Raw genomic sequence first — 72,089 nt, 5'->3', positions numbered from 1 at the left:
GACTTTTAATTGGACATAGTTATGCAGAAAGTAGCCAGTCCACACAAAAAATGAGATATGATATAGATCAGATACGAGAAGGTTTTCTCTACGTTCTGCTGAAAATACCCAAGCTGCATAAAAATTATTCATGAAATAAAATAGTATTCATAATTTCACATTTTACATACATTTTTAATATCATGTTGTTGCTAAAGTGCCGTTATCTTAGCTCGACATTATTGTGGACTGGGTACATTCTGCATAACTACGTTCAATTTAAGTTATGACAGTAGCACGAAATTGATTCATGAGGACTCAGCAACCGGTGTTTGAGGTAAGGGAGCGGGATGATGCATGCTCAACGGTTGTGCTGTCATATCGGTAGAGAATGACTCGTAGCTGCTGATTCATGCCGGCCGGAGCTATTTTACGTGGGCCGATTATTGTCGTATTGATACCGATATTGTATTAATGCTGTTGAAAGAACTCGGGCTGGTTCATCGGGATGTCTCCTATCTGGTTGGCAGGTTGCACTATCTTCGGGACAATCTCGGTTCGATTGAGCGGCCTAATGGGGGGTGGGTTATTCTTGTAATGTCCTCATTTTCGGTTGTTTGGTAGGCGGTTCATCGCTGGTCAGATCGATCACCATGGCTGGCTCCAATATTTTAAGCATAAAAAGTTCTTCCAGCTTATTTCTATTTAAGTCTGCGAGATAGCCTTGAAAATTAAAGTCGAAAGGGATTAATGGAAAACCAAGTTTTTTTTCAATTTCCTTTTTATCTGTCATATCGTATATCGTCCCTGTTCTGGCAGAACACATTAACTGGAGAATACTAGTTTTGAGTAATTTGACTTTGAAGTTGTTAAAATGTTTGAAATGGTCTATCATGTGAGTTTATTGAATAATCGTTAGAAGGATGACTTTAAAATAAGCACGGTTTATTTATTAAGAAGGTTTCCAGTCGGTAAAGTTTGAAATAAGGAACATTTTGGTATAACTAATTCAATATGTAATTTTTTCGAATTAGTGTCTTCTGCCAGAACAGTGACGATATATCCTTAGGTGATTTGGTTTCATCTAAATGAAAATAAAAAAGAGATTGTCAAATTGTGAACATTATTTTTTAATTCTCAATTTGTAATGAACCAAATAATTTACTATTAATATGCATGTAGCAAAATCTTGAATACGTAATGTACTTTTGAATTTGTCTTACTTACTTGATATCAACTACCTCATGGAATAACACACCAACTCAAAATAGTGTGTTTTATGTTTGTTGAGCTATTGTTGCATAGAAAAAAAATAGCACACCAGCCACTTTTTCTTGGATTTTTTTCTCGAAAACACCAAAAATACTGTTTAAAATAATACTCGTAAGTAGAGTTATGATTTTATAACATTTTTTGTAATATCTTAAATAACATGGAATAATAATCCATCTGTAGTTGTTATCACAAGTTATTGTTATTATTTTTTATGGGCACTGAATATGACACTATACCGAGTTGGTGTGATATTACTCGGAAAAATATGCATGCTCTCTACACAAATCATTTTAGTGTATCATTTAGATATGATTTCACCATGGAATATGACACTAATTAAACTTTCATCTTCAACTCTCGGCAGCTGACAATAATATTAATATCATTTTTAGTTAATATATCTCCAAATAGATCTCGGCGAATATTACAATTAGCTCGAGGCAAATAAAATAAAGGATGGGAACAATAAAGGTAAATAATATTATGTAGCTTTAATAATCTCCTACTTCAGACAACACATTTATAGGTTATAATTATAAATGATTCAACCGTAAATATTCTGTCGGTACTATTGGCCCCTACAGGATTTTCAATGTTTATATTATTCTGTGTCTCATATATACTATAAACTATAACGTCTTCCTATCATAACTTACTAACTTCCTATCGTAACCATCGTATAAATGCATATTTGCACCTTTAGTTTCTAATTATTTACAACCTACATTAATTATTCTTCTTGTTTCGATTCAATGACAACTTGTGATAAGTACGTAATACTTGTCTATTTTTGCATATTTATTGATAATTATTTTTATTATACTTTTATGATAAATACGATAGTCAAAAGAATTTTATTACAAAAAAACGAAACTAAGTGGTGAGTGCTTTTGAAAGAGTCAGAATTGCTATTGGATAATCAAGGCAGGCACAACAACCGTCCTCATGCACTCAATGAAGCAACAAAAAATAGTGTAATTGAACATATTAATATGTTTCCTAAACAAGAATCCCACATATGGTTTATAAGTTTATATTAAAGAAATTGGTCGTTCAATCAGGATAAAAACAACGTATGTTGGAACAAGGTAAAAGATATCCACATTCCCGTTGGATATTATTGTGGACTCTTGAAATTACGGTATGATTATGATAGTACATATCAAACTATTAATATGAAGTATATCCGAAAAACTAAAAGGCGGCCAGTTAACACTTTTCAAAACAAAACACTGAAAAAAGCCTACACAAAACCGATCCCCATAAGTAAACCCTTACATAAATAATATTTAATGAGTCTTTGTACAGCTGGTGCAATACCTAATAATTATCATTATTTTTACAAAAACTTAACAGTTGATTGTGTGGGATCAGAAGAAAATTCACAAGAGTAAATAATTGTATTATGCTATCTTTCAAATTCTATAACCTTGAATGAGCGGGCGAATTAACCGAGGTAATAATGTATAGCTTAGTTTTTAGTTTTAAAAAAAATGTAATCACTTAGGTCACTTTGATTATTAATATAACATTGTAGAATTTTTAGCTTCATAATAAAATAATTAGTTATTGGAATCACTAAGCAAGGATTAAACTCTTATCAAGATTTAAAACTTTAGGCTAATATTTTTCATCAATAATAAGAGTTAGGTACTAGCGTTATCATTGTAATTTGTATCATAGCAATGAATATGTATTAGATATAAGTCATATAAGTAATATTTTTAATCTAATTTTAAGAATACAGTTGTATGTGAGTTGATAGTTGTCCCACACTTAAGGTGACGCATCAGTGAAACGCCAAATAATTTTCAACTGTACGCGCAACGAAATTTTGGACTCGCTGCCATTCAGTGAGAGAATGTTGACCCAGGAACACGTCACTTTGCTGCGTGATGGCGACGGGTCAATTAATTCTAAAATCGTGTAAAGATGACTAAAAACGTTACCCATTTACTTTAAAAAGAAAACATGTCAATGAATATATTATTATTGTTACTTATAGAACAATAAACAGAACATAAAATGGACGTATGTTGGATTTATATGACAAATAATATTTCGTTTGACAGGCGTCATTTTCACCCGCCACCCGCAATCCGCGCATCGCCTAGCAACGATCTTTTTAGACCGTGCCTCAACTAATGCATGGCCTTAATATAAAAGAAGATTTATTTATATAACGTTTATAATTTTTATCTATGTATGTACCAATATACTTGACAGTGCTGCAAGGCAAACATAATTTACATAAAATATTATATTTAGTGAAATATTCATTAAGAACCTTTTCCAATTTATCTTACTATAATTATGTTATGTAAAACAATTACCTGAAACTGGCTGAATGGTTAAAATACAGTTTATTGCGATAAAATATTGTTTAATTAAAAATTCTCATATTCCGTATAAAAATTCATCGAGAAAAAAACACCAAGAGCACATAGTGTGTCATTCCTCGTAAAAATTCAAAAGAACAATCACACTAAGTCGAGATATTTAAGATTATCGTTTAGAATAAGCATGGAAAAAAATACAAAACAAATATATATATAAGTTACGTGGTATTTTTTTGTATGAAAAAAAAAATAATTACGTGAAAAAACACACCAAGTATAGATAATAGTTATTATATTCACTATAAAAAATATAAACGGGTAAAATCACACCAAATCTAGATGTAATATTTTAGTAGTTAAACATAACGTGGAAAAACACATTTAGAGTGTTATTTCCTAAATTAATGACTTGCGAAAGTTGATTGTCTGCTTAAATGATTCGCTATTTAGAGATATAAATTATAATTTAAATAATATTTGCATATAATAAACTGCCTTTGCTACACATTTTTTTGAATGGTTTTATTTTCTCCTGAAAAATTGATAATTTAGAGTTAGTGTGTTATTCCATGAGGTAGTCGATATGGCAAATAATTGATTTATGCATCAATTTTATTAAAAAAAAAAAAAACGATAAATTAGGTGTTATATTATCTACCATCTGTTGGTGCTTGGATTCCCGTTTCGTCATCACTTGTCCCTTCGGCTCTAAAAAAAAAAAAGGTATTATGAAAACATCATCAATAGTCAACACATAGGAACACACCCAGAGGATGTGCAATTCGCCACAGAAGCAAATAGTAGGTTCTATTAGGTGAAACTGACAGAGGAATGAATTTAGTTACTTCTGTGCGCCACTTTATATTTGGAAAAAATGCATTTGTCTGCCCTTGAAAGAAGACGTCCATCGCTCCCACCAAAACAAGAGCCATAACATAAATAAAAACTACGCGGATCCGGCAACTTCGTGAATTGAGCATATGTAATAATAATTTATGTTTATAATGATATATAAGAATCAGCGGCGGCTGGTCTAACATCATACAAGTGCACTGCACTGCTTGCATCGCTATGAAACATCGTTCAACATCGTAAATCATATTTTTTCTTCATAGGTTTTTAATATTATCGCTCACTTATTGTAATGCAAACCATAAACCGATGTGCCCACATTCCCAATCAGCGATAATACAGGCACTATATACCGTATACGTCATCCTCACTGTAATCGTTTGCGCCCCGGCAATATATTTTGTTTACTTAAAATGAACCCAAAGCTTAGTATGAACTAAAGCCATTAAAAAACAACTTAAACCGTGCTAATAGTTTTCGCCATGCGTAAGTTCCAGAATATCGAAAAATGACATCATATTGTTCTGAGTAGAGAGCAATTACAGATTTGAATTATGGTTTGTTATTAATGTTATTATAGACGCTGCGACTTACTGTTCACGCTCAAATTATGTTTAGTATAATATTTAGCAATCTCGTATGTAAAATGCCTGTTAAACTAAATACAATAAAATTCATTATTTTCTAAATTTAAAATGGGTAAGAAATATATTAGAATGTCGGTAAGATATTTTGATTTATGTGTACTGCAAATTAAATCAGTGAAGATAAAAATAATTTTGGTACCTACCGCATTTCTGGAAAGATTAATATTTCATTATCCTGTGTGTTGACTAAACGCGAAATGATGTCGGTTATTTATAATAAGTATAGAAAATTATTAATTCATGAATTCTAGTGATAAGCTAATAAATCTTAATACTATTTCACAAAGTTCAGATTAATAATAATCATTATTCATGCAGTGTACAAATTGCTAAAGATAATGTACTTATATAGAATACGATGGCTTATATTAAAAGTAAGAGGTATTTATCTACTATAAGAGATGCATTCGTTTCTTAAAACTAATCCAATAAAGATTTAAGTAACTCGCAACATGTTTTATTAAAAATATAAAATATAGAGGTAATTTCCCAAATGTCAATAACGTTTTGTCAAATCAAAAATAACGCCGAATTGATTTCATTTTTCAATAAGCTAGGTTTCGAGCGCACCCTCAAAAATTACAATTTTGGTTGAAATGCTTGTGACAGATGTGTGCAAAAATAATTAAATTTGCTACAAACTAATCCACAATGCAAAATGAATATCAGCTAGTCCATGACTCCATTTTCTGCTCCAGTTTTATTTATATTTAGACTCCCATCTAGCGAAAGTTTTCTTCAATACCTTTGATTGAAATACACACTAACGTAATAAAAGAAAAGGTACCCTTCGCCGGAGGCGTCTTCTACGCCGGGGATTTCTACTTCGCCGGAGATTTCTTCTTCCTCGAAGGTTTCTTCGTCCCCGGAGGTTTCTACTTCGCCGGAGGTTTCTTCTCCTTCTTCGTTTTCGGAGGTGACTTCTTCCCTAATTCGGCCTCCACCTTCCACCAGAAGGCCATCCATGAGAGATTCATGAACGCAGTCTGAAATTAATATGTATTTTAATAAACCGAGTTAATAAAACGGTTTATGTGTGTGACAAAAAGGTAAAGAACTTTACCACTAAGCCAAATTATATTTTTATTATTTTGTAAAGTCAATATTTTAGAGAGTTCATGCATTCATTGTGAGTATAAACGTAGCCAAGTGCATAGGTTGACTAAGTCAATATCATAGTTAAATTTGTGATTAGAAAAAATGCTTATCCCAATAGATTTCTTTATGTGCTGTTATCCTGTGCGGAGCACAGATAATTGAAATACAATGTATTTCTGTACGAATTTTATTCATGCGTGAAGAAATGCCAATTTCAACATTGCATGCATAGGTAAAAAGTAGGCTGTCTTTTATCTTCTTAGTCACGAAAAATGAATTTGTCGACATTAAATCTATGCACTAGTGACCGACTAATTCGAATTTCGAATTCAACTTCGAATTCAAGAGTCTCGTTAGTAAATACACATCAGACGCAGATTATTAATGAAAATAACATATCGACTGTGGAAAGGCAAAAGGATTTAACCCTCAGTTTTTGCAAAATAGGTTTTATTGAATAATAGCATGGCACACAACTAAATACACGTTCTTTCTAAAGGATGTAAGCTGGAAAATGCCAAATTATTATCAAATTTTAGCTTTTAATTTTTAAAAAAGTAGGACGTTTGAAATTTGCGTCCAGGAAAAAGGATTTATTCCACATCAATGACATTATTAGTCAATCACGTAATCTTTTACGGAATGGTAAAAGGCGTTATGCATCTTAAAGCCGCAAATGTATGAGAATCATGGTAATTTTACTAAACTCTGCCGGCCGACCGGGTAAGTTATGAACCAGAAAGAAGACTTGTGCCACTTACATTTCTCGCGCGCTCGTTTGACAGATAACAAGGATTTCGACAGTCTCTTCATAAAAAAGCATTAAAAATTTTAACATTCAATTAAAATGGCAACAGAACGATGCAAAATGATTCTCAAAATGTGTGGTGTTAATATGGACGCAGCAAATAATCCCGACAAGAACGGTAAGTGTTTAAAATTACATCTTGAAGTTTTTATCTCACACACGTGAAGAGTTATAGTAAATTCTATCTATATAGGTATGAAACGGCCTGTTAAAACTTATATTGTGTTTTAATTGTTGATTATCGATCTATTATTCATAATATCTGAGAAAAGTAATACAATATTTGCTATATTCACGTAAAACACCGCCATGCGGTTTATAGGTTATGCGACGTGTCAAAAACACTTCTCAATTGAAATTGTTTTCAATTCACTTTAATTTACGATTAATATCATTGTAATAGACTAATATTATTATTATGCACTGCTTTATGTTAATATATTATAGTTATAACATAAATCGAAAGTAAAATGTCGGTGTTTTTAATTTTTAGATGCTGAAGCTTTGCCTGACAGAGAACCACTTCTGGACATATCGAATGACTGTCAAGAGAATATTCCGCCTACAAATATTGGTAATTTGTGTTATTATTATAAATGACTAAGATTGAATTATATTTGAAGAATAAGAAGACCTTGAATCTATGTATTATAGAGCTAATATTATAATGATTGTCACCAGTCTTAATGTGTGTATTTTTTCACAGATCAAAATGAATGCTCGTATGTCGACTGTGACGACAGTCCCATGAACAATGTCTATGGAGACATCAATTCAATGGAATTCACTGATGCTGAAGGCTGTACAATCATGCCTTATTATCCGGATGGACCTTCAACGAGCCAAAGCATTATATTCTTACCTGCACCTGATACAACACTAAACGAAGGTATACTTTATAATAATTGATTACACTTTGTTTATAATTTATAATATGATTTTTGAAGTGAAGTCAAGTCAAAACGATCTACAGATAGCTAATATAATTTATTCAAATCGATACATTTTTGTATTTATAATAATTTCGCTGGATCTCATAACGTTTGGTGTTGTATGGCAGTGAAGAACTAGGGACCGATTTGAGTAGAAGGAGCTATGGAGAGGCCTTCATCCAGCAGTGGATCGATCCCGGCTGATTATGATGCATAATGTATTTTCTCATTTGTTACAGATCCAAATGCAGTAACGTCAATGGATATTGTAGGAAAGGACGGTTTGAAAAAACCTCAGAAGAAAAATGTTAGGAGATGCAGAAAAGAAAACAAATCAAAAGGCTTGTGTTACACAGGATATATCAACCAAAATATAATCGTGCCAGCTAAAGGAGTTAAAGCTGTGGCATGTCAAAACATGAAATGTTTTAATAAATGCTGCAGTAATTTCAACGAACAAGAACGTCAAGAAATATTTGATCAGTATTGGAACTTAGATAAAGCGCAACAACGTTTCTTTTTGATTATGTGTATAACACGTAATGAAGTCAAACGCAGGTATGTGGCAACTAACCTTAACGCTAAAGAACGTAAATCAACATTTAATTATTCTTTGCCCAAAACTGATAACATACGTTATCAAGTATGTCAACAATTCATTTTAAAAACATTAGATATTAGCCAAAAATTATTACAATACACTTATGCAAATAAGACGGGTATTGATACTCCTAAGGAAGACAAACGGGGCAAGAGGGTCCCAGTCAACAAAACTCCTACCGGTTTGTCATCACGAGTGGAGCATTTTATTAAAATGCTGCCTGCGGTGCCGTCTCATTATAATCGAATCAATACAGAAAAAAAATACCTGACGTCTGATTGTAAAAATCTGTCAAACATATACCGTCTATACAAAGCCCACGAAGAATCTGAAAGTCAGAGCGCAGTGAAGGAAAAAGTCTTCAGATGTATTTTTAGAGAGAAATTCAACATTGGCATTCATACGCCGAAGAAAGATAAATGCATGACTTGCGAAAAATTTAAAGGGCTGACTCCGGAAGATTACGATATACAATTTAAAAAACATTTAGAAGAGAAAGAGCTCACCAAACAAGCTTTTGATCGAGACCAAGCTCGAGGCAAAGAAGATGCATCATTTTTATGCACATCATTTGACCTTCAAAAGGTCCTCAACACCCCGCATGGTGAGAGCATGCTTTTATATTATTCAAGAAAGTATGCAATGTATAATTTAACCTTCTATGAAAGTATTACACGCAGAGGGCATTGTAATTTGTGGGGTGAAATTGACGGAAACCGGGGATCAAATGAAGTGTGCTCAATTGTATATAAATATTTACAAGATATTGACGACAATGGCACGAAAAAAAACTGTGGCACTCTATTGTGACAGCTGCCCAGGGCAAAACAAGAATAGGCAAGTCATGTCTATGTTGCATTACTTTATTAATTCAAGTAAATGTATACAAGAGATAACACTAAATTTCTTGTTGCCGGGCCATACATACATGCCAGTGGATTCGATGCATGCATGCATCGAATCCAATTACCGTAAAAAAATTATTTGGGCACCGTCAGAATGGCCTACCATTCTTACAAATGAATGTCCTTAATTTCAAATCTTTTAATAACTGGAAACCAACACAAGAGTATATGTTTCCTGCAAATGCCAAATCAAATGATGGTAAGAAAATAATGATCAGGGACATCCGTCGAGTTTCTTTGACGAAGGGGAATACCATTGGCATATATTATTCATTTCTCGAAACGCAAGAAAGAATTGATTTCGATGTGAAGACTAGAAGAAACTGCCGCAAAGCCCAATATCCTGTTCCAAGTCCTCTATATTCAAAACCCCTTTGCATAACTCCGGCAAAATTCAAGGATTTGATGGAATTATGCAAAAATTCTGTGATCCCAGATAGATACCATGCGGAGTACAGGGCCATGAGTATGGCGGAAGATGTTCCGGATATTTTATTAGAGACTGATGAAGAAGATAATTGCCCATCAACAGCGGATATAGAATAAAATATTTATAATATTAGGTTTATTTTACAATAGTTCTATTTTTTCTGAAAATATAGAATTGTAATTATTCTCTTGTAAATTACCAATTTTATTTAAAATGTTTCGTTTTTGTGTATTATTAAATTATGTTTATTCTAATTTTAAACCTCAATATTATTAAAAGGCACCATTTTACTTTTTAATCTTGTGCCATTTTATGTAGTAATAATTATTGTGTGTTATAGAATAATTAGCGGATATAGAATAAAATATTTATAATATAAGGTTTATTTTACAATAGTTCTATTTTTTCTGAAAATATAGAATTGTAATTATTCTCTTGTAAATTACCAATTTTATTTAAAATGTTTCGTTCTTGTGTATTATTAAATTATGTTTATTCTAATTTTAAACCTCAATATTATTAATAGGCTCCATTTTACTTTTTAATCTTGTGCCCTTTTATGTATTAAATTTAATTTAGTAATAATTATTGTGTTTTTTATTTTAAAATTTTAATGTCATTTAATAAAAAAAATCTTCTGAAAATTGTGTGAAATTTATTATTTTATTTTGATTAATTTATTCAAGTGTAGAAAATGAAAAAATATATAAATATTATAGTGAAACACTATAATATTGTTATTATAATGCAATACACGCCTAAGAATGTTATTTAAAATAAGTGAGGAAGAAGGTTGCTACCTGCATAAGTCATGTATTTTGTGAATAAACCATTTCAAATTGGTGAGGTAAAAGGCTTTAAGGCGAATTCTTCACTGAGCCTTTTTTAAAGAGGCACCTAGCGGAAAAATACGAAGCTTGCAATTTGAGACATTTTTTTGATAATTTACAATTTCAACTGTATTAATGAATAAATATGTATCTGAAAACATTAAAAATAAAAATATTTTTTATTTTAAGTCAAAGACAAACTTACAATTGTAAAAAATGTAATAAAATGTGAATTTGTTCTATCGGTCCGCACCCTATTATTACATATATTTTATGGTCATATTTATTAATAAAATTTAGTTTATTAAGTTTTCTAAGCATCACCTAAGCGATTTTTGACAAATTCATAGTTTTAGTATTTTTTATATCTATTTTAAAAAACATCGATTTTTATAAAAAATATAAATGTGTATAACTTGAAATCCTTTTTATTTATATTAATTTAAATATTTTATTTATATTTATAAAAATAATTCTCAAACTTCTATTACACCAGAAAACTTGCAACATATTTCACTATCTTTGATATTGGTGAGAAAAAGGGTTCTGTTGTATCTGGAACGAAGTGACTCCTAAAAAAAAATCTAATGAAATTGGTAGTTGTATTTACACACCATTAATTGAAAAAGAAATTCTAAATAATAAGAATGTGCATTTTTGGTCCGATAATTGTGCTGGACAGAATAATAATAAATATTTAGTTGCGTTGTATTTATTATTGGAAACAGAAAATATAAAGTCTATAACGCAAAAATATTTGACCACGGGTCACACCCAAAATCAGTGTATTGCGATGCACTCACTCATTGAAAAAGAAAAAAGAGAATGCTAAAAGTGCTCTAGTCTTCATACCAGCTCAATGGATACCCATTATAGCCATGGGTGAAAATAATGATGAACCTTATAGAGTTAATGCAATGGCAACTGATAATATATTTGACCTGAAATTGCTGTCCGACGTGCTGGGACAAAATTATGTTATAAGCACCGTAGGTACGAAGGTAACATGGCAAGCAATCAAAGTCATGCATTTGAAAAAAGAATCACCGTATAGTTTTTTCATTATTTCCAATTTTATTGATTCTTCATACGAGGAAATTAATATAATGTATCGCATGACGGGTCGTCCGGTTCACATGAATATGATAATTTTACAGAAAGCTTATAATGAGCCACCAGGAATAACCGTGCAGAAAAGGCAAGATCTTTTAACTATATGCAAAAGAATTGATACCGATGACGTACCACGATTTTTACAATAATTTGAAAGTCGCTAATAGTACTCAAGTGGCAAGAAATGACTTGGTTCACGAAGAGAGTGATGGAAATTACTCTGATTAATTCTAAATTATATAATAATTTTCATTAAGCCGCGTTGACACGGTCCAAGTACGATCCAAGTACACTTGGACAGAGTGCCATCCAAACGCATTTGTATGAGACAGCTTCATACAAATTACTCGGATGCGCACTTGGATGACGGCGTCCGATCCAAGTTCACTTGGATCGAGTGCCATCCAAGTGACAGCTTCATACTATTTATTCCTATCCAAGTGCACTCGTATGAGACATCTTCATACTAATTCCTATCCAAGCTACTTACACCGCGTCCTACTCAACCAAGTTAACTTGGATAGGAATAAACAGTATGAAGCTGTCACTTGGATGGCACTCGATCCAAGTCTACTTGTATCGTACTTGGACCGTGTCAACGCGGCTTTACATAATATGCAAGAATGTTGAAAAGGTAATCATAATCTTATACAATTATATATTTAAAAAATTCGGTAGGTATGTGATGGTTTACCTGTTCCAGTTATTTTATTTTGAAATAAAAATTTCAAATAACCATTTCGTTTATTATTTTACTTGATATGCATAATATATTGAAGAGATTTTATGTTGTTTCATATAAGTTTGTATTGTGTGCATGATGGGTTATTTCAAAATTTATCAAAATAGTCCAATTTTAGACTATGACATTTCAAAAAAACTACCAAAAATATGTGTTCTGTATAATTTTTCAATATAATAATAATTTCATACAAAAATACAAGACCTAATACACATTGAGCAAGAAAATCAGTTTGATACATACATTTTTAGATTTAGTTGAGGGGGTTTGAATCTTTGAATCCAATTATCTCAGAATGCTGTTTTTTGACTTGTCATACTTTAAAACTAGGGGTGCGACATAAAAAAAGGAAAAGGACCGTTCCACATCCACTGAGGTAACTGGGCAGTATTTGAATTTGGGTGCTATGTTAGCTATGCTATGTTATTTAGCACTTGTTTCTGGCAAAAGTTTCAGAATTTCACAAAGGTACAAAGCCTGTGTGGAATATTGTTCAAAATGTTTTTAAACCTTTCTCTAAGTTTACGCGGGAATACCTCTGGCAATGTGGAGTTCATTTAGCGGATTTTATTCATTAACTGAACAGATTCAGTCAATGGCAAACCTTGAGTTTCAAGCTTTTTAATACTCGCAGGTATGTGGGAAAAATGGTTGCTAATCACAGCCATGTTTTTTTTTAAATTGTAAAATTGTTAAATGCTTCGCGTATCGTGTCCAGTATAACCGTAATGTACCATTTTATCTTGTCGGACTAAGTCGTCAGCCGTGATAACCGCGGGTACCTTACACACGAATCCACCATGATTAAATTATAGAAAAATAACATCATAATAGACACCTGTTGTTGGTTCTTTGGGCGTCGTAACTGAAGAAATCTCAATTTTCGGTGTGTCCTCGCCAAAGCCGCTCTCTCTATCTCCTGCTTCCATGGCTGTCACTTGCATGACAACAGCGTTTACGCTTCCCGAGACACGTTTTTCAAAGCTGCCGGTCAAGTCGTTATCAACGCCATTATCGTTTTTTAGTTCCTCTTGTTTAACTCGAAGAATCCGTTCTTTTGGCGGTATCACCTTTGCAGGACCAGCTTTGTGTGCGCTCTCGCTCTGCGACTCCATTTGTTTCACGTATTTATTCAATTTATTAATCAAACAGCTTTAATATCACCAAACTAAAAACAAACTCTCGTTCGTATGCATACAAAAAGCAAATAAACAAACAAAAAACAAAACCATAGACAACATAAATCGTCCGATTTGTCTATGCTTCATATCTATGTTGCCATCTTTTCATAGTGAAATTATAGCACAGAGCCTCCATAATGATAGTATTTGGGGAAAACATATCGGTACCTAGAACGCGTTGTCATATTCTGTTGAAAATGTACCAGGTTTTTTGTTTCTCACGAAAAAAAATAACGGAGAATTTGAGAAACTCTGAGACCCCTTTTTATTTAGGTACCTCTTCCGACCAAAACACTTACCTTCCGAAGAATTCAGGAAATTTCATTTTTAACCAAAGTCAACGGATTTTTTTACGTTTTTCAAGCAAAGTGATATCGGCCAATCAGCTGGAGTCGCGATTCATACAAAAATGCTATATGGCCGCAGTACTGAATCTATACTCGGTGAGGTAAATCGCTCCAGTTTGCTATTGATATTTTGTCGTTTTCAATCGTATATAATGGATGGTTATGTGATAAGTGTTACGAATTCTCTTCCTGGAACCTCAAGGAACCCAGTTACAAGAAGTATGCAACGCAAAGAAAGGTAAACTCAATTTGACACTTCAATCCGTGTTACCGCGTAATTTTTGGTAAATAATCCATAGGCATCCCTGACTTTTTTCATTATGATTAGATACTTTAATTTTTCGTGTTATTTTCTGATCTATAAAAACATCCCTTACTCCATCCTGATTAAGTCTAGCATATGTGAAAACTCCCAAGCGTTTTTTGCCAAAAAAATCATCGATTTAGTTCTTTTTAAATAGGTACTTAATTAATTCCATACAATATGTTTTAAAAATTTGAAACGTATAATTAAATTAAATTTCAAATATTATTGGTATTTAATTTCATGAGAAAAGTAGTTAACATAAATTTATATTCTTTAAAATCACATGACGCACCACTGGAATTTGAGCACTATATTATTTTAGCAAAGTGAGTGTCAAAAACAACTATGTTCATAAAAGTGAGATTCACAATCCACTCTATTCGACAATGAGTTTCAAAACCCATTCTGCACAGTATTTAAACGAATATATTTTGTGTTATAAGTTATCTGCATACAAATTAAAAAGTTATATCACATTTAGTAGGTAACACATTTGAAGACAGTTACAAAAAAAGAATACATCTAATGCTTCATGTGACATGCACAATCGTTTTCCATGATTTACTCGAAACTTGAAAAACCTTCCAGATTGCTTTTTGAAACTCGATGATTCCTATTATCTAAATTTGTTTATTTATATGAAGTATGTAATGGAGTATAATATGTAGGTAGGCAGGTAGCAATTTCGTAATGTTATATATATATATTTTTGTATAAATATATGTGCAGGGGTTTTCTGATAATATTATGCAAATAGATACAAAAAAATATTGGTAATTAACTATATACTTAATCAAATTTTCAACATAGGTACCTGTATTTTGTGTCTAATAGGTTTATATAAACAAGTAATTTTATAAAAAGTAAGCTGAAGTACCCTGTTTCGCACAAGGTCGCTTCATGGATACATTTATCTTAGATATTTAAAAAAATAATAATAAGTAAATATCTTTTAAATATTAAAATATCTGTGTAATACAATATGGTAATATGAAAATAATTCTAGGAGTAAAGGTTAAACAAAAGAACCCTAAATTTAATTACAATCCAAAATATGCAAACGTTATTAATATTATTAAAATGTAGTAAAAAAATTCAAAATTGGACGGAACAAACAAACAACAAACTTTGTATTTTATATACTTAATACTAAAATAGAAACCTTCGCGGGTGTGCGCACAACAACTGACAAAAGTGTCATCGCAATCGGATGAATGGTATAGGAACGCATACGAATAGAAGAAGAAGATGGTTTTTCTAATTCAGAAACCATTGCGGGCGTGAGCGCAACACCTGATCAAAATTTCATTGCAATCGGATGAATGGTATAGGAACACATACGAATAGAAGAAGAAGATGGTTTTACTAATTCAGAAACCTTCGCGGGTGTTGGCACAACAACTGACGAAAGTTCTATTGCAATTGGATCAATGGTATAGGAACCATACGAATAAAAGAAAATAGAATGAAGAAGAACAAGAGAAGATGGTTTTTCTGATTCAGAAACCTTTGCGGGTATGCGCACAACAACTGACGAAAGTTTCATTGCAATCAGATGAATTGTATATGAACCATGCGAATGAAGGAGATAGAATTCAGAAGAAAACGATATTTTTTCTAATTCGGAACCCTTCGCAGGTGTACACACAATAACTCACGAAAGTTTCATCGCAATCGAATGAATGGTATAGGAACGCATACGGGACAGACATTCATTTTTATATATATGACCTTTTGTCAGTTACTATGCCTATAACCTTCGCGCAAGTGCAAGCAATAAGCTGACAAAGTTTTATCGCAATCGGATAAACGGTATGGCGACGCATAAAATACGAACAAACAAACATTGATTTTTATATATTAAGAAGATATGTCAAAATACACATGTGTATATGTCTATTAAAGTTATGTAGGTAATATAATAAAGTTTTTTTGGTTTGTAATTAACTGCAGGTAATTATTTTTTCACATATTTGTGTTGATTTGTTCAAAATATTGTGTTTTTTGTCTTGCTATTAAACATAAAATACTTCCATTTGCATTATTCTTTCGAATCCTAATTTGCCTTTGCCTAATACAGTTTTTATGTGTTCAATCTCTTTGGTTTTATACTTCAGAGACAAAATATGGCAGCACTGCATCTGTTGGCAGCACTGCTGCAACTCTGCAAGTATTCTTTCAAAAACAAAATAACAAACAGTTTGTTGCTGTTTGGTTTGAAGATGTTCGTCGTGGCCGTCCACTCCGATGGAATTGTGAGTGAATTGTAGCCCGCCATAATCGCCATGTTGTATTTTGAAGTACAGCAGATCGCTGCCGGTATTCTGAATTCCTTGGAGAATAAATTGTTCCCCGATTCCAAATGTAAGTTGCCAATATTTTAAATGCATTGCTTTTGTTTTTCGCAGTCTTTTTTTACTTATCTATGTAAACTGTGAAAGTGCTGCTAACGTTTAAATATTAGGGCTTGCGCAGACAGAGAGCGGTCGAAGTTCTGCGTTCAACCGACCGCTGACCGCTAGCGTTCAGGGACAGCAGACAGGTGGCGGTCAAAAATATGCGTTCCATTCGTATACAAACGTTGTTGCAAAATGTCGTTTGACAGCTCCTCTTCTGAAGACTAGTATTGATATTGTGGAGCTTACTGGCGTCTATATAATATAAAATAAAATACCGAAAATGAGTGGAAGAGCAAACCGTATCATGGAATTGGCATTAAAGTGAATCCCGGAGGATTAATAATTCTGAACGTTGTTGCAAAATGTCGTTTGACAGCTCCTCTTCTGAAGACGAAGTATTGATATTGTGGAGCTTACTGGCGTCTATATAATATAAAATAAAATACCGAAAATGAGTGGAAGAGCAAACCGTATCATGGAATTGGCATTAAAGTGAATCCCGGAGGATTAATAATTCTGATGGATCTGGTGAGTTAAATTGATATTACTAGTGTTTGACAATCAATGTCAAATTTACATTTAGAGGTTAACTTATTGAGGTTGGCAAAACATTAGTAATTATAAGTAGTAAATCAATAAGTTAACCTCAAAATGTAAATTTGACATTGATTGTCATCACGTGGCTTCATTTTCTATCTTTATTTCGTTTTTATCAAGTACTACCATGTAAGTTTTGTCAATAATAATATTCAAGTATACCTAGATTATTTTTAGGTAATTTTACCTACTTAATTAAATATCTGATAATCTTTATACCGTCTTACTATTCAAGTTATTGTATGTGTGAGTTTGTAGAGCAAGATTTATTAATTGTTGCAGAAGAGTTGTCTATCGCGAGTAATGGTGAGATAAGTTGCCTTGTCGTTTCAAACACAGTTCAAGAAATAAGCAGCGGTTGCCAACTACTTCTACCATAAGAAGGACTGACTGACTATTATACGCATCATGGTAAGCTATTTATCAAAATCCCTGTATGTTCAATTTCTTTCTTAGTTCTTTGTTGGATATTGTTATGTATAGAATTTTGTAATTGTGATTTTCGATGTCACAGTTACAAAATATAGTAAATGTGTAAGATAGAGAATATGAATATAGTAATAAAGAAGCTAACTTGACGCCTTGGCTGCCAGCCGTTCGCATGAGACGACGGTAAAACAGGGCGCAGGTAATTGTGTCACTTATCACTTTGACGCGTAATCTATCAACCTTAAAAGAATTTAAAACTACCGACTATAAAAAAGCCGATCGTATAATATATAAAGTGACTGGTAAAAGAATGAAAACTAAGAACAAAATTATTAAGTTAACCTGGGCGCCATAATTCCAGATTCGAATTCATTTTAGTGAGTAATATTATAAGGAGGAAATAAGAGACGATTGAATTTTAACAAATGTAGGTATAATACTTATGGAAATTGGATCTACATAAAATTTACAAACAAGTAATAAGTAATTTAAGAAATAAGTTAATATAATAGATGCCTAAATTTATTGAACGAACGATGACTGATAGTTCAATAATATTTCAACTAAATTAAGCGGTATTCTAAATTCTGACGATGGATGACTCCCAATTGTTTTATATTTTGCATACATATTTTTTATTTACTTACCTATTTTAATATAAATTAAATACTTGAAGATATATTGTTTTTCTTAGAAGGTAGGCTTTAAATAATCGCCTAGTATGGAGCCTTCGCCACTGATATCTTTTTATTTCATGGACTAATACTTTTAATTTTCTTTCAGTACTACCAACGACTTGTGAAGAACAAACAAAATGCGACAATAGAAGAAATAATTGAAGAAGACAATGTGCCAAAGAAGAGAACACGTAAGCGTATGCACAATGAAGGCAATTGGGCGAAAAATATATACAAGAAGGGATATAATGCCGGAAAGGAATATATTGGAGCTTCAGGGACGGTTGGCAATGCTAAAAAAGTTCAAGCCCCATGCGTATCATGTCGTTTTAAATGCCACCACATACCTGTAAAATACAATTCTATTACGTTTTCATACTGGTATATAATATTTTATATTTCAGTTTCAGAATGCAAAGGAAAATGGCAGAATCTGCAGTCTTACTTGTGCCGTAACATGAAGAAGCCTCCATCAGGGAGTGGGACGAGCAAGGCCAAGCAATATTATCTGCAAGACCTCACTCCCAGCCAAGCGTCTGAAGAGGCCATTAGGCCGCCACAGACGTACAGTTTTCGTAACAGGTTGAACATGCCAGTTAATACGTAATGGCGGCCATACAGTTATCTTTGGTACAAATTTTGGTTACAAATTATTAATTTAAGACGTTCACAACATAAATTAATATACCTAATTGTGAATGACAATGTCGGTAAATTTAAGTATATATTTTAATAATATCGCAACATAAATTAATATACCTAATTGTGAATGACAATGTCGGTAAATCTAAATAAAATTTAAGTATATATTTTAATAATATCATAGTAAGTAATTAATTATTATGATTGATACGTCATTAGTGTGTATTTTATGTCACTTTGTTTCTAGTAAAAACAATTATCATAATAAATTCAAAGTAAAATTATTCGTGTATCAATATCGTTCAAGTATACCATACTTAAAACTGATCTCTATAAACAATTGAATAAAACACCTGGTCTGGTTCCCTGCTCAACTACGTTGAGTAAAGGTCTTCGTCCGGTGCATGAAAATCACTTACTGGGCGGAGGTGTAATTAAGATAACTTTAAAGTGTAAATGACGATGAATGAAAGAGATAATTTTAGGACTGAATATAATATAAAAATACAGAATTCAAATGTTAATACATAAACACGAGCTCGCAGGTTATCGACGCTAAGTGAAGCGATTTGCCACGATTTGCCAGCGACACTTTTGGAAACTAACTCACGCATATGTAGAACTTTTATCTTACTCTATCGCGTGCCGTTTTAGTTCAGGCCTTCTTTGAAATATATATGATGTATTGTAATACCACTTAAATTTTTAGCACCTATGTTTTTTTAGCAATTATGCAATTGCAATTATGAAATTTTAATAACATATTTTCCAATTATATCTACATATTTTAGTTACCATTATTCATTTTTTAGCACCAAAAAATCCTAAGCCTAGTGATAAGTAAATGATGCTTAATAGAAATCTCATCATTATTTTATATTATGGCTAATGACGTTCTCCAATAGGTTTGTAGTTTTTTTTGCGTAAATTTGTTTTATATGTTTATGTGTTTTTTGTTTGATTAAAAATATTCGAATACTTACTTTTTTATAATATATTTTATAACATTATGATTATGTGATTTTTATTTGTGAATATGTATTTAAACTTTGTGTCTGCTGTTATAAAAAAAACAATAAATATGACTTTTTACAAAGAATATATTGGCTATTTCATTCCAAAATTAGATGTGAATTAATTATGGGGATGATAAATGTAAAAAAGAAATATAAGGGTATATAATAGGCATTTATTGACAAATAAGTTGCACAGAATTTTATGGAAACTAATATGAATCGCTTAACAATACATAAAATGTTTTAAATCACATATCTTATTTATAACTATTACATTTTTGGTTGAAATTTATACAGAGAATATCATGAAAACTAATGAATAGCTTAACAATACATATTAAGTGTTTGAAATCACATATTTTACATAACTGTTACATTTTTGGTTGAAATTTATACAGAATAGCGTATGAGTATACAATACATAAAGTGTTTTAAATCAGATATCTTATTTATAACTTACATTTTTGGTTGAAATTTATGCACAGAATATAATGAAAACTAATGAATAGCTTAACAATACATATTAAGTGTTTGAAATCACATATTTTACATAACTGTTACATTTTTGGTTGAAATTTATACAGAATAGCGTATGAGTATACAATACATAAAGTGTTTTAAATCAGATATCTTATTTATAACTTACATTTTTGGTTGAAATTTATACACAGAATATAATGAAAACTAATGAATAGCTTAACAATACATATTAAGTGTTTGAAATCACATATTTTACATAACTGTTACATTTTTGGTTGAAATTTATACAGAATAGCGTATGAGTATACAATACATAAAGTGTTTTAAATCAGATATCTTATTTATAACTTACATTTTTGGTTGAAATTTATACAGAATAGCGTATGAGTATCTTAACAATACATAAAGTGTTTTAAATCAGATATCTTATTTATAACTTACATTTTTGGTTGAAATTTATGCACAGAATATAATGAAAACTAATGAATAGCTTAACAATACATATTAAGTGTTTGAAATCACATATTTTACATAACTGTTACATTTTTGGTTGAAATTTATACAGAATAGCGTATGAGTATACAATACATAAAGTGTTTTAAATCAGATATCTTATTTATAACTTACATTTTTGGTTGAAATTTATACACAGAATATAATGAAAACTAATGAATAGCTTAACAATACATATTAAGTGTTTGAAATCACATATTTTACATAACTGTTACATTTTTGGTTGAAATTTATACAGAATAGCGTATGAGTATACAATACATAAAGTGTTTTAAATCAGATATCTTATTTATAACTTACATTTTTGGTTGAAATTTATACACAGAATATAATGAAAACTAATGAATAGCTTAACAATACATATTAAGTGTTTGAAATCACATATTTTACATAACTGTTACATTTTTGGTTGAAATTTATACAGAATAGCGTATGAGTATACAATACATAAAGTGTTTTAAATCAGATATCTTATTTATAACTTACATTTTTGGTTGAAATTTATACAGAATAGCGTATGAGTATCTTAACAATACATAAAGTGTTTTAAATCACATATCTTTTTTATAACTTATATTTTTGGTTGAAATTTATACACAGAATATTATGAAAACTAATGAATAGCTTAACAATACATAAGTGTTTGAAATCACATATTTTACATAACTGTTACATTTTTGGTTGAAATTGATGGAAAAGGTTTGACGAATAACAATTGTTTTAATATTTACTAGGTCCTTAACGGCCCTCGTGCACCATGTAGGTAAAAATGGAGGCTTTATCATATTTTCAGAGCATAATCCTGGAAATTCCTTAAAGCCGCGTTGACACGATCCAAGTTGACTTGGGCCGAGCACACTCGTACGAGACATCTTCATCCCAATTACTCCGATACAAGCTAGCTCGGATGAGTAGGACGCGGTCCGAGTAAATGAAGATGTCTCGTACGAGTGTGCTCGGCCCAAGTCAACTTGGATCGTGTCAACGCGGCTTTAAGGAATTTCCAGGATTATGCTCTGAAAATATGATAAAGCCTCCATTTTGACCTACATGGCGCACGAGGGCCGTTAAGTACCTAGTAAATATTAAAACAATTGTTATTCGTCAAACCTTTTCCGTCTTAAGATACCATAAAATCCCCATTTTGACCTACGTGGGGTGGCGTATGTGGGCCCTTAAAAAGTGTCATCGAGTCCGATCTCCACTGTTTCATAATATCTAGCCAGTGAAGTGCTCGGCTGTGGCTCGTTCGATGACACAGAGTGAGGGTCCATTGAGTTCCATAACTCAGGGTCACCGTCAGCTTCTAATTCACTCTCGAACCGAGCAAATAACGTCGCAATCTCCAGTTTTAGTGTAGTCTGTGAACGACGTGGAAATTTTTTAAATGTTTGAGCGTAACTCAAAAAAAACAGGTCCACGTCATCCATTTTTGGTTTTTTTTCATTTTTTTTTAACAGATACTCTAAAACTTTTTCTGTTGGGTCTCCACGCTTTGGTCTTTTCCTCTTTTTCTGTGAATTCTCGTTTTGTTGAACCTCCTGATCACTCTGTTCAACCTCCTGGACAGAGACTTCCAATGCCTCGAAAGGCTCTACATTGGAATCTTGAGTTTTTAGAATATTGCTATGCGTACTTCGTCTGTTATTGACATCATCTAAAAATCGCATTTGTTCTGACCATGGCCAATTTTTATATTTTTTGTACGCTTGGCCTGAAACAGTTTCGGTTGTTTTTTTATATTTGTTGTAATTATCTCGTAGACTTTTCCACTTGGAACTCCAATCATTACCTGTAAAAATAATTTTGTTTCAGATTCCTCGCTACAGGAGATACATATAAAACAATCGGTCATTCATATCATATTGGATTTACAACGATTGGTGTAATAGTAAAAGAAGTAAGTCAAGCGATTTGGAAAGTATTACAACCAATATATATGCCAAGACCCACGGAAACAACATGGAAGAAGTCTGAAGCTGGATTTAACGAAAAGTGGGGATTTCCAAATTGTATCGGAAGTATTGACGGAAAACATGTGTATATAAAATGCCCACCGAACACTGGATCACTACATTTTTGCTATAAACAAAAATTCTCCATCGTGTTGCTTGCCGTGGTAGACCCAGAGTATAAATTTATTATGATTGATGTTGGTAGCTATGGAAAAGATAGTGACAGCACAATTTTCCAAAGGTCTTCTTTTTACGACAAGCTTATTAACAATCAATGGGACATTCCTGGGCCAAAACCATTACCAGGTAGAATACAACCAGTGCCTCACGTTTTTATTGGAGATGGAGGTTTCAAATTGGAAACATTTTTGATGAGACCTTTTGGAACGGATATAGCTATTCGTGATGAAAGAGTAAAAAACTATAATCACAGACTTAGTAGTGCAAGACGTATAGTAGAGAGTACATTTGGTATTTTGGTTCAAAAATGGAGGGTATTTTTAAGAGCATTTGAATTAGATGTAGATACTGTGGTTGATATTGTCAAGGCTGCTTGTTGCTTGCACAACTACCTTAAAGTAAAAGGAGAACTTGATATAAATGAAGAAGAACATATTTCATCTCACAACGCACAGGCCTTGACGTCTTTTCAACCAACAGATAGCAGGAGCAATTCTTCAGCGTATGCAGTTAGGGAAGAGTTTATTTCGTATTTTAATCAGTAAACAGCTCTGTAGGTAAATGATACCGAGATATTGTTCATTCATGTATCCATAACCTATAAACAAATAGCAGGAGCATTTTTTCAGCGTATGCAGTTAGGTTAGAGTTTATTTCGTATTTTAATCAGTAAACAGCTCTGTAGGTAAATAATACCAAGAGTTTATTTCGTATTTTAATCAGTAAACAGCTCTGTAGGTAAATAATACCAAGAGTTTATTTCGTATTTTGATCAGTAAACAGCTCTGTAGGTAAATAATACCAAGAGTTTATTTCGTATTTTGATCAGTAAACAGCTCTGTAGGTAAATAATACCAAGAGTTTATTTCGTATTTTAACCAGTAAACAGCTCTGTAGGTAAATAATACCGAGATATTGTTCATTCATGTATCCATAACCTAACAAATAGCAGGAGCATTTTTTCAGCGTATGCAGTTAGGTTAGAGTTTATTCCGTATTTTGATCAGTAAACAGCTCTGTAGGTAAATAATACCAAGAGATTATTTCGTATTTTAATCAGTAAACAGCTCTGTAGGTAAATAATACCGAGATATTGTTCATTCATGTATCCATAACCTACAAACAATAAAAGTGATAATAAAAACATATTCTTTTCACTTACCATTCCCGGTTCCCATTTCCTTGGCGATTTTTACCCACGCTTCGCCTTTTAATTGACGATTTTTATAATTGATGTCACTGAGATCATACAATAATCTCCTCTCTCTCACTAAGGGCTTGCGCAGACAGAGCGCGGTCAGGCGGTCTGCGTTCCGCGTTCGGAGTTCGGCGTTCTTTGTACTGTATGGACTTCATACTGTATGGGTACACAGCCGGCGGTCAGACCGCGCCGGTCAATTGGAACGCTGGAGTTCTGGAGTTCTATGCCCGGAATTACAAAGAACGCCGTACCTCCCGTCCAGTCCCGTCATAGATAAGTCCCGTTGCAATAATGTCGTCTGAGAAATTGATTGATTTAGTGAGAGAGAGGAGATTATTGTATGATCTCAGTGACATCAATTATAAAAATCGTCAATTAAAAGGCGAAGCGTGGGTAAAAATCGCCAAGGAAATGGGAACCGGGAATGGTAAGTGAAAAGAATATGTTTTTATTATCACTTTTGCTTCACTATCACTTCACTGTGCGGCTCAACGACAATGCAATTATTAGTAATAAAAAAGAAACAATCACAAACTTTGGGGCTTTCAAGGCTTTGAGAAAATCACATAAATATGTTGTGACCCCACCGAGGCGAACCTGGAGCCCCCGGATGAAAGCCCATCAGTGTTGCCATATATTTGGGGATAAAAAATATTTCGCCGCAGGCCGCAGATTTGCAAATTTTCGAAGACCACTCGATTGCGAAATGGCAGATGCGAAATTATAGTACTTTTATATTAAATTATAGTACGATATTCAAAATTATAGTATTTTGGGCGTACTACACCTATTTTATATCGTACATAGTACGCGGACCAAAATTATAGTACAAATACTATAATTATAGTACGGTTGGCAACACTGAAGCCCATCGCCTTACTGGACTACGAAAGCAAGTCTATTTGATAGTCCATACCAAGCCTACACCTGTGCACGAACAATAATTAATGAAGAGAGTTTAAGAACGTTTTATGTTGTTTTGAATTTCGTTGACAGATGGAAAATATGGGCAAAAAAATACAGCAAGCGTAGTCATGTTTGGTGTTTTTTTTAGTATTTCATCGGAAGTAGCGACCTTATGAAAACCTTATATTATGTAGTTTAATTTGAAAACAATGCTTGGAGGTATGAAGTGTGTTGATTGTCAAAATTGAATGGTTATCGCAAGACAATGATTATATTATTATGGTACGTTTACATTTGACACTAATATCGTCATATTTATGTATGACACCATATTCACTTAAGTGTAAACAGTAAGTATATTTGTATCTGCCACTTATTTTGCGTGTGTCGACTCTCACCTGCCACTTATTCAATCTACTTATATACGCAAATGTAAACACCGCGTTTTCGACAAGTTCGAACTTGGAGCGATATATCACCGAAGTTGGACCACCGTCTACTTTTATGTCAAGTACCTGACACAATATTCGTAGTTTGACAGGTACCTAGTGAATTGCATATGTATATTTCTAAAACAACGGACAATCAATAATCATAGGTACACCATGAATGTATGCCCAATAAATGTACTGTAGCGATCTGTCAAAAATCATAGACAATGAGAAATAAATCGGATGTGCCGTGTTCTATGGATTTTGTTCGAAAATAAAATATCGCTTGTTCTCGGCACATACGATTAATTCTGATGCACTCTGTGAAGAAAAAATGCGCTTCAAATGGTATTACCTAATTCATTTTGGCCCACACCTGCACTCGTATTAGGTACGATAATATTATATTGAATATGCAATGACGATCAAGTGCTAGATATCGCAATGTTACTGTTAATCGTTCTTCTACGCATTTCTGAATTGTGTGTCTTGTTTTTTGGCAAAAGGTCCAATCTTGCAAACTAAAGTTCACAAATTGAGTTGGATCTTCGATTTTAAACTCTGACATTAAACGGAATGCACCTAGTTCTTCTCGTCGCTGAATCCATTCCCGCATCCATCTAGACCATTTTTTCCCTCCTTTTTGTTGCCAAAAGACTTAAAATAATAACACTCGCTGCTTTCTTTTTTAACATTCCCATATTGACAACTGACATAACGTTTTTGAGAAGTATACAAAATAAGTGTCCGAATAAATTACAATATCATATGTAAACACCGCATATATTTATTCCAATGTTGCCATTGAATAAAGTGTCGAGACTTTATTTCAACGAGAAGTATACCAGAATTTTATGTCAGATCCATGCAGGTGTAAACAGTAAATGAAATTTTATGTCCGACACATAAAATAAGTATAACGGTATAAGTGTCAGATGTAAACGTACCATTATATGGGTATTAAGCGGGAAAGCCGGGTCCCGCTGCATAAAGCTTTAATTGAGCTACTTTACAAGCTGCTTGTTGACGAATTTAAAAGCAAGCGAGTCAGCTAGTGGGATTGTCATGATGACACACAAAACTTTCCACTCGCTCAAGCCAGCAAGCTAGCGTATTGTAGGTACGTAGAAGTATCCAGGGGGGCGAAAGAGCCATACAAAAATTATACCCGCTGATCAGCCTATAGTACCATGTACAGCTCATAGATGGCTGTATGACGGCCGTAAATTAACAAAAAATCGTTCGCCCATCTCTAATTTCGCCCATCCCTATGATTTGCTAGTACGATGCTCAGATTAGTGAAAGCCAATCAAATTAACGGATTTGATTAGTATGAAGTCTTTGCAAATACCATACTCTAGCAACTGAAGTTATTTAAAAATAACTGTCAAACGTCAAACTGTCATTTCACTCAAAGATATACGTTTTCACTATTTCAGCTCTAAAAAATCTTATGATATCTACATATTACTTATCAATACAATCAATTAAATTGTGTTATTATAGTTATCTGTGATTATAGTATTCGACTGCCCTGAATTAATATTATATCGGTATGTATTTTGGCATTGTGTTTATTATACTTACATGACAAACCATTTGGCATACTGACTATTGTAATAATTTTACGAATATAAACCAATAGACTTCCAGACTGATATTCTATTCTTACAAATACGAAACATCGTCTTATATGCATTAATTTTATCCTGATATAAAAACGATAGCCAGTAACTGTTATCTTAATATTAAGAATTCAATCAAGCATTAGAGTCATTAGAGTTCACTAAACCAAAAAAATTCATTGAGTTATCACACGTAACTGTCGTTTAAAGCATGTTAATAAATTATGTAATCATTCTCTTTTATTCGTTATGTTATGTCATAAAAAAATAGTCCATGAAAAGTGTACTTCAAACCAATTATAGGTTACCTACATGATGATCCTATTGTCATTCAAAAAATTTCAGGTGCCTCGAAGTTGTTGGGTGCCTGGCTGTGAGGTGAAGGGTGTGCCTTGTTACATCCTACCGAAGGCAGATCATGAACGACGGCAATGGATCCGTTTAATCGCGAATAGAAAACTTAAACTTTTAGGCAAACCACCGTCAACGGTCAACACTAAGCTGTGGAATTTCAAAAACATTAAGATAAGTAAAGATGGCCTTTTTTATAATGTCTACGTTTTAGCGTTAGAATTATTAATTTGTACATTTTATTTAATGTAACGCCCACGGTGGCCGAGAGGCTTAACCGTTGGACTATAACGCCATGGGACCCAGGTTCGAATCCTGGGTCTGGCAAGTACACATATTGTTTTTCAATGTGTGTGTGTCAGGGTATGGACCTAATAGGTTGAGCAAATGGCTGACATCCATTTCTCGTAATCTGTCAATACAAACCTCCACTCTGTGGAGGCCCATATGATCCTATTAAGATCGGACGTGGTCGAAAGAAAAAGAAAAAAGAATTTAATGTAATACGTACGTACTGGCGATTAGTATTTACGTATTCATTAATCGTTTAGTACTTGCGTTTTCAAGTCTCGATTTTTCTTCTCTTAGTATTTACCATGATCAACTTTCTTACGAAGTGAGTTATTATTATTTGTTTACATATTTTTCTAGTAACAAGGAGTTCAAGAAAATGGTCCGGGCAGCCTTTAGTCAGATCCAATTCAGAGGGGCGGCATTGGCCGGTTTTGGCCACTAAGCTGTGGAATTTCAAAAACATTAAGATAGGTAAAGATGGCCTTTTTTATAATGTCTACGGTTTAGCGATTGCATCATTAATTTGTGCATTTTATTTAATGTAATACGTACGTACCGGCGAATAGTTTTTACGTATTCTTTATTCGTTTAGTACTTGCGTTTTCAAGTCTCGCTTTTTCTTCTCTTAGTATTTACCATGATCACCTTTCTTACGAAGTGAGTTATTATTATTTGTTTACATTTTTTTCTAGTAACAAGGAGTTCAAGAATGCGACCGTTCATGCATCTTCTCATCACATCCAAATGGACCTGACTCGACTACGCGCTACAGCTGATGCATCAAAAGAGTTACAAGCTGTTTGCCTGTTCAACCCGACATAAATACTATCCATATTATTTGTATAATACCTACATAATATTATGAATATGTTTTCAATAGGTTTGTGTCTGAGATGTTCCAATTTATGTATGTGAAGAATATAATATTTATGAAGTAATTTAAATAATCGTCTTTTATTATTTTCACTGCTATTATTTACTTGAAGACTTTGAATTATAAAATAACATACACTTAATTATTATGTAATTATATATTTTAATTTTTCTTACTTATTTCCACAATTATATTTAATATCGGGTTTGTCTTTATGACATACTCAATTTAAATATGACTGTAGAAATAAGTACGAAAAATAAAAATATATAACTTCGATAATAATTGAGTGTATGTTATTTTATAATCCAATTTTTAATTAAAATATATTTTCAAAATTGGCGGGCTTTTTCGATCGTAGTTCAGGTACAGCTCAGAGATGGCGCTGTTTAGCGGGAATAATTTTGTTCGACTCTTGCGAATCTATAAGTATCTTATCTATGGTACGTAGGGCGTATTGAGTAGCTCGTTTTTTGCCGGAGGTCGCTACTATTGCTCTACTGCGCAGACACATTAGGACCACACGCCAGCTTGTAACGTGTAAAGTTGAATGGCTTTCAACTTTTCTCGGTAGATTGTTTACAATTTGCCTGTTATAGTAAGTACACATGTACATTCTTGCTCGATGGTTTTACGCTCATTCCAACATGTCTCAACGTGTGTACCATTTGGCTGATGGTTTTTTGTTCGACATCAAACAAATTGCGCTATCCGAAAAAGATTGAAGGTCTGTAATTCTTGCTCGATGTAATTTGAGTGAGGACACAACCAGCAAGGCTCGTGTGAGTTGTTCGACTGTGTGGACGCAACGACGAGTATGCTTCCAAGTCTTCATGCTCGATCGAGCAAAACCATCGAAGAACGTACGTGGGTACTAGGCTTTAGCTTGTTCGATGATGACATTGGGCTAGTTTACAAGCAGATTGTAAATTCGCCAACAAGCAGCTTGTAAAGTAGCTCAATGTCATTGAGGCTTAAGTAATATAAATATGGTATTCGACAGTAAATGAATTGCATCAGCCATCGTAGGTAAACAGGGGTGCGTCGAAATAGTCCCATCCACAAGCCGTTGCGACATGTTGCAGCGACTGGCTCTCGTGTCAGTGGACCATCTTTAAAGTTGGTAATTTTATAGTACTCCCATTTATTATATTTTTGTGATGTGGTCTTTTGAGACCAAAAACCTGCAGCCTGCTGTAACTTTTGGTTTGAACAAAACACTTTCATTACCGCATTTTTTCGATCGCTAGATCAACGCATCATAATGCTTGCGTAGCGTGCGCATTGCCTGTCTCAATCCGTTTTCAAAATGGCCGTTTTTCGTGATTGAGGTGCTAGGTCACAACTCCATCACCAATGCACACCTTTTCAACATGTAGGTAGTCATTGTTTATTAACCTAATGATTTCGCGAAAAATGTTTAATGTTATAGGTACCTACTGAGAAATTTGTACTAGCAAATTACGGTTTTATTTATAATCAAAATCAAGTTTTTACTAAATTATACATATTTATAAACTAAGTTTATTAACTAAATATTAAACAGTAAATTACTTGACACAACCATTCGTTCAGTGAGGCAGATATTCTTGAATGGCTTAGGTTTCCTGGCTTTCCCCATGACCAAAAGCTTCATTTTGTGTGTCCAGTTTGCATTGGAGCACGGCATAATTTTATTGTAATGCGGTCGGTCCTTGGGCACTTTCCACCCTGGTACATTACTTTCTTCGCGATGAACGTATGTTTTACGGAGAAGTTTCCAAAATAAACCCGTCTCATCCGAACTAGTAAAAATAACGGCGGATTATAGTAGTTGTCAGATAATTGAGCGGCAGATTACCGAGAGTATACTGTATTTCTAATTTACTTATCTACCCATTTTCTTGTATTTTTTTCCATTTTATTACGGTTTTGATCTTTACTATACAGTCATCTATTTCGGATATAACATCTCACAGTGAATTGTGATACGGCCAACTGCATACATACAAATTTCCCGATGCTGGTGTGTAGAAGCTAATTTAAAAATAAAATCTTGTCAAATTTTTTTATAAAACTATTAATTACTTAATTTGGATTTGTTTTTTTTTTCAGTATATGATAACGATGTCCTGCTCTATTCAACATTCGGCGGCATATTTGAACGCGCGTGCGAGATCATCAATAGACCCAACGCAAGACTGGGACACTCGGACCAAATCTATTGACTTGTTCGGAAGATAAACTACTGCCCGTGTCCTGCGTTTCAATACAAAGTGTTGATGTCTGCGTCGGAATTTACGTGCAAACATGTGCTCGCCTTGAGTATCACGCGGGTGCTTGGGAAGTGCGTGGAGCAGAGTGTTGCGCAGATCCAGTATGATACCATAACGAATTCTATATAAGCAGTTGATGATTTGCTTCAGAATTAAATAAAACACTAACACTACTTGGTCCTGATTTTTTTGTCTTACAAACAATCGAAGTGTTCACAAGCAAAAAAATCATTTTATCACATAGACAATTAATTTATAAAACATCAAGATGATGTTTGATACGCAAGATGAATTTCTGGGAGGTCCTGAATACATTTTTACTGCGCTTCTCGACAATGTGAAGATGCTCTGCTTTGTTCTGAAGGCCACCATTTTTCAAGAGGTCGGTAAGTATATAAAATTATATTACAGTCGAACTTGGTTATTACGAGGAAGGTGGGACGGGCTGAATATGCTCGTTATAAGTGTTACTCATTATATCAAAGAATAGGTATTTTTAAATGAGGGGTCACATAACACAAAAAGTCGAAAATAAAAAATCTGAACACCATCATAAAAATCCCTGAAACAAGCATGGCATTCATAAACTACAAAAAAAGTTGTTTATTGTACCTACTGACTTCACAAACCTTGGATCTTTTAACTTATTTCAACAATTAGGTAGGTAATTAGACACTAATGTCATAAACATTATGCGATCATGTCGGCTTCCTGTCAGGTCGTATTTTATTGCTTATGGTCGAAATGTTTTTAAACGATTGACACATTAACAGTTTTAAGAAATTTTTTGACCATATTTTAGCTCGGTATATCCGATGAGTTGCTCTTTATAACAGTGAATAAGTATGGAGAAAATCATAAACCAAAATGTCAACGTATGTCTCCTCATTACGTCCGAGATCTCGCTATGTCCGAGATCGTAGTAACCGAGTTCGACTGTATATTAAATGGGTAGTTTTCATGTGTGCATTGATCAGGATTCAAACATTTAACTGCTTTGTATGAAAGGATATAGGTTTCTTAGGCATTTGAACTACCTTGGAGTATATCCTATGGACATGGTGTATTAAATGTCATTATTATATTCATAAAAACAAAGGTTGGACTAATAAATGGGTATCAATTATTGTTCCTCGTAGAAAAAGTTTTAATACAATCTCCAACCTGTGGAGGACTATTTGTTCCGCTTAGGATCAATCATGGCAATCTATTTTTACTGTCCTTTGAACATAACTTATCAATAATCTGTTCGGGAATAGAAATAAATGTGAATCATTTGTGAATGAAACCTTATCTGCCGAATATTGAATATAAGGGAGGTAGGCTTCTGCGTGTGACTAAGTAGGTGCGGTGCGATTCTCGAGTGTGGAGAAATTTAAATACATGTTGGAGAATATCATGTTATTTTCAATGCATTAAAGTTGTGTCACGTAAATGAAACTGTATATTAGTAATATTTGAGGACATTCGCGTTTTATGGCCGGATTGTCATAAAATAATAAACCGAATCTAGCTTCAAACCGTTTTACATTTCTGTCATATTTAAGTTGAAATTTTACTCTACTTAGTCACCAATGCCCTCGTATTTGTTCAATTTTCAACACCAATCATTTTAAAGATGAATTTGGTATTGAGTGAAGAATTAGGATTATCCTGGATTGTTGGCCGTTCAGCAAAATGCAGTAGAACCACGATTTTATTATTATGAACTTAACTATGTAACATTATACCATCGTGTTGCTTCTCAGTACGGCTACCAAATTTAAACAGTGTGTAATTTGACATGATAATTAAAATAGTAATATTAAATAATATTAATAATCATGGAATGAAGCAATAAAACAATTTTAAACCAGCGGAGCTCCAATAAGCGTCCCTTATTCTGAGGTGTAATTTAACAAGATAATTTAAATAGTAACAGTAAATAATATTAATAAATACGGAATGAAGCAACAAGATAATTTTAAACCAGCGGCACTCCATTTCAACTTCCTACCAATAAGAAAAACAAATAATTCAGATAGTTCGATGAACCAATGAATCACTTTTATTTATTTTGTGAACCTGATTCTAAATCACCACACCAGAGCTAGTCGAAGAATCTAGGTTATCACAAATTTTATTATGCCATAGAAATATATCTTCTAACGCGCATACATAAGTACATACCGATTTTTTTTACTATTAATGAAATAATGTGAAACGTGCATTAGCAAACTAACCAAGAACTCGGTAAATAGATTTATGTTTGCTTCAATATATCTGGCGCAGAAATCATTTAAAAGTGGAAACATAGCGAACTTATTTTTTCCAAAGCTCCATTTTTTTTATGAATGCCTTCACTTTATCATTAGTGGTTCTTGCATTGATTTATTCACTCAATTTTTTTAAAATTTCAACCAAATAGACATGTTTAACAACAAAATTATCGTTCCTAAACAAATTTGCCTCAAATTTCAACATTATGATTTGACCCTTTTATTTAATTTTTTCACGAGATAGCCAGTGCGCTTCTCAATAGTATAGAAGTGAAGTATTATAAAATTATTAGTCTACATTTTTTCAGACAGGTTTGCAAACAACCTTTTATAGGACTGTTTTTTATGTAGTTTATAACCAGCGGCTGTTCTATAAATTGCCAGCCTGTGGCTAAATTAATTGTGTTAAACTTTTGCAACCCTCCGCGTCTCCCAGTTTGGAAATTGCTGGTTTATGCCATTAATACAACAATAACTATTTTTTTAATCCTCTAGCAGTGGGCCACGTTCTGTGCTTAGCAACAAGGCCTCAAGTTCACGGTCGAGCTGAGTAAGTGCGTGCAGGCCTCCGCGTACATCTCTGTGGTCAACTTCAACCAATACCGAGTGCCCGAGAAGTACAATGTGGAGTTCTCAGTCAACCTAACAGTGCTAACGGAATGTCTCAACATCTTCGGATCGTCTAAGGATTGCAGTCTCAAGATGTACTATAAGGGCAACGGGTGACCTCTCTTCCTTGTGTAAGTCTTCTTCACCAATTCGTAGGCATATGATTTAACCAAGAAAGATTTCAAAGGCTTACTGGAGCAATCCCGCTGGATACCGGATCACGCACTCGTACACTTGGTTTGATTTTTGTTATATTTATCGCTCTTGCGACGAGTCACCCTGCACTTGTTTCTGCTAATGGTTAACACGTTCATTGCTGACACCACGTCGTCGCGCAACGCAGTTCAACAATGAACATGTTCGTTTTCATCGTCGTGTCGGGTTTTCACTAGCTACAATGTGTCGCTCCAGAAGTTAGCGAAGGCAACACCATTTTCCTCGGCTTGTAGGATCTCGTCGAAGTTGCAGCTTACCGGGCAAGCCTTGCATGAAAATAGGTGCTCCATGATTTGCATTTCAACTCACATGCTGGTTTGGTCATCAGAGAACCCCCACTTCACCATGTTGTCTCGGGTGCGCCTTACCATGGTTCTCAGTCTGTTTGGGGCTTTCTATGTACGGTACCCGAGACTGGCTCCAGGTGGGAGATGCTCTGCTCACTTTACCCAATTTTCGAGGCCCTCAGAGGCTAAGTTCGCCTCCCATGCGGATAATCTATCGTCTTCGAGTGGGACAAGCAGAGGTATAGTTATATAAACATGCAATGAGTTTACGATTGAAAACTGTTGACGTGGCGGCGGTTGAATTGTAACTAAACAATTATTGGTGATGTGTCTTTTGACATAAATGATTGGAGAGGTATATGTCCGGGAATATTTGGTAAAAGTTTTATGACAATATTGGTGCAAACAATGTTTATTTAAATTTTGCATAAATAGTCGAAACTCCCTTTTCAAAAAAAGGAATATAAATGCTATCTACATGCTAAGTAAATCGTGTTTATTTAGGTTGGAACCTCTGACTGGTGACGATGTGGTGACAGACTGTGAAATAAAAATGCAAGAAGCGGATGAGTTGATGTACTTCAAAGGGGACGAGGACATGTCAGAGCAAGCCACTCTGCTGGTTAAGGGACCACAGCTGCTGGCCGTGCTTAGCGACCTGGAGAAGTCTTCCGAGGTCATCCAGATGCAAATATCTCCTGACTATCCGCATTTTACCATTACCACAGTTGGGCCTCAGGTAAGAGATAATTTAATTCATCTAATTCAGGAATTGGGGAATGAGGTAAAAATTTGATTCCCCAAAACAATGCAAATTGACGTCTACTATATATGGGAAATATGTATCTGTCCAACTTTTAAAGTTGTACGCGTCATGTGGAAATGACTGATATGCTGCTGCCTTTTGCAAATAACCTACCTACCTTTGTGTACAATATCTTTTCCCTTTGAAAACAACGAACAGAAATCGCTTGGATCTCGAAGACAGCATCCGAGTTGCAACACAAAAAACCAAAAACTATACATATTAATACTATTGTATCAATGTTGTTTTTATCAAAGACGCTATTCTTCAAAAGCCTGGAGTGGAGATGTTTCTAGAGTTTTGTGACCTCAACTAAAAATTGATGATGCCCTATAGAATATAATATTATGTATTAACATTGATGATAATTTTCTCTTGTTTCCTTAAGATGAGTCCCGAGTGGAAATTTCCAAGACATCGTACATGTTCCACAGTTTTTTCTGCGAGGAAGCCGTCAACCTTCGTTATAAGTTCTCTCACCTCCGGCTCATCATGAGGGCCCTCTCGATGGCTTTCCAGGTTTGTAATTGTACTTCGAGTTACTTCAGTGGTGAAGGGTGGAAATAGGCTGTTAAAATCTGACATAAATGGTGCACACTAAAGTTTTTCAGTCAAATGTATGTTTTACAACATTACAACAAATTGCAAATAGTGTTGGTCTGAGACTATAAATACATCTAGACGCAACCCGTTGCATTGCTAAATGAAGCCGCGTGCCTTGCGTTTGGTTTGTGGGCGAGCAAACGCATTCGTCTACAATGTTCGAGACCATAGACCATTTCGCTAGTGCTCGCACTAGACGCTCAGAATTAAAATATAATTTTCTATTTTTTTACGTTATATAGTATTTTTAAGCGGTCAAAATGCAACCATTAGATAAAGATATCCATAATTTAAGTTATTTTAAAGAAACACTAGGTCACTGATATTAAAATATATAATAATATACAAATAAATTATCACGGACATGTATCAACTTACCTATGAAACGTAATACCATCTTCTTCCTTATCAGTACGGCTACACCACATTTTAAGACAACACACAGAACCATCTTTTCTACTTAATTAACTAAAAATATTTACCACTGACTTTATGTTTAACACAAAAAATAACAATTTTAGCAACACGAGCTCGTAGGTTATCGACGCTATGTGAAGCGTTTCGCCCCGATTTGCCGGCGATACTTTTGGAAACTAGCTCACATATATGTAGACCTTTTATCTTCCTCTAGCGCGTTTCGCAGAGATTGTAAGGGTGCCGAATACTTTCTCACTCGCACTCATGCATCGTTTTTGTTCAGGCCTTAGTGTTGGTTAATTTTTAAAATTCAATTAAACCTGCGTAAGACAAAATACGTAATTCTAAAAATATTCGTCTATTTACAAAATATCTAAAATTATGTCAATAGATTATAAATAATTTTAGATATTTTATAGATTCAAGAATATTTTTTTTTTTTAACCCATTACGGTTTGAATTAGGCAGGGCTTAATGAATTTACAAAAACTAACTATGCATGTACCATCTGTAATATTATGTATTCTTAATTCAATGAAAACAAATAATTACGACTGAAAAAATGTGTATTATTTTTGTTTGATTGTCCATAGCGTATCCAAACTGTTACGGTTTGGTTAATTGTAGAGTGTGAACGAACAACGATGAATGGCACATTTGCAAAATGTTAAGGAATAAATAAAACAAATAAAATTATTATTTTATTTCAAAGATGTAGTTATTCATACAGGGTACACAATTGAATAATAATTTATTATAAAAATAATCCTTAATTAAAAAATCAATAAGCAATAATTCCTGTAGGAGAATAATGATGAACAGCATAGCATGTATGTGCCTTATAGCGTTTTTCTTGCGAATAAAATTTTTATACGAGAACAACAATGAACAGCACGTGCCGTACAGCATTGTTCTTGTGCATGATTAATCAACTAAGAATATTAGTCTAAGAAAATAGGTCATGTATTTGTGACATTCATCATTATTCTACTCTACTTTTGGCGGCTATTTCCCTGGAATTATGACTTCTTTCTTAGAAATATCTTGGTACATTATATCTTAGTATGTATCCAAGTCTTTGAGCTTTTTGTTTACTTTCAGGTGGCTATGAAGTGTGACTCTCGAGGAGTGTTGCTGGTGCAGGAGATGATTGAAAAGGAAGGGCAGCATCAGATGTTCATCGAGTACCACATAATCCCACTCGTTCTGGACGGCGATGACCACACAGAGGAAGCAGAAGCGGACTAATGCATCTATTCATACAAGTTTGTGAAATAAATGTGGATTTAATGTCTGACTGACGATATTGTGTCACTGCTTTGGAATTACAAGGTTGTATAGTACCTACTCATGTCATGTTGGTTCAAAAGGTTATGTTAGGATCTTTAGGCGATAAGATTAGTAATATTGCTGATTACAATGATACAAGCTGATTGCATTCCTCTCGGTTGTGTGCGTTGGACTGGCGCTAGCGTCTAGCTTTCGAAGAAGTAGATTTGTCTAATGTTTCTTCTTCCTGTCCTGCATTTATGATTATTAGTAAATTTACATCACACATTCTTGTTTGTCGCCTTGTCCACTTATTTCGTTTTTTTGTCCTCTACGGGCTATGCCCACCATGCACCTCTCCATACCGTGGTGTGTTATCCCAAGTGTCTGGACTTCTTGTTTACTGAGAGTCCATATTATTTTTAATGACTAGATCCTTTCATTTATGTTCATATGATAACGCCAAGAAAAATGGGAGGTCACTAATGAGAATTGGTTCATACAATCTTGTGATATATTCCTTGCAGTGAAACTAGTCTAAAGTTAATGAACACCTTGTGCGCCTAACATGTTTATAATATATGTTTTTGTCATATTTTCTTATGTTATCTATATATATATATATATTTATGTAAACCAGGGGTTGACAAATGTTTTAATAATTGTGTGTTAAGCTCTAATGAATAATCTGCGTTGTCGTATTTACAGGTTGTTTTACATTCAGAAAGACATACTTTTTTTAAGTAAGTCAAGCCTACCGATTATGTACCATCAATCTCTGTTTTCATTATTATCCGAAAAATGAAGGCATCGCATTATCAACAAAAATGGATTCCTTGACATTATTTGTCCAATGAATATTGGAATACTGAACAATCGATAAGTTTTCCAGTAATCCTGTAATCTGGTGAGTTGGAATTGTGCCAGTATGTAAAAGATATCATTATCAGTTTGTAAAAGAAATCGTAATGTATAGAATTTACTTTGTATGGCTGTCTGTCTAGGCCGAGCTAAATGCATTCTCGCAATGTAATCGGAAGGTGAGAAAATCGGCGGCTTAAAGTAATGTTCTAAAGTTTATTATTTTTTATTATTGGGTGAAATTACAAGTTAAGGAAGTTGCCTCATTTACAACGGCAACATTAGTTAGAACAATAATAATTCTCCTTAAACAATATATTCATTATTTGGTCAAGTCCAAGTCAAGTTGAATGCACAGCGTCTGCCTCTATCATTGTGTGCCATTTTTCTAGATACAACTGTTTTATCACTTTATTGTAGGATTTTGCGAAATCGCTCAATGCACTCCCGAGAACCTTGTTCCTATTTTGATAGTTACAACCGTCCGATATCATTACAATTTCTTTGTATTCGTTGGAAAATTTTCTTAAATAGTCAATAATGCAAGATGTGAATTCATTGGCCGTTATATTACCATCTGCTTCATGCCAAGCATAAAGAATTACATCTGCATCATTTAACTGATGGATGGTAAAGTTGTGAAGTTGAAGTTTTTGTTTGTAATATGCGGATGACGCTAATATCTTCGGACATAGCAAAACACTTTGAAAATCCATGGTGATGACCATTCTTTTGCTGTTGGCACTTTCTTTGGCTTCACCCTTGGCAATACGACCTTCTTCCTTTTTATTTATGTTTAATTCATAATCTTATTCGTTTACATTGTCGAGCTTGAATCCGAACACCATACTTTCTATTGGAGGAAGCTGTACAATAGTGGCTGGGTACTAAAGGTATTGGATTGAGCCATTTCCTGACGTCCTTGATTTTATCTTGTCGATGTCCCTTGGTAAATGATACTTCATGTACACTGCTTGGAGTGCTGTTTTCTATATAGTTATTTGGAAGTGTCCAAATTGTCCATTTGTTTTGTCCATCGTTTATAAATATCTTCTTTTATGCCAAATGTGTTAAGGAAAAAAATCCGACACTCTTTGTATTTTTCTCCTTTTTCGTTTGGAAGGTAATTGTCGTGCCCATCCTCATCACTACATCTCCAATAAAGTGTCTTCATCATCTCCAATAAATAAACTAACTATATCCATCACATTTTCAGAATTGTTTGGTGCTACGCAAACACCAATCTTACCTAAAAATGGTTCAATATGCGGTGGGTTGTCTATTTCAGACCATTCCATGACTGATTTGTAACGGTATCACTGGTACCCTTCTCGTGCAAGGGAACTCTTCACTATCGCTGTCGCAATCACTGTCGCTGCCTAATTCAGGTAAATCTTCACCAGAATAGGCAGACAAATTATCGGCGAATATTTCGTCATCGCTTTCATAATTGTCTGAAGCCATTTTTGAAAGATTAAATAAAATATCGATTATTTAATAATATTTCAATTGTAAAAACACACCCGTTCTATAGCGCCGTATTTCAAAACTGAAAATTCAATACTGATATTCAATATAGATTGTAGTAGATTACAGACATCATGGGTTTTGCTCCGCTCGCATACCAGCGTTATCTGACCACACAATATTACAAGTGCGAAGAATGCATTCCGTCGATCACGAATTGTCGTCTTTTCACTCGCTCACAAAGGATAATATTATAGTATGTGAAGGAGGCATATGTATTTATCACACATCATAAAAATATTCATATAATCGCATTCACAGTACAGCGAACAAACCATGTTTAAAGAATACATTGATGTTTCACAAAATGTTGTCTTCCTGCTCACCCATCAAAAAATAAACAAGTGTGAAAAGATGACGGATATAGTTTCAGCATTCTTATCGTCTACAGAATTACAGTTCGCCGATTTATTGACTCTAAACAAATTTCCTTATTACGTACAAGCTCTCATATGGGCTGCGCAAGAGTGTGTGTGTAAGTAAATGAAACGACGGTGTGTAGTTTGAAACATTTTCAAGTTGTTGACATAAAATATTCGTATGCAATAATCGGGTAGAAATACCTTACCCGCACTTCAAATGGAGCCGGTGTAAAAGGTATTTCTACCCGTCCCGCCGACATGCACCAGTACGGCGCGCAGGTAGAAATACTCTTCCCGCTTAAAATGTGTTAATTTGAAAACTGACATTGATTAAAAAATAATGAAAAAGTATGGTTTTATTACTATTATGTATAATATGTATGGCGGTACCTTGCACGCCGTGAATTTTATTGCAAAAATAAAACTTTCTAATAATATCATTTTTGAAAATGTATTAGTTTATTTATAAAAATTTACCAAATAAATGAAGAGTGCGCCGATTATGCCGCCATTTATCCATAATAATAAAATTAAAATGTTTATAGCACATCAGGGTAATGGGCACATACGGACTAAATTATATGTCAAAAGTAATTGTTTATGTAAGTTTATTATTAAAAGTATGTACACACACTAAGATTTAAACTGAAACTAGATTTGACTTCTATCGTATTGACACCCCGGAAGTCCGGGTAGGGAGGGGAGTCGGGGCCGCACACCCCGATCCGACCTCCGCGCTCAACTCTCCAGTCGACCGGGCGTCAATCAGGGGGATGAAAGTTCCATACAATCAAATTTTCGGTCACGTGTTTTTTTTGTGTTTGGTCGGCGTGTCGCCAGATGGCTAAATAATAATTATTTTTGGTTCATAAACAAGATATTTTATTCTTATCTATGGTGTTGAACCAAGGTTAGCCAATCATCGATCAGGGTGAAGTTTATCCGAACTAGCAAATTATTTCAAATTATTCAGTAACGTTTGACATTTCCAATTGCCAACTGCCATTTATTTTGCTTTGAAAAATTGAAATTACAACGTTACGCATTTTATTATTAATTATATTTTATTGTACTTGTCTACCAGAATAATATTATAACATTGGTATGTATTGTCTATTACTTCTGTTAATTTTGTTGTACAAGACAACTGTTTGATATATTAGTGTAAAATAATATACCATCCCATGGGAAACATAATTTGATCTTACTTTGAATATTGATAAAAATAGTGCTATGCCAGTTATTTCAATATGAATTAACTACTCGAGCAGTAACACAATGCATATTATTTGATGCAATTGAGGGGTTTTCGTAATCAATGGAATATTATAACGTTTCGTACTAAACCGAACATTTTCAAAAATTTGACAATGCAAGTTAAGCATTTTAATCTTTCGGTACCTATGTCATACAATAGTATTCGATGAAATTGATACTTCCAAACAATTATTACCTATGTGATATTCCAGATTGATTGCAGATCATTCCAGAATTTCAAGATGCCTCGTCATTGCTGGGTACCAGATTGCAAAATTAAGGGAGTGATCTGTCACGCATTACCAAAGGCAGACTACCAACGACGGCAATGGATCAATTTAATCGGCAATAGTACAATTAAACTGTTAAAATCACCTGACAACGTGGGAGTGTGTAGAAATCATTTTCTCTCGACAGACTACTGTGGAAAGAAGCTAAAAATGGGTGTGTGTCCATCTCAAAACTTGACAACCCCATTATCAGATAGTGATTCAAACATAAATCTGACGGAAGAAAATGATCCTTCCACTCATAGAATAGTATTAAACTTTGAAGCACGCGGTATTTCTGATAATTATTGTAGTGTGATTCCCTCTGAATCGCCTATTATTGATCTTGCGATTCCCTCTGGATCATCGTCTAATATTGATCTTGCGATTCCCTCTGGATCATCGTCTAATATTGATCTTGCGATTCCCTCTGGATCATCGCGTATTATTGATCTTGCAATTCCCTCTGAATCATCGCCTAATATTGATCTTGTGAGCCCTTGCAGTCCAGTAGCAATACCTGCTTTTATCAAAGGTGAGTGATTTAAACATCTATTTTTATTGAAAATTAGATTAATCTCATATTATTTGAAACTCCAATCCACCTTATGCATTTTACATTTACTTATATATTATAACATAATGGGTGCATGTACCTAAATAACACGTTTGGATATCCATACATTAAATTATAATCATATTGTCAATTATTTTTACTAGCGAGACAGACTGGCGAGAGCCAGCTTGCCCAGCTAGTTTATATGATTAAGCTAGAATTCACCTAGTACCTCATACCTATATACTATGTTGACATGTTGCTAAATAATATTGTATTAATTTGTATGTTTTTAAAATATTTCAAATGCCGTATAATGTGTCTTGCAGATCGTACAGCTGAAAATTTTCCTATGAATCTGACGGCCTTGACACCCAAGGCTCGAATGTATCGCCGCAAGTGTTTGCATTTGGAAAAATACATCCGACGAAGAAATAAGACGAACTTCAAGCATAGGATAAAGGGGGCAGAAAAATTTGCAGATTCACTAACCTTCGTTCAAGCCACCAAAGGCCTGTCAAAAATACAGCGAGACTTTTTCAAACTCCAATTAAAATCATGTAATTTAAAACCTAAAGGGCGACGCTTTACCGAAAGAGATAAAGTCTTAGCCCTCACTTTACTTAAGCAAAGTGGAAGAGGATATAAATTTCTGTCAAAACTTTTTACGTTACCATCTATCCGAACTTTGCAAACATTATTATCATCTGTTCCTATCTCCACCGGTATCTCTGGTGTCATTATTTCTCAATTAAAATCAATAGTTAGTGGTTTTACTGACCATGAAAAATATTATACACTCATGTGGGATGAAATGAGTTTACAAGCGCACTTAGATTATAATAAAAAAAAAGTGACTTGATCGAAGGTTTTGAAGATTTTGGGCATCTGCGTTCTAAAAAAATTGCAGATCATGTCCTTGTCTTCATGATACAAAGTGTGGCTGGTAATAAAAAGCAGCCAATAGCGTATTATTATTGTGAATCTGCAACTAAGTCTGCTCAATTAGTTCGTTGCATTAAAGAGGTTTATAAGGCAGTAGTCTCCACAGGTATGCATTGTTCATAATATAATTATAGAAATAATATCAGTGACGAAGGGTGGAGGTAGGCTGTTAAGATCCGACATTAATAGAGCACACTAAACTTTGTTAATCATACATATTTATTTTTATTGAACAAATTAATTCTTAATTCAATGAAATCAAATAAGTATGAATGACAAGTTTAGTTGGCACTATTTATGTTGGATGTTAACAGTCTACCTCCGCCCCTCACCACTGCATTATATGAAGAAATATTATATATTTTATTATTGCACGTATTCTAATTGAAAGAAACGCATTCCAAAATAAATGATTTCTATGGATTTTGAAAGAGCTTTTGCACAAAATTATATTTTGAAGTAGAATATGTATTTTCAGTTAGAACATGTGTATTATACCTGTATTATATATTTTACAGGTATAAAGATAATCGCAACAGTATGCGATCAAAGCGCGACGAACATTGCTGCTTTGAAAAGTCTACGTGTCAATACAGAGAGACAAAGAGCCGATACCGGATATGAACGTATGTTTTTATTACCTGTGTATATGTCAAATTAATTCTAATATTTTACATATTATTATATGCTTTTCACTTATTCGTTTTATTCTCAGGTATCACAATAGAAATTATCAAAGGACAAGAGATTGTCGCCCTCCTTCATGTGCCTCATTTATTGAAAGGGATGAGAAATAACTTGATGACAAAAGACCTTATGTATTTCGATGGCAAGACAATTAGGTACGCATCGTGGAAACATATTATTGATCTGTATAAGATAGATCAGGCGAACGTCGGCAATTTGAGGCTCATTCCCAAAATAAATGAGACACATATTTTTGCATCGAAAATGAATAAGATGAAGGTGTCGACTTGTGCCCAAGTGCTAAGCCAGAAATTTGGCAGCCACCTGGTGTTCTGTGCCACACAAGGTAACTTGGTTTTATATATTATGTAACTAATTCAATAACATTTAACTCAAAATCTGATTATTTTTATAACAGTATATTAAAATAAATTAAAAAAGTTTATAATTTTAAAGTTATCAGTTATGCCATCACGGATTAATTAAATATTTCCACCTGAATTAACCCTGCTGCAAAGTCATTCAAATTTATTTAATTACATATAAGAGTAATTTCCAAATTATAAAGTATACATGGAAGTACACCGAATTAGCTAGGCGAGTAGATACTATTTTCAGAAGATACTGAATATCTTTTTATTTCGATTCCAGGGGTAGTGATGCCAAACGGACAAATCATCCCAAGAGAAGCTGAATACACCGGCAAAATGCTATTGTTTTGGGATGAAGTTTTTGACTCTGTGAATGGAACCTCACTGAAACCACATCCGTATTGGAAAACGAAAAGGGTTTGCGCTTCAAAGGAGTCATTACACCGAAAGGAGTCATTCCACCGACAATTCTGGTTTGATAGTATAGTAAAAATTAGACAGATGCAATTTGTAGACCAACATAAAAATCCAGTACCAAAGGTGCCATCACTTCTGAATTGGGAAAAAACTTTGGCTGGTTGCATTAAAATATTGGATATATTGCATGATGTGGGATTTGAGTATGTAGCTTTTCGTAATTTCAACCAGGATTCGCTGGAAAATTTCTTTGGCAGTATAAGAAGCCACAATTTTCGTAATGTCAATCCCACACCATGTCAATTTTCAGGATCCTTTAAAAGCCTTTTGATTAACAATTTAATGTCTAGATATTCCATCAGAAATAATTGTGAGAAAGACGATGCTGATGGTCTTTTTGAGAATTTATTAGGATTTTTAAAACAAACCGATGACACCCCACAAAACCTTGATGAAAGCATTTCAGGCGTAGTTTCAGAGGATTATTTGGAAGATAATTTAACCTCTACGAATGGTAAAATGTACACTGCTGGTTATGTTATTCGTAAAATTTCAAACTCTTGTACGCATTGTAAATGCGACATGAACACCGAGCCTACCAGCAAGCACGCTAATGTAGCTATGCGAGAATTCGGAAAGGATAGAAAATTAAAATATGCCTCTGACAATATGCTTGACTGCTTCAATTCAACTGGAAAATTAATTAGAAATTATTTATCAGAAAATGCTTCTACGCATAATATTCAGGCAAAATTAAGAACCAAAATTCTTCAGAAAATTAATTTCACCGTTTTTTCGTGCCCTCTCCATAAAGAAGAGATTAAGGATAGATTCATAAAATGTATGCTTTCTTTACAAATACATGCTTTCTGTAATACTGCAAATAAAATTCTAAATGGCAAATTAAATTATTCGGGGAGAAATAAAGTTTATTTAGCAGCTGGTCAAAAATATAATAGTAGGCGAAGAAGGCCTGTGCGATAATATTTGTTTAACAATAAAATTATTTGTACAGATTTTACACTAGTACCTATGTACTGGTAAATAATTTTTAATTTTACTCCAGTTTTACTACAGTTGTGATTTAAGTTACATATTGCGTTTTTCTAATTTTTATGCTCTGGTTATTCACTTTATTTTGGGGGATTTAACAACATTCGCAGTGCACTGACATTGACACCTCATGACAGTTATTCTATCTCTTTTACAAGGTAAAATTAAAATGTAATTATTATTGTCAACCATTATATAAAATAAAATCATATATTTATTTAAATTGAGATGTCAATGTCAAACCATTGAGGCTGCATTTTTTTTAAACATTTTTTGAGAGTAATGAGGAGATATGGCAGCGGACCATGATTCGTCAGATCCGAGACGGAGGAGCGACATTGGCCCTGGCTCAGCCAAATGCTACGGAACGCCCAAAACAAAAAGATAAGTGAAGAAGCCTATATCGTAATGTTTATTTAGAATTAGTATCATTTGCACATTTTTTTTAAATCAATAATGATGGATAATGTTTGTTCTCAGTTGTTTTGTAGTTGCATTTTGCATCTATCACTTTTTTCTTCATTGAATATTTGCGATAATTGACATATTACGGAGTGAGTTATTATTTGTTCATTTATTTTTATAGTTAACATGTTGGAACGGTGGCCGTTGCAGCCTCCCATCACATCCAACTGGACATGGCTCAGGTGCAGGCTACAGATGCATCAAAGGATTCTCAATCGAGTCAGGTTTTACATCGTCTACCTGAGGCGCAGGAGCGACATTGGCTCTCGCACAGCCAAGTGCTACGGAACGCCCAAAAAAAAGTAAATGAAGAAGCCTATATCATGTTTATTTAGAATTAGTATCATTTGTACATTTTTTAAAAATCTAATACTGATGGATAAATTTTTTTTACATGCATTTTGCGTGTGTCTTCATTTTACTTCTTTCAATAATTACGATAATTAATATTATTTCAGAGTGATTCATTATTTGTTTTTTACTTTTACTTTTATAGTAAATATGGAACAGCCATCGATGCAGTCTCCCATCACATCCAACTAGACATGGCTCGGCTGACAGCGGACTTGACGTTAGAAGATGCAAGAAGACAGGCGAGCAATAGTGATTAAAATAATTGTAGTGTTTTCAGTGATCAGTTATAATTTATTATAATATAAAACAAACGGCTCTCATGTAGGAAAGCCTACCTGTCAAATTTCATAGACAACTACAGAAAAATATCTATCGTGTTGTTGTTATAATATATGAGTCGTATAGAATCATATGTAGAACTGTGCACTATTCATTGTTTCGAGAAAATGACAAAAAACGCTTTGTTGGATTTTTGAGTTTTATAAAAGCATAAAATATTTTTCTACTTTTAGAAATTAGAAATACACAACAGAATTTATGTATGTCAGAATTCTGATTGTTGTAAATAATGAAATATACATGTTTTAAAAGTGAAGAGTGCTACATTTGATACTCACATAGTATACTGTTCTGTCTTTGTTACCAAGGTTGTGTAACGTTCTGTTTTTGATCCCAAACAATTGTGGATGACGTCACTAAGAAGTAGTTCAAATTTACCAGTGCAGTACATCATTATAATAAAAATAATGTATTTTTTTATTTATTGATTTCAATTTTAATAGGTACCTACATAAAATTTATAATACTTTAATTTTAAATTGATTAAATATTGTGGGTATTAAAAAAATAAACATACAGGGAGACAGAGATATTATTGTATGACATATTTTCCAATGTATTAGGTATTAAGAATAATAACGGAATAAAATCTATACTATAAGTTCTTTTAGAATGTCATCTTGTATTTCACCTAAGTTCACGTCCCCAGAATCTCGTAAATTATTCCGGGAGTTATTTTCATCAAATGTTTTTTTTTATAGAATTGGAGGGTACCTATGTAAAGTTTACCATTGTGGCCCATAATGCTTAGTTAATAATTTATTCAACTTTCACTTGGCAACCTTTTTGCAACTGTAAATGGATGAATCCTATCAATGTTATTATTTTTCTTGTATAATATTCCTTAGTTTCCCATAGTCTGATGGATATAAATTCTCTACGTGGACTAAAACATTCCCCTAACGTTTTGAACGCTTCATATTTCTTTTGGACTCGGAACTTAATATGTCATCGATAAGAAAAAAGGAATGAAATAAGCAGTTCACAGAAAATAAATAAAAGATTTAAGAACACAAACGAAAAGTGAACAAAAACAATCCAAATAATTATAGAAACTATTCTTGTTGGTGGAGAGGGAGGACATTGTTTTAATCTAGTTTTAATAATATAAATAAAATTTCATAAAAACAATTGTACTATAATCCACTTTATTTAATGAATCAGGAGCGGTTTATCCTTATAGGAAAATTTTCAACTGAGGCTTCATTCGTCCGAGGATGAAAAAGAATTAGCACTATGTTTTTGAAATAGTTTAAACTTGGATAAATAAAATTAAATTAAAATATTTACTAAGTAATATTTTCAAAACATTTGATGTAGGTACGCCTATGGATTTTACACGCACTGACCTGCCAACTTTGTCGATTTTTGCCTGTCATTTTTCAGGATTTCTGCTTCTCTTGCGACCTTTGTTTATTATTACTGGTGTTGGTTGGTACTCCATGAGGGGACTAGCCATCAGTATTTATATGTCTTGGTAAAAAAAACCATAAAAAACTCAACTTTAAACACGGCATGTCAACAGTCACAACTGAACGATATGTATGAGCGGCCATATTGTGACGTCACTTAGGGCAACTCTGTGATTGGTCGAAACCGAACAGTTCTACTTGTGTTTCCAAGGACGTGAACAGTTCTAACTTTGATACCAAGCCCTATTTTCTTTCTCGATTTTATACCACACAGATATGATTTTAATTCGAATATTATATTGCTAGTCATACATTATGATCCGAAGAATAATGTGGCATACTTAGTTCAATTTCGACATATATGCGACAGTTCTACTTTTGATACTATACGACTCATATAGTGAAATCATGTCCTTATTAATGTGCCGCATAGATCCTTAGTTACAAAGGCAAAATATAATATAAATATTTAAATGATGTTCCAAGAAGGATTAAATTTTATTCATCGTAAATGATTATTATATTATGCCGTGGTTGTCTATGAAATCTGATGGGTAGGCTTTCCTACATGAGAGCGAAACATAGTTTAATAATGTTTCCATTTATTTTTTTAATATTCGTATCAGTTAAACAAACTACTTACTCAATGTTTATAATATTTAATTTCATGAATGTTAATATTTTACTTGATAACTGTTAGTATACTTATTGATTTTAAATTTTATAAATAAATGTGTGTAATTTATATAATTGCCTTTTATTTATTTCGTTTCCCATGCCTGAATATGAAAATAAATTCAAATTTGGTGGGCTTTTTAATTTTATTTCAAAGCCTTTACCATAGATGGTGCTGTTTTAGTGGGAATACTTTTGTTAGCCGCTTTCGAATCTATTTACGTACATTATCTATGCACGCGACACATTGTAAACAAAATATTCTGGCACAAATATACACTCATCGCTAGTAGCGCCGTCAGCGACAAAACTGCAAACTACAAATACATATTTGGTTCCTATGAGGTAACAAAACTGTGTCTGGGCTATTTTCGGTTTTAGACTCTTATGAGCGGTTGTGAGATGAGAAAACGTAAAATTACTTGAATTCAATTCTGCGTCCGTATACCGGACGCCGCATTACAGTTGGACGCAAGATTGAATGAAAGTGTCCTATTAGATGACGCAGTAATGATAGCGGGATGTATATATATATATATCAGTGGCTGGATGGTGGAGGTAGGCTGTAAAAATCCGCCATAAATAGTGCACATTAAACTTTGAAATAATACTACAACTAACAGATGGTGTTTTTTGGTGAACTTTTAAAATTTAATTAAACCCTGCGAAACCGAGGCCCTAATACAGGGCGGGCAAACTTTTTGGATGGAGGGCCAAATTCAAGAATTCAAAATGAGCGGCGGGCCGCAAGTAAAATACCATTTTTAGATATACACTATTTATTATCACGAAAAATAAACATTACAAAAAAAAATAATGAGAAGAATGAAAGTGTTGTACATTTTTTCAAATTCAGGTTTTCAAAATTTTGTGGTTGATATTTTCAAAACTGCTTGTAAATGGGCATCGTGATTGATGTGAATGATTCTTGCATAATCTTTAAGTTGTTCGAATTTGTCTGAATTAAGGGCATTGTAAAATTTGGATATATCTTCGCGACGATGCAATTCTCTTAAATCAATGTCACACTGCAGACCAATAATCTCAAGTTGTAGCTCTGTCAGTACCTACACTATCAATATCTATTGAAAATGGATCGCGTACTGTTGCTAAACTTGTCTCAATTTTTCGGAAGTCACCAAATCTTTGTAAAAAATCGTCATTCAGAGCTTTAATAATTTTACCATATTCTTTAAATTTATATTCTGGTATATTCAGCAACTTCAAAGTTGGAAAGTGGTCCACATTCTTATTCGATATTTGTTGAAGGAACAACTTGAGTTTTAATTGAAATCCATTCAAACTCTTCACCATATCGTGGGCATATATTTTTTTTCCTTGCAACGCAGAGTTAAAAAGTATTTAAATGTGTCACGATGTTCAACATAGAAAATAGTGGTTACATAGTGTGAGACGAGACGCAAGGAAGACGTACTGAGATAATACATTAACGAAACAACAAATTCTTCAAATTTTAATCTATTGTCAATATTTTTTAAAAAAATATAAAAAAAGTTATTCGTAATCAGAAGTACAATTAATGATGGCGGGCCGCAAAAAAATACCCGGCGGGCCGCAGTTTGCCCTCCCCTGCCCTAATAGATACTCGTCTATCTATAAAATATCTAAAAGTATGCAATTAAATCATACATATCTTTGGATATTTTATAAATAGAATAATATTTTTAATCTATTATAGTTTGGTTTAGGCAGGGCTCAATGGATCTAAAAAAATGAACCAATAAATAAGTATGACTGAAAAAGTGTGCACTATTTTTGTCGGATCGCCCAAAGCATTCCAAAACTATCATGGTTTGGTTTAGGCAGGGTTTAATTGAATTTTAAAAACTAACCAGTACCATCAGCAAATTATATTATTAGTTCAATGAAAACAAATAAGTATGTCTGAAAAGTTTATTGTGCATTTTTTATGTCGAATCCTAACAGCCTCGCCCTCGCCACTGATATATGTATATATATATATATTTAATGTAATTTGTCTAAAATTATTAAATTTATTGATAGTAGTATTAAAATTCTCCTTTATTATTATTATCAGTAGAATAGAAAACTCATTTATTACACTATGATTATTATTTATGCTAATGGAAACGTCAGATCATTTTTTCGGTGTTATCTCCGATTTCCGCAAATTCTCAATTTGAAAATAAAATACAGACACATCATAATCTAAAGTATTGTAATCATTTATAATCGTTTCGGAAAGAAAACAAATGACAATCAGTATAATATTTGTGTGACAGCTAAGTTCCAGTGTCGTGTTTTCAGATTATATTTTCATCGTAATTAGTGAGGAAATATGCATTTATTTATTGTTAAAACTCACACATACACCAATGTCACAATGTGCCGATTTTAGATTTAAAAAGTTTTGTAGAATAATAATTTTTATTTGTGATATCGATGTTCTAACAATGACACCTCGTATCTGCAATTCAATATTTTTGATAGGGGGTGGTTAAAATGTTATACAAAAAATATTAAATGATATTAAAAATATAAACAGAAATACCATTATATTATTTTTGCACTACGCGTATTTTAAAACGTTTTTATTTGCTGGTATTAAATAAAAGCAAATAATTACAAGATAAAAAGAACTTTTTATGCAACGTATTTAAATTTTCTGTTGAATTATTATGCTCAATATGCTCAAACTTGTACTTGATTTGAAGTAAATAAAAAACAAACAAACAAACAAATATATAGAACACTGAAATGACATTTTGACATTTCATTTTGATTTCCATAGTAACGCACGTATATATTAATAATTAAGTTGCTAGGACCACCCCCTTAGCAACCAATAATAGTCTTTTACTTTTTACGGATTTTTCCGAAATAACTTTCCATACAAAACAAAATTAACTGAAAATGAATTCAATTCTGCTTAAAGATGGCTCAAAGTATTAAAATAATGCATTGGCATCGTGTTCTGGTATAGATATTCTAAAAGTTTCAAATGTCTAGCTAGTCGGGAAGTGAGTTAAAATTCGATTGCAAGATTTGTACTGGACAAACAAGAATACGAGCAAATAAAAACGTTGTAAAATACGATTAGTGCAAAAATAATATAATGGTATTTTTGTTTTTATTTAATATCATTAATAGTTTTTGTATAACATTTTAACTACCCCTATCAAAAATATTGAATTGCAGATACGAGGTGTCAATGTTAGATCATCGATATATCGTTTCGTTTACATAGAAAGTATTAAAAGACATTATAATTAATTTGTGGTAGATGGACGAAAAGGCATGAATAATATTATGGTGACAGATAGAAAACGTCTCTAGACTATAAGAAAAAATCTCTGAAAATGTGAATTTCTTTAATATGCTCGATTCAAATTGAAATCTCTCGAAATATGAAAAAATCGAACTGAAAATGTTAAGACGATACACCAGTGAAACGACAAATAATTTTCAAATATAGGCGCGACGAAATTTTGGACTCGCTGGCATTCGGAGAACGAACGTCAAGGTGTGAATACGTCAATTTGTTTCGTTATAGCGGCGGAGGTATTAATTCTTAAATCGTTTAAAGTTGACTAAAAACGTTACGCATTTACTTGAAAAAGAAAACATGTCAATGAATATAAAATTATTGTTACCAATAGAACAATAAACAGAACATTAAATGGACGCATGATGGATTTATATGACAAATTATATTTCGGTCGGCATGCGTCATTTGCACCCGCAATCCGCGCATCGCCAAATGACGCGTGACGAACTAAACATAATTTGTCATCAAAATTCAACATGCGTCCATTTAATATTATGTTTATTATTATTTAAGTAATAATAATAATACATTCATTGACATGTTTTGTTTTTCGAGTAAATGTGTAACGTTTTTAGTCATCTTTACACGATTTAAGAATTAATTCCTTCGACGCCATCACAAAACAAATTGACGTGCTCACAGGTCTACTATAGATCTCCGAATGGCAAAGCGTAAAAAATTACGTCCCACATATTGCTGAAAATTATTTGCCGTTTCATTGAAGTATGCTCTTAAAATATCAACAAAGTGTCGTTTAAATATGAAATTAGTGTGTTTTCCAAAATGTTTTAAGATAATAATATAAGAGATTTACATATTATCCTATATCAGGGGTAGCGAACCTATGGCACGCGTTTGAAAAGAAAAAATACCTTTAATAATAATGAATGACAGATCGCATTGTATAAAAATAGCAGGAAAATACAATTCAAGAATAAACATTAATTTAAATATGTATATTATAATTGATTAGGTCGGTCCTTCGACTTTATGCGTCACATATAATATTATCACACTAACCTCATCAGGCGGCGGGGAGTGCCGCGCCGCAAACCTCTAATCTTGATCGATTTACAATGCTTGAAACCACTGTAACGAGAAAATGGCTCATCTGATCGGAGCAATTCTCGTGTCAATGTGTGCGATGAGAACCAAACCGATTAATACATTAACAAACAATAATTTGATTTCGAGCCACAAAAAATGACTTCACCAAATAAGAAACAAAAACTTGGTGAAGCTAGTAGTATTAATTTTTGGCAGTCAGTTTCAAAATTGGTGGACCGAAATGTATGGCGTAATTGAAAAAAGTGATAAAGCTATATGTCTGCTATTTTCTTTGAGTGGTATCTAGAACATCATCATTTTTGAAATAGAATTTTTAAAAACTTTTTTTTCCTCGTGAAAAAAAGCTCGGCACGTCAGAGTTGAAAAATAATATTTGGGAATTTTTGGCACGCGTATATAAAAAGGTTCGCCAGCCCTGTCCTATATTATAGGATTGTGGTAAATAAATAAAATACTAAAGATCTACCATCATAAATTGGCGTTTCAGCGAGGGCGCTAGTATGACATTGAGAATTTTACCATAACTAACAAAAAAATAGTAATTTATAATTTATTATTGGTAGTAGATTTCTGTACAAATATTATGCAATCCATAAAAAAATACGATAGGTAGGTACCAACAAGTAAGTTTCAATTTGTATTGTATGTCAAGTTTGTATTTTTGGTTACGGTGTACTTTTGAGTAAAAACGAAACATGCTGTCACCTCGAAGGTCGAAGCCGTACTAATTACCTGGCAGCCGATGTGCGCGTATTCGTAAAATATTTAATATGAACCAAAATTCAACCTAGTCTCCTAATATTATTATGTCTGACCATGACGTGTCTATTTATTTTTTACCCCTCTCCAACAGGCGTTGTTTGGCAGTGTACTACTTTATTTTCAAATCATAGGAAATTGATTTTCCAGCTATACTATTTATTATTCCAGGGTGACTCCGGTGGACCACTGTTATTCCAGGGCTTTCAAGTTGGGATTGTATCATGGAGTGAAAAGCCGTGCGCCGCAGTGCCATTTCCAGGAGTCTTCTCAAGAGTGTCATCATTTGTGGAATGGATTCATCGTCACATTTAAGAAAAAGCAAAGCATACCTGATAATTTAGTCACCATGATTGTCATGGTAAAAAACCAAATAACTTAGTATATCGAAGATTTGAAATTAATATGATTCTGTGTTTCAGTAGTGTCTATTGACATAATAATATTTATTATTGTAAATCCGTGATATTCTTACGTGTGCTACGCAGGTCAAAATAGAGATTTTATAGTACGAGGGTGGGTCAATAATTCCTTAGAAAAAAGCATTAAAACAGTTTTTTTTTAATTTTTTTTTTATTTCTCAACATAATCTCCTTGGAGCTCAATACACTTGGTTAGACGTTTCTCAATTTTTTTTAAACCGTCAGAAAAATAAGTTTTCGGAAGGTCCTCAAAATAAGCATTTGTTCATTTGAAAAAAAACGTTGTCCACTTAGCCATTTTTTTAAGTTTGGGAAAAGGAAAAAGTCACTGGGGGCTAAATCTGGCGAATACGGTGGGTGGTCGACCAATTCGAACTTCAATTCTTCAATTTTAGCCATTGATCGTAAACATGTGTGAACACGGGCATTGTCCTGATGAAAGAGGATTTTTTTCCTGTTTAAATGAGGCCGTTTTTCTTCAATTTTGTTATTTAGCTGGTCCAATAAAGATGCATAATAATCCCCTGTTATTGTTTTTCCTTTTTCCAAATAGTCAACGAAAATAATTCCAGGTGCATCCCAAAATACAGTAGCCATAACCTTACCAGCTGATTTTACGGTTTTCGCCTTCTTTGGACATGGTTCGCCTTTCGCAATCCACTGCTTTGACTGTTCTTTCGTCTCGGGACTATAGTGGTGTATCCATGTTTCATCTACAGTCACAAAGCGACGAAAAAATTCATCCGGATTGCGTTGCATGAGCGACAACAGGCCTTTAGAGGCCACCACCCTATTGCGTTTATTGTCGACTGTGAGCAAACGCGGCACCCATCTTGCAGAAATTTTTTTCATGCCCAATTTGTCATGTAAAATAGAAATGACGCTACCTTTTGAGATCCCTGTAACCTCAATTATCTCACTCAACTTTAATCTTCGGTCACTTAACACCATATCGTGGATTTTATTGATCATTTCTGGTGTAGTCACCTCTACAGGACGTCCTGAGCGTGGTTCATCCTTTGTTGATGTACGACCACGTTTAAATTCATTTAACCAGTTATAAATAGTTGCAAGTGAAGGAGCAGATGTGCCGTGAACTAAATCCAACTCATTTTTTATTTCCTTTGCTGTTAACCCTTTTATATTAAAATGTTTAATAACAGCTCTAAACTCAATTTTCTCCATTTTTGTAAACAAGCAAATTTTTTTTTTAAATGTACGAGAAACACACAACAACCCGACCAATCTGATTGAAACTTCACAGCATACTGAATCGGTAGTGCCGCTGCATGAAAACAAACCGCTTACAGTACTAGTCGCGCCACCTGTCGGCTTTTCTAAGGACTTATTGACCCACCCTCGTACCTACAGAGATTATGTCCGGACATTCCTTCAACTTTGTAGAAAATCTATTTATATAAAAGTCCTATTATTTCTTTATATTTATGTTAAACATTAATTTGATGATAACATGAGTATTTATATAAAATGGTATTTTTTTAAACCCTCGATCTAAGCGATAGTGCTCATAGAACGCGACGAGCGGGCGAAGTCGGCGAATGCAGTGTTTATTCATAACCAGAATCACACGTCTCTTCCCGCGCATTACCCTTCACCTATGTAATAAGCGGCCCAAACAGCACAAAATAATTATTTTTACAGTGTCTCTCATAACAAAGCAATAAAAATATTATATTATTTCGGGGCTTGTCATTAATATTTACGACGACATTATTCAACCAGCGAAATATAGGACACGGAACAATGACTTCTCTGTAATTAAATAATTGCTTTTCGCCCGTCGATCGACAACGCTTCGAGCAGCGTAATTTTGGTAGCCGTGTTCAATGAATGGACTTCTTTGTATTTTCATTAAATCGTATCGCCGAGAAGCGAAAAACGGTGACTCATGCGGCAGGCGGGGCGCAAGGCATCGTTAAGTCCAGTGGGCGCTGGCGTATTTGATTACGTTGTATTTTTGATGATTTACGCGCCACTAGTAGAAATTTTGCGCGAGCGCCGCACTCGCTGCGTCAATGGGCTTTATGCCTAATGGTTTAGTTTTGAATAAAGTCTTATTTCAGTACATTCAAGTGCATCCATGTGCAATGGTCATTTCACTTTTTCGACTCATTATTTTTACCGATTCAGTCATGAAATATTTTACTAATTATTATTAATTATTCATTAATGTGGTGGTAATTTATTGAAATCCGCCTTATTATTCACTCATTTTTCATCAAGATTAAAATAATGTATCTGTTAAAATCAATGACGTTAATATGGACAAAGCATCTGGAAAAAAAATGACACTCACTTTTTTGTCGGGTCCGCCGAATAACATAATCTGTTCTAACACCATTACAATAAAGGTGATATTGCTATAAATTCCCGATGCGTGATATCACATAATGGAAATAGCGTGACGTCTTCCTATACTTGTGCGAATGTCGCTATGCGCGAATTTACTTGCTAGCTACTTTATTGAGTGCATTGTCCATTAATAATGTCATTGGTTAAAATGCAAAAAAAAGAGGTGAGACTTTACACGTGTAAAAGGAAGTTCCCTGCATGGAGGCATTTTTTGTTGATAAAATCTTATGATGTTTAAAAAATATTAAACACTTTTCCATTATTTCTGAAAGTTTTATTTAAATATGGGTGGGAATTAATCAAACATTGCACAAATTTTCATAAATAAATAAATGAAATCACATAAAATAGTTTGTTTCACAAAACGAAAATCATATATCGCTCATTTTAAAATATAACTAAAGTTAACTGAATTTTGATAACTACACACATTGGTAAAAATATTTTCACCGATAAATAATATATCGCACAAAGAAAAGGTAGAAATTCACATATGTCAAAGTAATAATTGTAGTGGCATTACATGGCCCCCACAAGGGGGGGCTAACAGGGCTCTAGAGTTGGGGCCCGGGCTAAGGAGGGACCTGGCGTGGCGAGTCGACCAGATAAGTGAGATAAACACACAGCACAAATTTGCGTTAATAGCAAAAAAAAGCGCTATTTTCCTTCAATAATGGTATTATTGAAAATTATGTAATTGCACTTGAAAAAAGAGGCTTTCAACCTAGCACGCTACAAATCAAAGATCAACAGGGTCAGATAGTGGCAAACAAAGAGCAAGTGCTAAACATATGGAAGTCCCATTTTGAAAACTTACTTCAACGCTCTGTACCAGATGAACCTTTGGAATCGCCAGAAATCGCGACAGCAGAACCTCTTATACCGCCACCAAATAAGGCAGAGTTGATGGGAGCACTGAGTTATTTAAAGAATAACAAATCGGCAGGAAACGATAATATTCCATCGGAGCTTCTCAAGCATGGAGGAGAAACCTTTCTTAGTGCCATGCTTGAGCTACTGCAACAAATATGGGAGGAAGAAAAGATTCCTGAAGAATGGAAAGAATCACTGGTCTGTCCTATCTTCAAGAAAGGGGACAAACTCAACTGTGCAAACTACCGTGGCATCTCTCTTCTTCCTACTGCATACAAAGTTCTGTCGAACATTATTCTCGAAAGAATTCTACCATATGCCGAAAACATTCTTGGTGACTACCAATGCGGCTTTAGACGAAACCGCAGTACTACCGATCAAATCTTTACACTGCGCCAAATCTTTGAAAAGAAATGGGAATACGCCCAAGATGTACACTGTCTCTTTGTAGATTTTAAAACCGCATATGACTCTATTGATAGAGAAGCTCTCTGGAATATATTGAAAGAATTCGAAATACCGTCAAAACTTATAAATATAATAAAAGTATGCATGGACGGATCCAGAAGTAGAATTCATATGCAAGGTAGTATATCAGAATCTTTTGAGGTGACAGCAGGACTAAAACAAGGCGACTCCTTATCACCCATGCTGTTCAACTTAGCTTTAGAGAAAGCCGTTAGAGAAGCTCTGAAAGCAGAAGGTGGAGTTACCCTGAATGGGTCCCATAAAATATTGGGCTACGCAGATGATTTGGTGGTGCTCGGAGAATCTGAAGAAGAAGTCAGAGATATTTTCACTCCTCTGGAGGACACAGCGAAAAGGTTGAACCTACGAGTAAATGTGGGAAAGACCAAGTATTTGAAAATGACAAGAGGCATTGAACCCACTGGAAACATTGGAATAAGAAACTCCTCGTTCGAGAGAACCTCTCTCTTCAAGTACTTGGGCTCCAACATTACATCTAAAAATGAAATGTCCCTAGAGCTCTCTGACCGACTGAGAAGTGGAAATGCAGCGTACTTCGCGCTGAGTCGTCTGTTCAGGTCCAAAATGCTGTCCATCAAAACGAAATTCCGGGTGTATAACGTGGTCATCAAACCAATCGTCATGTATGGATGTGAAACGTGGGGTTTAACAGAAAAACAAGAAAAGGCGCTCCAAGTGTTTGAAAACAGAATCCTCCGGAGAATACTTGGACCCGTCAATGAAAACCACCGGTGGCGCATCCGCACAAACGCTGAGCTCTTCGACCGATACCAACCTAGAATCACTAATATTCTGAGGTCAAGAAGGCTCAGGCTGCGCGCACACGGCAAAACGAAGTTTCGGATTCATCCGCCAAACGACGTTTGCGTTTTATTTGCGTTTTACTTGCGAGCCGATTGCGTTTTAAATGCGTTAATATTTCGACAATGCTGTCCAAGAGAAAACACGGTTTTCAAGGGGATTCATAAACGCCTTTTTTTGAAACTGCACCCTGCTGCGAGAGTATTTATCTTTCATTACAGTGGCGTACAAGGATAAATAAATCAATATAAAATCAGTACATAATATTGCATTATACCTACATTTATTTTCCCACTATTGCTTCTTTTGGAGCTGGACTGTTTTATATTGAAAGCGTTTTGAAAATTACCTATTGTTGAGCCTATTATATACCATCATCATCAATACTATCGACCGAAAGCCATAATATATTATAGTAAAAAAAATACGAAATCTAACATAAATTTGGATATTTTATAGATAGGATAATACAATTTATCTATTACAGTTTGGTTTAGGCATAGCTTGATGAATTAAAAAAATGAACTTACAATATGTGTGATACGTATTTTTAATCTAAAGTTAAAAAAATAAGTAAGAATGAAAAAATGTGCACAATTTTGTCATATCGCCTAAAATATACCAATACTATTATGGTTTGGTAAGACAGGGCTTAATTGATTTTTAAAATCCAACCAATACCATCTGTAAATTGTAGTCGTATTTCAATAAGAACATATACAATTGACTGAAAAAGGTTAATGTGCACTATTTATGGCGGACCTTAACAGCTTACCTGCACCCTTCGCCACTGTACCTACATTTATTTTCCCACTATTGCTTCTTTTGGAACTGGACTATTTTATATCGAAAGCGTTTTTAAAATTACCTATTATTGAGCCTTGTATGTATCATCATAAACTTTGTCTGATTAATACTATCAACCGAGGGTACTTGATGGAGTTTGAATTTAAATTCTAATTAATTTAAGTTTTGTACTATTCCACTTGAGTATTTTTTTGCGATCAGGCTTTTGCCTTTCAACATTTTGCGCACTCGCCAATGGCAAATACACATTGACATCAAATTCTAGCTACAATAAAAAAAGATTATAACTTAATACACGAAGAAAGGGTAAAAACCTTATTACCTAGATACCTACTAAGTAAATGATGAAGTATAAAAACATAATATTTTGAATAATTTGAATATTTGCAGTGTTTCTAAAAAAACCCGTTGTAAATACGATTAATACATTCGGTAGGTAAGCGTATTAAAATGTCATTTCTCGTAAACAATAGTTTTCTCGTTGTGCAATATGTTGGGAGTTTAATAATATTAACTAATGAGAGATGTCACCAACTGTAACTACTCACTAAATAAAAAAAACGAATAAACAATGTTAAGGTATAGTTCGCAATATGCAAATTTAAATAATTTTTGATGAATACCTATATACCTATACCGAAAATATTTATATAAGTACCTATAGATACGTATTGAATTACCCACCTACCTATTCATATTATTATGAAATACATATTTAAAATAACACCATTCTTTTGGGAAGAATACAAGTAGGTGTGCATTTGGTTATATTCGATATTAAATAAGTATGTATCTTTAATAGAATCATGCCTCCTTTTTATGATTGTAGAATCTTTATGTAGGTATCGAATCTATAAAATATTTTTATTAAATTTAATCTGTTTTTAAGCGTGAAGGCTCGCCATAACTATAAGGTAAACTAAACCATTAATATTTATTTTGTAGTAAGTATGTACTTCTTTAATTATTTTTTTTATTAGTTGACACTTTTATCTTCTATAGATACACTAAAATGGAAACGGGTGCCAATAATAACATATTGAAGTGAGAATAATGAATACCTTCCTACTACTATCGATAGGTATGTTCCTGTGTACTTGTGTAGGTACATGTATATTTATATTAATTATTGTTTTCGTGTTATAATATATTATTTGCGATTAATTGATAACAAAATTTAGATAATTTATCTATTCACCCGCTACAGTAAAATCTATAGAATATTTTAATTAAATTATATCTGTTGCTCTACATTGCATGAACGCCACTGAAGCAATGGAGTAATTAATTATGTCATACAATACGTGCCATGAATATACTACCTACCACATGTTCTTTTAAATCTTCCCATTTAGGCCAGGACCGAACTTTTGAAAGCTGAAATTTATGGGGGCGCGTATTAAGAAATATTACTGATTAACCACATAATTATGTTCAGAAAGGCCTAATAAATTTTATTTACCAATGACAAACTCATGACCGGATGAGTGGGTATTTTTCATTAAAAAAATGGTTCCATGACAAAACAGAACACCTGGAGAAAACCTGGCTGTTCTGTTTTATCATGTTCTGTATTGTTATTGTTGTCGAAGTCATGATGAATTGTTTGCAACCAGAAAGATTCACTTGAATGCTTAATGCTTATTTGGACTATGTCTGCATTTGCGTATAGCTAACAAAAATCCGCATGAAAGTCATTAAAAATAATTTCTACACTATGAAAATATCATCAAATTAAAAAACGCTTTCGATATAATATAACAGAATTCTATTCCAAATCAAGCAATAGTGGAAAAAATAAATATAGGTAAAATGGTAAAAAGAAATACTTAATAATTATGTAGGTAATGTTTACATATTATATTTTTATATTTTATTTTTCTTAGTTCGCCACTGGCGACAAAAAAAAGTTTTTTTTTAATTCTTCGGATAGTGCAATAAATAAATTCTTGTTTGTCGAACACAATAAGGCACATATTGTATGAGATAATTTATTACTTTAGTCCGAAAAAATTAAAAAAATCTTCCTTCTTTCTTAATTAGTGTCATCAAGAATTTCACAGTGGCGTTAATGCAATGGGGAAAACAGATATAATTTAATTAAAATATTTTATAGGTTTTTTGTATATAATTTGTTAGAACAATGTAATATATTATTATACCTATTGTATCTTTTATTAAATAAACATTTAAAACATATTATTCATAAACATTTGAAATATCTCCCCTTAAAATCTGTTCATATTTCCAATAGAATATTATTGCTTAGAATTCAATAGCTACATATTAAAAAGATAGCTATTGTAATGAGACTATATCAGGTAATTTCGTGTTAGTAGTAGTACTAATCAATAGTAGTAGGTAGGTATTCATTATTCTCACTTCAATATATTATTATTAGTACCCGTTTCCATTTTAGTGTATCTATAGAAGATGACAGTGTCAACTAATAAAAAAATTAATTAAATAAGTACATACTACAAAATAAATAATAATAGTTTAGTTTAACGTAAAGATATGGCGAGCCTTTCTTCTCGTGAAATACTTCTTCTCATAGCTGTGCTGTGTCACAACTTTTTATTATATTTTGTAAAACTGCTTACCTACCGAATGTATTTAATAGTATTTACAACAGGTTTTTAGAAATACTGCAAATATTCAAATTATTCAAAATATTATGTTTTTGTACTTAATCCTTTACTTAGTAGGTATCTAGGTAATAAGGTTTTTACCCTTTCTTCGTGTATTAACTTATAATCTTTTTTTATTTTATTAATAAATAATAATAGTACAAAACTTAAATCAATTAGAATTTAAATTCAAACTCCATCAAGTACCCTCGGTCGATAGTATTGATGATGATGGTATATAATAGGCTCAACAATAGGTAATTTTCAAAACGCTTTCGATATAAAACAGTCCAGCTCCAAAAGAAGCAATAGTGGGAAAATAAATGTAGGTATAATGCAATATTATGTACTGATTTTATGTCGTCCGCCATAAATAGTGCACATTAACCTTTTTCAGTCAATTGTATATGTTCTTATTGAAATACGACTACAATTTACAGATGGTATTGGTTGGATTTTAAAAATCAATTAAGCCCTGTCTTACCAAACCATAATAGTATTGGTATATTTTAGGCGATATGACAAAATTGTGCACATTTTTTCATTCTTACTTATTTTTTTAACTTTAGATTAAAAATACGTATCACACATATTGTAAGTTCATTTTTTTAATTCATCAAGCTATGCCTAAACCAAACTGTAATAGATAAATTGTATTATCCTATCTATAAAATATCCAAATTTATGTTAGATTTCGTATTTTTTTTTACTATAATATATTATGGCTTTCGGTCGATAGTATTGATGATGATGGTATATAATAGGCTCAACAATAGGTAATTTTCAAAACGCTTTCAATATAAAACAGTCCAGCTCCAAAAGAAGCAATAGTGGGAAAATAAATGTAGGTATAATGCAATATTATGTACTGATTTTATATTGATTTATTTATCCTTGTACGCCACTGTAATGAAAGATAAATACTCTCGCAGCAGGGTGCAGTTTCAAAAAAAGGCGTTTATGAATCCCCTTGAAAACCGTGTTTTCTCTTGGACAGCATTGTCGAAATATTAACGCATTTAAAACGCAATCGGCTCGCAAGTAAAACGCAAATAAAACGCAAACGTCGTTTGGCGGATGAATCCGAAACTTCGTTTTGCCGTGTGCGCGCAGCCTCAGATGGGCGGGCCACGTTGTACGATCTGAAAGATCTAGAACTCTCTATAGGATTTACAAAGGCACACCAGCTGGCACTCGACCTCTTGGCCGCCCTCGACGGAGATGGGCGGACAACATTCAAAGGGATGCGGAAAGGCTGGGGATAGTCAACTGGGAAGAGAGAGCGCTGGACAGAGATTCCTGGAGAAACGTTGTGCAGTCGGCCATGGACCTGAACGGCCCCTAGCGCCAGTTTAATAATAATAATAATAATGATAATATGTAATTGCACGATATAATTTTTAATTGTATCAATATTCGACAACTCCATAATTCAAATGGATGTATTAAAATATCGACCGTGTTTAGGAAAAAAGGCGTAACCCACACAGAACAAATTTTACAGGAGAGGCAAAAAACGTTTTTTGAATGATTTTGGTTTAATATTAATAAAAAAATAGGCACAGACCTTGGGTGCATGATGATTGATGATTTGGTGTAATATATTTTTGATCTACTAATAATTAAAGAAGTTATTACAGAAAATCATTAAAATTGAGGGTAAATGCTTTTTTTCCTTAAATTAAAACTTAATTAAAGCTCAATTAAAACCTGAATTTAGATAATTAATCGGCATTTGCGGCTTACTTCCTTTTTACAGAACGTATATTTAGTTGTATACATTGTTAATATCTAATAAAAGCACTTTTCGAAAAATCGATGGTTACGCCCTTTTTCCTAAACACAGTCGATATACAAAAACACTAAATATACACATTAATTTTACCGCGTACACCATTTGGAAAACACTACTGTAGAGCGTCACACTGCTTTTATCCTTAGCGATAGGTAGGGGGCCCCGCCAAAGATCCTAGCCTGGGGGCCCACTTCAGGATGTGGAGCCCATGAGTGGCAATACCATTTACTGGCAACATTGCTGAATATAAATCGATATGATAATAATGATGATGATCAATAGATTGTGTTTTAGCTTAAAATGTATTGTTTCTCTTTTATTTTAACATAAAAGACCTCTTCAAACTATTCAACTTCTTTGGTTGAATGCCTATGTATAATGGCAGAACCAGGGAACACAGAATTAATGGGAACCGAAATACCTAATGGGTGTGGCAACCGATCTCGAGTGTGGAAAAATATGAAATTAACTCACATGTCAAGAATACGTCATTCTAAGCTTGTCCTTCATCTGACAATTAATAATTGCTCACGATTTATGCACTGATGCTTATTCAATATTGGTGTATTTGAAGATTGCAACACACACTATTGCATGTCTAAACAACGAGCCCGAAACATTGAGGAAAGAAGTACACACTGAGGAAACCCAAAAATCTATTACGATAAAAAACAACCGCGAAAGTCCTAAACATTTTAATGTGTTTCATTTTCGAAGGACACTCAAACATTTAAAACTCTGCATCAAAATGTGGTGTATTGGGGTATTGCCTGTCTGAATTATATTTATTAGTTTGTTCTATGGGCAGAACCTATGCAGCGTCATTGTTTTTTTTTTAAACATAATCTAAAAATTTTGTGCATTCGTTGGGGTTCGAAAATATGCTCACAGAAAAGATAATTATTATTATTTGCCCCTCTCGCATACCCCTTGTTTAGCTTCTGCTTGCAGAGATGTGGTTATTAATGAGTCTTTATTACCTTTTCTGTTTTGTTGATGACAGTCCCTTCACGCATTCTTTTGATGATATACCTACCTACATTCAGAGCACATGTTGGTTCCCGGTGACTTAAATGATATATTATTTATAATCAATAATGAAAATGTTTCAAAAATATTTGTATTTGACTTTTAAATTGGCGGATTCCAAAGTTTAGCAATACTTAAATCACACGACAGGCACAATTTCGTTGACTTATTTCTACAGTAATGGGAATCAATGGGACGCATTGTTTCAATATCTGTGTTCATTATACAAATAATAACAAGATAAAAAGAACTTTTTATATTTCCTTTTATCAATCAAAATGAAACTGTTAGCTCTATAAATCATAAGTAAAAATAATTACAAGATAAAAAGAACTTTTTATATACCACGTTTTTAAATTCTGTTCAATCATATAAATTTGGCAATTCTATGTATTTATAAATACTTTTTTTTGTACTTGATAGAAATACTGAATAAATATAGAATACTGAAATGTCATTTTGACATTTCATATTGATTTCCATAGTAACACACGTGTATATTAAATTGCTAGGACCCCTTTAGCAACCAACAATAATAACTTTCCATACAAAACAGAATTGACTGAAAATGAATTTAATTCTGCTTAAAAATGGCTAAAAGTGTTAAAAGAATGTATTGTCGTCGTGTTCTGATATATTCTAAAAGTTTCAAATATCTAGCTAGTCGGGAAGCTAGTTAAAAATCTTCAATCGTCCAATACAAATCTTGGACAAACAAGAAAAAATTTGTACTGGACAAACAAGAATACGAGCTAATAAAAACGTAGTAAAATAACAAGTGATTCATACAAAAACACATAAAAATGTTTAACGTATGAATGGAATGTACCGACGTCTGCACCGAACTCGAACTTAAACCATTAAAACTATTTGTTATGAGTGTTATAACTTATAACTATAAATTTGGTGTAATAACAGTAACATAATAAAATAAGTTAACAAGTATTCAGCTGTAGGATACAACCGTATATACAATAGAAATTTATTATTATTAAGTCATTACATCTTGTTTTGTAAGAACAAGATGATTATGGCGGATTCTGGAACTGTATCATCTTATCGCTTCACAACTTGTATATAATAAAACGGTAAAAATGGTGGCAAATAGCAGTTTAAGGAATGAAATAAATGTATGGATCGATTCTTCTGAAGCAACACATTCGATTTTGATCATATGATTTTTCAAAAAAATGTAAATAACGGTTTTTATAGTATATATATATATAGTATATATATATATAGTATATATAGTATAGTGTATAATATGTAGGCTACATCTCTCAGATTTTCTTCAATTTCAGATATACGTCAGTGTTTATAATCAGGTGCTTACTTAAGCCTCAATTACATTGAGCTTTTTTACGAGCTGTTTGTTGGCGACTTTACAGGCAGATTATAAATTCGCCAATAAACAGCTCGTAAAGAAGCTCAATATAATTGAGGCTTTAAACTATTTTTTTTATTCAATAATAATTAATACAGAAGATTTGAGAATGTAGCATTTGTAGTTCGGCGTCACCGATATTTTTTCTAATATATAATGTTTAGGAGATGTTCTGAATTACTGCTTTCATTGATCAGCACTGGTACTAAAACATACCTACATATTATTACAATATGTACAAAGTAGCTATTAATTACTGTTTGTGAAAGGACAGAATGTATAACCAAACAAAAATATTTAGATAAAAGTCAAACTCAGTGGCTACATACATAAACGGAGTTGTTTTCATTAAAACTCTATTTACACAAATTTCACTAAAAGCTTGAGGGGAGAATTATTAAAAGACAAATAATGGTTTTATGATTATTATAGCAGTTTATTATAATAATAGTGATAGTAATATTAACATACTGTAATTAAATAATAATCAACTGCAACAGTAATTACACAATATAAGACTATTAATTTCAAAGTCAGTTTGCAGTCAAATTAATTTAAAAAAAAACTATTTATAGATTATTGAAAAAAAGACGGAAAATGAATATACACGACATTGCAATCAACCTCCCGTTTAATTCTATTTTATTAAAAAACGGAGTAGGATATTCTATGAATATACCATGATGGAAAAATACTTCAGAATCTAGAAAAATATCAAAAAAACAAAGAGTCACTGACTTTGAAACTAATAGCCTCGCCTCACATTACCGTTTTTGAATATGGAACAATCATCATTCACTATAGTGCAGGAGCCCATAGACTTTTCGTATACATAATATGCGGAACGCATTCTGACAATTGGAATATGTTCTAGGGATCACCAAGATATGTAATGATATTAGTGGTCCATTTTTATTGAGGTTTTAATTTTTTTTCTTATAACCCACCAAAAATTGTTCTGAGTTCTTCAATAAAACCAAGACCGAATCAGGAATTGATTGAAAATGCAATAATATTACATCGTAGAACAGTTTGTCCCATTTGAAAAAATAAAAATCGCGGGCAGTGCAATGTGTTCAAAATTATCGATTCTTAGGATCCTCCTTGGCTTAAATTATTTTGTTTAGTAGCATCACACACATACGTGTCACAAAAGAATCTTTGCAATTTTATTAATCCACCACATCTAAGGGACAATCTCCAATAGCCATAAAAAAGATATAATAAATTTACTCAACTCTAATAATTTTCACAAATTTATACCATTAAGATAAAAACGTTCAATTTATCATTATATATCTATCTATATGTACATTATGCACAATGCATTTATATTGTTCTTTTTTTTGGTGCTGTCTTCTATCGAAGGTTGGCTACTAAAGGTTCAAATACATTATCATCAAGTTATGTGCAGTCACGTGCTATGTATCACAGTAAGCTGCCACTACAGAAAAAAAGTGTGTGATGACATTTTTCTTTGCATTTCGTTTCGTTTCCATAGCACATTTTGAACTCAATTAGCAAAATTTGCCAAAATCACCAGAACAACGAGATTACCTCACGTGTACCGCGCTCCATCGACACCCGTATGACTGACTCAAAGAACGTTTATTTATCATTTTCTAAATGCCTATGCACTTTCGACGCATGCCAAAATCGCGTGTTCTTTAATTTTAGTGGTTTTCTATTAAGTTACTATCTATTATCTATGGTCTACAGGTTGGGTTCTGTTCAAAATATTATCTATCGATGCGATATCGCAAGTAATTTGAATGTACGCACACGTAGAAACTGTTAAAATTAATTGAAATTAGCATGAACGATGAATAATAATTCAAAATACTAATACATTAGAGTTGACACTCTCCATCATTGAATTTATAGATATAGTGATCATTTAAAATATTCTGCGGGATGGCGAAACCATAGACTAAATTTGTCACCGTATCAGCCATATGACAGTACGTGACGTGATCATAGTATAATTGTAGCTTAACTAACCGAATTAGATCCCCAACGCCTTGGAGATTGAGCCACTCACGGGGGCTGCGCACACAATCTCCCACCTACACTTCTGTTGCCCTCTATCTTCGCATGCATTAGGGTAAATCATACTTCGCATTGCAGAAAATATAATAGCTATAAATTCTCTTGTCTTAAAACCTCCTCATTGGTAATGTCACCAGCGCACGATATATTCATGGAATGGGCTTTATTTATAATTTTACCATCAATTCATTATGCTCATTGAATAAGCTAAGGGTTATTATATTACATATAAAATACACACAATAATCCCATTTCATTAGGTATTCCACTATGAGGGAAGTCCTGTAGCGGCACTTTTTCAACCAGTCTATCGAAAGCCTCGAGACAGAGCACACGTACATTACACAGTCACGCACAACTAAATTAACATCTTCATATAATCGACTGAAATAAATCTAATATCAAAAGTGCCCTCACATATTGCACTAATCCATCAACACAAATTCCAAATAATGCTAATACATTCGAACTCGGTTATTACGATCTCGGACATAACGAGATCTCGGATGTAATGAGGAAACATTCGTTGACATTTTAGTTTATGATTTTCTCCATACTTTTATTCGCTGTTATAATGAGCAACTTATCGGATATACCGAGCTAAAATATCTTCAAAAATTTTCTTAAAACTATTCGATGTGAAATGTGTCGATCATTTAAAAACATTTCGACCCTAAGCAATAAAATCCGATCGGAGAGAATGCCGCCAGGGTTGGATTACGTCTATGATACTAGTTAAGTGTCTAACCTACCTAATTGGTGTTTTCGCCGACAATAATGTAAAAGTATCCACTACAGTATAACACTACATACTACAGTACACTACAGTATAAATAAAGTTTTATGAATATAAATTAACAGTGTAGAATGTTATAATAGTTATAAGAATGAATAAATTCAACAAACGCGCCAAATAATCATCATAATAAATTGCAACTTCCATCACACGCGAAATGCGTTACATCGGTGCGCGCAACTTTGTCACACGCTAAAAATACACTGATCTGTTTTCCCAAACGCGCAAAAAAGAAGTATAACTTCAATAATACTTACATAATTATAGCCTCAAATCTTGATACACAATCTTTATAATAAAAAATAAATATATACACTACAATATGAATAAAGTTTTATGAATACAAGTTAACAGTGTAGAATGTTTTAATAGTTATAAGAATGAATAATTTCAAGAAACGCGCCATGTAATCATGATAATTAATTGTGTTGCAACTACTTCTGTCATACGCAAAATCCGTTACATCGGCGCGCGCAACTTTGTCACACGCCAAAAATACACTCTGATCTCTTTTCCCAAACGTGCCAAAAGAAGTATAACTTCAATAATACTTACATAAATATAGCCTATAAAAAAACTAAAAAGTCTGTTCTTCTGTTGTGTCTCTGCGAGAGATGCGCCAAAAGTCTTGCCAATCACACCTTAGCTGCTGTGATGGCGGCATAGTAAGAGCCTACATGTGGCATTCTTATACAACAATGAGCAGTCTCACCAATAAAGGCTTTTATTGCCTTTTTGATAAAACAGGCTCGATATTATATAAACCTCAAAACTATAATAATTATTTCATTTCATCCCATTTTATGCTATTATGGTGGAAGAAATTAGTGATATAAAAATCAACGTTTACCTGAAATAGGTGACAAGCATATGCTTGAGGTTCCAAGTCGTAGAACTGCTTATTTAAGAATTTTATTTTGCTGAAATGCATCCGGATATTGCATGCCACATCAATAAGGAACATTTCAATATGGTCTGGTTCACCCTGTAAATAGAACAAATCAATCATACTCATGATTATTTGTGATAAATTCGAATTACAAATAACAAAATTTTCAAATTAAGAATTTTATACTCTCGTTATACCCAATATTAACAGTACCTAATTATTATAACCCACACAAACTCGAATGTAATTTTCGGTGCGTATAACGAAACACGTGTCGTAGACACAATATCTATATGTGGTGAACACCGAGTGATAATTTTATAAATTATGAACTCGTTGCATAGTTGACAATATTCCAAAACCATAAATAACATGACAACGCAATTGCAAAAGTGCAGTCATTTTTAAAATACCAATTTTCCATGTATTTTTTTAATTGACTGCACAATATATTATAATATTAAACTTAAGATAATTTAATGGTTGCTTTCTGTGGTTTATTTGAATAAATGCACGCACCACGGATACAGTCACTCGCATTTTTCTTAATTTGTCATTTATAAGGTAAGACATTCTTTGTGTTCATTATTAACAAATCTAATCTATACATACTAAATGCATGCAAATTATTCATTTTGATTAGCATTTGCATATAACTCAATATAATTTTGGCGTATCCGAAATGATATTGGAGAAATCCACGACATCGGTTAGTAATTGAAGTAATAGGAATCTACTTTGATTTAATAAACAAAAACCGATTGCCAAATTAGCTTGATTTAGAAGAGCGCTGATTAGTAGAAATTAAAAAGACCAATAGTTAAAATTTGTCGCAATTAGTATGTAACCTTGTAGCATAGAGGTAATGAACGGACCCAGGAGATGTACGGTTCGATTCCCTGCCGGAGTGGGGTATCTTACTTTTTTCAAAAAGATTTTTTCTATTGGTTATGACATATTTTCTCAGAAGTGTTTTTCAAAATTATGTAAGTACAATAAACAGATCGCCGCTATGGGATTGATTTGTCGAAATCGACCTTTCAATGCAAAATATTTTTTTGTATTTAAATGGACCAGAACTACCATTTTCTTTAAATTGCTTTGTAGTGAAAACAGCACTCATATGCTGTAAAGCCAACAATTTAAATACCTCTTTGTATTTAAATATAGGATAATGATATTTGTTTTTCGTCTCCTGAACATTTGACTTTTGGTCTATTCGACAAACCAATCCTACAGCGACGACATGTTTAATAATAAAAAAACTTTTCTCAAAAAATTTTGACTGTTTCATATTATGAACTTTTTTGTATGATTTCATTAACATTTAATGGTGATTCCAAAACAATTTTTTCTACTGGTAACTGTATAAAAATCAATATCCTCTGCA

The 72,089-nt window shown here is 33.2% G+C and overlaps 2 protein-coding genes across 5 annotated transcripts; both read left to right on the top strand.

The window, feature by feature from the left end:
* Window positions 1-16,584: 16,584 nt before the first annotated feature.
* Window positions 16,585-43,292, top strand: LOC147079451 (DNA repair protein Rad1-like). Of its 4 annotated transcripts, XR_015069544.1 has the most exons (9): window positions 16,585-16,750; window positions 22,955-23,039; window positions 31,051-31,597; window positions 33,965-34,209; window positions 35,086-35,320; window positions 35,775-35,905; window positions 37,508-37,671; window positions 41,895-42,486; window positions 42,837-43,292. XR_015069544.1 is itself a non-coding variant. In XM_085941189.1 (7 exons), the coding sequence occupies exons 6-7, from the start codon at window positions 35,810-35,812 to the stop codon at window positions 37,652-37,654; spliced, it is 243 nt and encodes an 80-aa protein (XP_085797315.1). In that variant the 5' UTR covers window positions 16,585-16,750; window positions 22,955-23,039; window positions 31,051-31,597; window positions 33,965-34,209; window positions 35,086-35,320; window positions 35,775-35,809; the 3' UTR covers window positions 37,655-37,796. The 4 variants fall into 4 exon arrangements, 1 of the variants encoding a protein (XP_085797315.1); XM_085941189.1 differs by lacking the exons at window positions 41,895-42,486; window positions 42,837-43,292 and having other exon boundaries at window positions 37,508-37,796; XR_015069539.1 differs by lacking the exons at window positions 31,051-31,597; window positions 33,965-34,209; window positions 35,086-35,320; ... (2 more) ...; window positions 41,895-42,486; window positions 42,837-43,292 and adding exons at window positions 17,665-17,793; window positions 18,595-18,679; window positions 18,893-19,118; window positions 27,783-28,262 and having other exon boundaries at window positions 16,585-17,313.
* Window positions 31,480-35,682, top strand: LOC147079452 (DNA repair protein Rad1-like). The gene is made up of 4 exons (XM_085960548.1): window positions 31,480-31,593; window positions 33,989-34,191; window positions 35,086-35,320; window positions 35,644-35,682. The coding sequence occupies exons 1-4, from the start codon at window positions 31,480-31,482 to the stop codon at window positions 35,680-35,682; spliced, it is 591 nt and encodes a 196-aa protein (XP_085816674.1).
* Window positions 43,293-72,089: the final 28,797 nt, after the last annotated feature.

The sequence above is a fragment of the Rhyacophila brunnea genome, unplaced genomic scaffold (genome assembly GCF_057557595.1).
Source record: "Rhyacophila brunnea isolate RB1 unplaced genomic scaffold, BYU_Rbru_1.0 scaffold_1, whole genome shotgun sequence".
In the NCBI taxonomy this organism is placed as follows: domain Eukaryota; kingdom Metazoa; phylum Arthropoda; class Insecta; order Trichoptera; family Rhyacophilidae; genus Rhyacophila; species Rhyacophila brunnea.
This window is presented reverse-complemented; position numbering and strand designations above follow the sequence as displayed.

Excerpts from the sequence above, each read along its gene's own strand:
- LOC147079451 (XM_085941189.1), top strand. The coding sequence starts at position 35,810 with ATGTTCCACAGTTTTTTCTGCGAGGAAGCCGTCAACCTTCGTTATAAG. Across the intron at positions 35,906-37,507 it reads CCCTCTCGATGGCTTTCCAG|GTGGCTATGAAGTGTGACTC; the intron begins GTTTGTAATTGT and ends GTTTACTTTCAG.
- LOC147079452 (XM_085960548.1), top strand. The coding sequence starts at position 31,480 with ATGATGTTTGATACGCAAGATGAATTTCTGGGAGGTCCTGAATACATT. Across the intron at positions 31,594-33,988 it reads AGGCCACCATTTTTCAAGAG|CAACAAGGCCTCAAGTTCAC; the intron begins GTCGGTAAGTAT and ends TTCTGTGCTTAG. Across the intron at positions 34,192-35,085 it reads ATGTACTATAAGGGCAACGG|GTTGGAACCTCTGACTGGTG; the intron begins GTGACCTCTCTT and ends GTGTTTATTTAG.